This window comes from Typopeltis vanoorti, chromosome 10 (assembly GCF_054136105.1).
Source record: "Typopeltis vanoorti isolate ZY-2024b chromosome 10, IOZ_Tvanoo_1.0, whole genome shotgun sequence".
NCBI lineage: Eukaryota > Metazoa > Arthropoda > Arachnida > Uropygi > Thelyphonidae > Typopeltis > Typopeltis vanoorti.
Window position 1 is genome coordinate 30,132,565 of NC_143558.1, and position 72,089 is coordinate 30,204,653.

A 72,089-nucleotide genomic window follows, 5' to 3' on the forward strand; every position below is an offset into this window, starting at 1 on the left:
TGCACTTTGGCGACAATACAATCGGCTCCATACCCAAAATAATCAACACAGAAATAGACGGAGTACCCTACACCTTTTATATTACTGTTGCTGCTCAGTGCTTTTACTGCCACGAAGAAGGCCACGTAAGGAAGTTATGCCCGTATATACCCAGAAATGAGAAACCGGTTAACAATACTATCAACCCTAGCGGATTAGAGAATCAGAAGCAGCAAGCAGCCAACCCCAAAAAACAGAGCATCCTTAACAAACTACAAAGATCTCAAGGAAACAGCTCTCAGTCGAGTACCGAGGAGACAAAATCAAGTGGTAGCACTAACGAAACCCAACCTTCGGAAGAACCTCCACCAACATCGAGTAAAAGCAATCCTAGAGAAAAGAAAACAGAACACAGACAACTAACTAACTCTGATAAAGATAAAAATAACGAAGAGGAGCAAGAAACAAAAACGGAAAAACAGCCAAAGACAAACCAGCGCAGCTGTAGCAGGGAACCTTTGCCTCCAAGCATTCTGGAACCCTCCCAACAGCCTGTAGAGGGGGATGAAGAGATCAAGCTTCTTGAGTCCTCAGATGATGAAGAGGAAACTGGAAATGCAGGTCTTCCTCACACTGAAGGCCCACTTACAAATGAGCAGCTTCAGAGCTTTCTTAAAAAAGTTCGAGGCTCTTCACAAAAACTGCTGACAGCCTATGACTACACCGCTGACATCAGTGGCCTTATCACACAGCTGGAAGAATTAAGAACTATTCTGGCAGGAAAAAGAGGGAGAAAAACCACCAATCTCAGGAAAAGGATATACTACCTGATAAACGGGCTTGAATCCCAGCGGCAGCGTAACTATCCGTAAAGGAAGTGAAGATTACCGCACCAAATAAAACTAAACCATAAAATAATGAGCACCTCAGTAAACCTTCTCTCTTTAAACGCTAGAGGATGTGCCACACCACTGCGAAACAGGCTGGTCCTGCAGCATATCCTTGCCCACCGGCCAGAAATAGTTATGCTGCAGGAAACTAACTTCCATTGCAACAGCAAAGCTTCATATCAACACTGGAAGAACTGGCCTTATACCATGCATCACTGTCCTGCCATACAACTGCATGGATCTGGAGTCAGCATTGGAATTCACCAAAACAGCGCTCTAAAAGTAGAAATAATCGATACCTTTCCTGGGTGTGCAATATATGCACTCATTAGAACTCTGACAGGAAAGAAAATATATATCATTAACATATACATCCCACAAAATGAACAGCTTGCAGTGCAGGTACTGGAGTTTGTGCGAAACCACCTCAGCAAGGTGAATGACCATATCATACTGGCAGGGGATTTCATCTGCACTCTGGATCCTGTAATGGACAGACAGCAATGCCAAGAACATCGACACTCACTAGCTCAGCTTCTCCAGGATGTAATAAATGACTTCGAGTTGATTGACACCTTCAGACACTTGCACCCACATGAGAAAGTGTTCTCCTGGAGAGCCAAAGGTGGTCCTATACCAGGCACGGCTCGACAGATACTACACTTCGATGGACACAATACCCTGCATCAGGAGAGTCACATACCATCCATCTCATGCATCAGACCATGATTCCATCCTTCTTACAATTTGCATTCCTGGACACACCAGACACATACATAATAATAATATACAACTTCTACCTCAGACATATAAGACCAGACAGCACAGCAACTTCACAGAGAGAGAGAGGCAACTGACCAACTCATTGTAGCCTTCCAACAAAAGGTGAGAAGCCGGTTCCTACACGAGCATCACCACTATAGGCAAAACAACACCATAGATCTTTTCCACCAAGACTGGAATCCACGGAATCAACTCCTGGCTGAGCACGGCGACTGCATCATAATCCACTTGCCAGCATAGAAGTGACATCATCCCCCCCAAGAAAGGGGGAAGAAGGATTGTTGTGCTTAACAGTGCGAAAATTAATCAGCTAGAACTCTCATGCAAATAAATAATATTGTGCTATAGTAACTCCTATGTTTTTCCACATTTATGTTCTTATACAGTATCATGTTAAAATAACTCTTAATGGCTTTAATCTAATAAAAAAAAATGTAATTAGCCTTATAAGTGACTTCGATGTAGCATACCTCAACAAGAGTATGAGCATGTGACCTCTCTGCCTGACTGCAGAGAACCAAAAACCGGTTAATCCTGTATATAAGATTGTTATGTTCACAATAAAAAAAAAGAAATGAAAAATATACTGCATAATATATAGTCCACTTTCTATACTGCATAATATTTAATCGTTGCGAGGTATCCTTGGATAGATAGATACATATACTTGGATAGATAGTATTATTATATATAATACTCTTGTATTATATATAGTCCACTTTCTATACTGTATAATATTTAATCATTGTGAAGTATCTTTGGATAGATAGATACATAGTCCACTTTCTATACTGTATGATACTATTGTATTATATATAATACTATTGTATTATATATAATACTATTATTATATATATAATACTATTGTATTATATATATAATAATACTAATACTGTATAATACTATTGTATTATATATATAATAATACTAATACTGTATAATACTATTGTATTCTATATAATGCTATTGTATTATATATAAAATACTATTGTATTACATATAATACTATTGTATTGTATATAATACTATTGTATTATATATAGTTCACTTTCTATACCGTATAATATTTAATCATTGTGAGGTATTCTCGGATAAGTAGATAGGGGTGCTGTGTAGGCAGACAGATGCACGTACGCTGTATCGCTGCTCCTGGTTTTATAGGTTTAAAGTGTTAATTAACTCACGTTTCTAACTTGAAAGTGCTACTGTTTAATTCTACTAGTCACGCTGAAGACAGGGACGTTCAAATTACCAAAATCGGATTAGTAAGGTTCAAATTTTCAGTGTTGGAAGTTCATGGAGTGTACTGCAGTCAGCAGCCAACAAAAAACAAAGGACGTCGCCATTTCAAAAGTCGCAGTATAGTTCGCTAACGGGAAGAAAGGCTAAAGGTCACCGAGACAGCGAAGTTCAAGCAAAATGAGCTTCAACAAATGCAATAAGCCATTAAGCGATGAAGGGGACGGGCCACAGTGTTCCACATGTAACAAAAAACAAGGAACTGTGAAACGGACCGAATGGCGATGTCAACAGTGCCGTGAGAAAACGAAGAACAAAGACCAGACACCAAAGAATAATAACGAGGCACATCAAGGTAAGCCGCTTTCGGATCCTAAAATTATAGATAACTTTGATTCATTTAAACTCATGGTGAAAGACCTATTAAATGCACACATGGAACAAATTAACAAAAAATTCGAGGAGTATGAACATTACATACAGTTCAATAACGAGACCTCTGAAGAAATGTTAGGAACCGTGCGAGAAATAAAGACGAAATTAACGGTAGTGATAGAAACGCAAGAAACACTCCAACGCGAAAATCAAGAATTGCGGAAAGAAGTAAACACACTCAAATGTCAAATGGAACACATGCTACAAAACAAAAAAGAAAAAAAGAACTTCAAATTGAGGGAATAACGAAAGAAAATACAGAAGACTTAAGCAACATAATGCAACTGATCGGCAGCAAAATTGGAATTCAAATCGCAACCACAGATATCACCTATATCAACCGAGGCCCACAAAAAAATAAAGAGAGACCGCCCCCAATCATCGTTCGTTTTACCAACAGAAATCTGAGAGACTCCATTCATACAGCAAGCAAGAAAACAAGGCCGACAACAACGATCCTATCTGATAAGAAACTCCCAACACTAATCTATATAACGGAACACTGGACTCCGTACTTCAAAAATCTTCTATACCAGGCAAGGAAGACAAAAACAGAGAAAAACTACAAGTTTCTGTGGACAAAGAATTCCCAGATATTTTTGAGAAAGAATGAAAACACTCGAGTATACATAATTACACGTGAATCCGACTTACACAGCCTACCAATATAAAACACTAACTCTCTACATCCTTAAGAATAAGATTAGAACTCATTTAAAAACTGTATAATGGAGATCTCAAACATAGGCGAACATATCCAGTCAGACAACATAAACTTCAAGGTCTTTGAAACTGGTGTTGGTGGAAATGTTGTCTGACCATTTCTTCAGAGAGTCAAAGACCTTGAAGTTTATGTTGTCTGACTGGATATGTTCGCCTATGTTTGAGATCTCCATTATACAGTTTTTAAATGAGTTCTAATCTTATTCTTAAGGATGTAGAGAGTTAGTGTTTTATATTGGTACATAATATTCGACACAGGCATTATTCCACAACAACTAAAAACTGCAGTAATTACGCCAATATACAAACACGGCAAAAGAAACGATACTCAGAACTACAGACCAATAGCTACACTACTAGTCATCTCAAAAATCATAGAAAAAATAACACACCAGACTACAGAACTATTTACAGAAGCACAACATCATCTTACAAAACCAATACGGCTTTCAGAAAACAAAAAGCACCATTACTTTATTAGAAGACATCGCCGACACAATGAACAAAGCACTCGACAAAACACAAGTACGCCGTCCTTATACTGCTGGACCTAACCAAAGCATTTGACACACTTGAACACGACATGCTACTCACCAAACTATACTCAATAGGTATAAGAGGAACACTGCATACATGGTTCAAGAACTACCTCTCAAACAGAACACAAGTAACAAAAATAGGTACATGTCACAGTCGTAGTATACAAGTAAAACACGGTGTACCTCAAGGTGCCATATTATCACCCACTCTATTCAACATATACATTAACGATGTTCATAACATAGCCATAAGAAGTTAAATATTTCAATACGCAGACGACACTGCACTGCTAGCAATCCACACAGACATTAACAGAGCTTTCTTCCAAGCACAACAAGACCTAAACGAAATCACAACATACTTCCACCAAAACGCAATTCTAATCAACGGCACCAAAACACAGATGCTGATAATACACAACCCAAGAATCATACGCTCCGCATCACTATCGATACATTGTCACACATACTGCTGCATTAATAACAAAAATACCTGCCAGTGTTCCGAAATCAAACCTCTAACACACCCAAACTACCTCGGTCTCTGTATAGATTCCCACCTTAAATGGACAAAACATATAGAATACCTACACACCAAACTCCGGATCATCGCAGCAAAACTCTTCCAAGTTAAAGACATTATTCCACCCAACATAAAAAAACTTCACGGTATCTGCGAATCCCTACTCAGATACGGCATAATAGTCTATGCAAATACATCAAACAGCCACCTAACAAAATTAGAAACACTAAACAGGAAAATCGTGTCAACAGTGATCTGGACACCTTACATGCAACAACCAATATCCGACAAGCACATGGCGATACACAGAATTCTGAGCATTAAAAAACTGAAACACTACAAGAAATTAACAAGGAATTACCTCAACATCATCTATCGAAACAACATAGACACATATCGTATAACACGACCTACAACAACTCTCTACATCCCCACACCCTTCAATAACTCATACGGTTCTTTTGTGAGATCACATCAGATACCCACGCAACTCAACAACCTACCAAGAAAGTTAAAACACGTAGATAACTACAGAACATTAAAAAATGAACTCTGGAAAATATACCAACAAAGTTAAGAAACCATTAACACTAATATACACATCACAAATCACTAGCATCCAATGCCTACATCCCATACACAAACAGCAGCAACAACACAAATAGTGAAGGCTAAATCCCACTTTCTTCATAAAAGCTAACCCAAGCTTCGAAGTAGGTGGTATTAACTTGCCTCAATCATCTACAAGTAATCCTTATACGCAAATGCAGAAATTTGTATGTATAATCATTGTTTCTCAAACTTAAAAAAAAAAAATAAATAAATAAAATAATAAAATGTTAATTAATAATTAAAAAAACATCTGTAATAATCATCATTATGGATATTATAATAATATACGTTGTAAACAGTTATTGTTATTATTATTATTTAAAAAAACTTTATGTACGAGAAAGTATTTGTTATGCATAATTGTGTTTATATAATGTATGTAATTTATCTGAGAAATAATAAAATGATAAAAAAAAACATAGTCCACTTTCTATACTGTTCTTATAGTTCTTATAAGAACTGGGCGATGGACTGAGTCCTTGACTCTTTATCCCGTCATCTGAATGAAGTAAATCTGTGTGGATGGAGTGTTATTGAGCTAAAAAGCTCTAGTCATGGCTGGGTAACGGCAATAGCCGAGCCTCAGTTAAAACTTCATTGGCTACAACATTGCCATTTGTTACCCTGGAAGTCCTAAAAAGGACTTTTTTTCTCTTTCCTTTCTATACTGTATAATACTATTGTATTATATATATTACTCTTGTATTATATATATAATACTATTGTATTATATATAATACCATTGTATTATATATATAATACTATTGAATTATATATAATACTATTGTATTATATATAATATATAATACTATTGTATTATATATAATATATATATAATATTATTGTATTATATATAATACTATTGAATTGTATATAGTCCACTTTCTATACTGTATAATATTTAATCATTGTGAGGTATCCTTGGATAGATAGATACATAGTCCACTTTCTATATTGTATAACACTATTGTATTCTATATAATACTATTGTATTATATATAGCCCACTTTCTATATATGTATAATATTTAATTACTGCGAGGTATCCTTGGATAGATAGATACATAGTCCACTTTCTATATTGTATAACAATATAGAAAGTTTTATATATAGAATACAAAAAATTATACAGAATACTATTGTATTCTATATAATACTATTGTATTATATATAGCCCACTTTCTATATATGTATAATATTTAATCATTGTGAGGTATCCTTGGATAGATAGATACATAGTCCACTTTCTATATTGTATAACACTATTGTATTCTATATAATACTATTGTATTATATGTAGCCCACTTTCTATACTCTACAATATTTAATCATTGCGTGGTATCCTTCGATAGATAGATACATAGTCCACTTTCTATACTGTATAATACTATTGTATTATATCCAATACTATTGTATTATATATATAATACTATTGTATTATATATAGTACTATTATATTATATATAGTCCACTTTTTATACTATATAATACTATTGTATTATATTATATATAGTCCACTTTTTGTATTGTATAATACTATTGTATTATATATAGTCTATTTTCTATACTGTACTATTGTATAATTATGTATAATACTATTGTATTATATATAATTCTATTGTATTATATATATATAGAATTATATATAATTCTATTGTATTATATATTGTATTGTATTGTATATATATTCCACTTTCTATACTGTGTAATATTTAATCATTGCGAGTTATACTTGGATAGATAGATATACACTATAATATAGTCCACTTTCTATACTGTATAATATTTAATCATCTCGAGGTATCCTTGGATAGATAGATACTACTCCACTTTGTATACTGAATAATACTATTGTATTATGTATAGTAGTATCGTATTATATATAGTACTATTGTATTATATATAATACTATTGTATTATATATATATATAACACCATTGTATTATATATGTATAACACTATTGTATTATATTATATATATATAATACTATTGTATTATATATATATAACACTATTGTATTATATATAATACAATTGTATTATATATAGTCCTCTTTCTATACTGTATAATATAGTCCGCTTTCTATTCTGTAATATTTAATCATTGTGAGGTATCCTTGGATAGATAGATACATAGTCCACTTTCTATATTGTATAACACTATTGTATTCTATATAATACTATTGTATTATATGTAGCCCACTTTCTATACTCTACAATATTTAATCATTGCGTGGTATCCTTCGATAGATAGATACATAGTCCACTTTCTATACTGTATAATGCTATTGTATTATATATTATATATAATACTATTCTATTATATATATATATATATATAATAGAAAGTCCACTTTCTATACTGTATAATATTTAATCATAGTTCACTTTCTATACTGTATAATACTATTGTAATATATATAATACTATTGTATTATATATATAATACTATTGTATTATATGCGATACTATTGTATTATATATAATACTATTGCATTATATATAGTGCACTTTCTATGCTGTAGAATATAGTCCACTTACTATACTGTATAACACTATTGTATTATATTTTTGTAGTAAATAATTTGTCAAACAACACAACATGAGCAAAATTTATATAAAAATGCTATATTATTATATTGTATATGTTAGTGTTCTATGCAAATCATGATTTATCAGATTATGATTTTGATCCTTGGAGGAATTTAACACACTCCCAAATTTATAATATATTTCTTATTTAAATATTACGAGGTACCCCTAGCACCTGAGAAGAGAATACCCTTGAAGGGTAATGGATGGCAATGCTCTAGCCAATGAAGTTCTAACTGAGGCTCGGCTATTGCTGTTATCCTCTGATCTTGCCATGATCAGAGCATTAACAGCTCAATCAATAACACCTACACTGTCCTCTACAGATAACGGGGAAGATGAAAAGCATTCTTGCTTCGCCCCTTTAAGCCAGTCCTTATAAGGATAAGCACCTGAGAATCCTTGGAGGGTAATGGATGGCAATGCTGTAGCTAATGAAGTTCTAACTGAGGCTCGGCTATTGCTGTTTCCCTCCTGCCATGATCAGAGCTTTAATAGCTCAATAACACCTTATCCCTACAGTGTCCTCTACAGATAACGGGGAAGATGAAAAGCATTCTTGCTTCGCCCCTTTAAGCCAGTCCTTATAAGGATAAGCACCTGAGGCTGATACGGAACCTCTATTCATAATGGAAGAATCATCTCCTAATCAGCATATGATATATTATGTTAGCAGAACATACAAAATTGTTAGGCTTTTAAGTCAAATTGGATATGATCAGTTGGCATTAATCATTGATTATCTTATTACATGAAAAGGGCAGCAGTAATCAAATTAATAACTATAAGCTACTCAGTTTGTTAATCACAACTGCACAAAATGTTCATATACATTATATTAAATAGAATCATAAGAGTTTTGGATGATGCACAACCATATAAACAATCAGGATTCACAGCAAAATAATCCCTACATTAAATCATATCTGCATTGTTAACTAAGTAATAGCACAAGCAAATGAATATAATCTTTCTGTAAAGTTAGTGTTTCTTGATTTCAAAATAGCCTTTAATTCTATGTTACTCAGAATAATGAACAGCTTAAAACAGCAAGCCATCCCAGATCATATCAGTAAGAATTGTATATCAGAACTAAAACATTAGGGAAAGGAATTTGGTATTGGTAGAAGAATAAGACAGACACTATATCACCCAAACCCTTAGCACCTAGATGAGGAGGTGAGAATCTGATTCATTCAATCCAATACCCTTGGAGGGTAATGGATGGCAATGCTGTAGTCACTGAAGTTCTAACTGAGGCTCGGCTATTGCTGTTACCCTCCTGCCATGATCAGAGCTTTAATAGCTCAATAACACCTTATCCCTACACTGTCCTCTACAGATAACGGGGAAGATAAAAAGCATTTTGATTCGCCCCTTTAAGCCAGTCCTGATAAGGACTATAAGCACCTAGATGAACGTAGAGTCCTTTTTAGGACTTCCAGGGTAACAAATGGCAATGCTGTAGCCAATGAAGTTTTAACTGAGGCCCGGCTATTGCCGTTATCCAGCCATGACTAGAGCTTTTTAGCTCAATAACACTCCATCCACGCAGAATTTCTTCATTCAGATGACGGGATAAAGAGTCAAGGACTCAGTCCATCGTCCAGTTCTTTTAAGAACTTTAAGAACTTAAGCACCTAGACGAGGAGATGCCATGATTGATTCATTCAATCCAATACCCTTGGAGGGTAATTGATGGCAATGCTATAGTCAATGAAGTTCTAACTGCGGCTTGGCTATTGCTGTTACCCTCCTGCCATGATCAGAGCCTTAATAGCTCAACAGCACCTTATCCCTACACTGTCCTCTATAAATAACGGGGGAGATGAAAAGCATTGTTGCTTCGCCCCTTTAAGCCAGTCCTTATAAGGATAAGACACCTAGACGCCATATAATACCGTGTGGTTACCCGGGATAAGAATAGCACCAATGTAGCTAATGCATGTCGCAAAATTTATATAAAAATGCTATATTATTATGTTATATAGGTTAAGTGTTCTATATAAATCATGATTTTTCAGATTATGATTTTCATCCTTGGAGGAAATTAACACACCATCAAATTTATAATATATTTCTTATTTAAAAATTTCGAGGTACCCTTGGCACCTTGACGCCATATATCACCGTGTGGTTCCCAGGATAAGAATAGCACCAAAGTAGCTAATGCACGTTGTACGAGGCGACTAAAATTGGTACCCTTGGAGGGTAATGGATGACAATGCTGTTGCCAACGAATTTCTAACTGAGGCTCTGCTATTGCTGTTACCCCTCTTGCCATGATCAGAGCTTTATAGCTCAATAACACCTTCTCCTTACACTGTCCTCTATAGACAAAGGAGAATATGAAAAGCAATATTGCTTCGCCCCTTTAAGCCAGTCCTTATAAGGATAAAGGCACCTAGACGAGGGATTGGATCGACCGTGAGATGCGGTGAACAAAACAATATCCTTGGAGGGTAATGGATGGCAATGCTGTAGCCAATGAAGTTTTAACTGAGGCTCGGCTATTGCTGTTACCCTCCTGCCATGATCAGAGCCTTATTTATATATTTATATTCATATATTTATTTATATTTATATAGCTCAATAACACCTTATCCTTATATCCTTTCACTGTCCTCTACAGATAACGGGGAAGATGAAAAGCATTCTTGCTTCGCCCCTTAAGGCACCTAGACAAACACTGATGTGTTATTTAATTAATTTCAAGTAACTAGAAATGCTTCCAGATTTTGGTTTCTGATGTTTTATATCTAGATATTAAATTAAAGTTTTTTTTTTTTTTTGTAGTTAAGGCTAACGGAGTTTTAAAATATCGGTAATGTTAAAATGACTGCTTGTCTTTGTATATCATATTATTCAATAAAATATTCTCGGTGGCTTTATTATGTGCTATTTTGGTGGAAAGTATTCAAATCTAGGCTGAGAACAGTTGCTATCTAGAACATCAAATACTTATTTCGTGACTATTTATATGTTTATTTAATGTATATTTTCATGTTTTTTTATTTTTATTTTAAATTTTAGTAATATCTAAAGTTTTGAGTTATGTTTGAGTTGTGTACCATAGTTTGTTTGGATCTTTTAAATTTTACTGTATTTTTTTAAACATACATCACTAAACTCAATCTCTATAAAACCTATCCTTACGATTTGCAAAAATGGAAATATTGAAATTTGATAAACTTAAAGACAGTAGCAAGTCAAGAACTAAGACAATTATTGAGTATCTTTTATTATGAATTTCTTATATTTTTTCTTTTCCAAATTGTAAATCATTTACAGAAGTGATTCTAAAAAGCAGTTAGTTGTGAGCCTAAGACGTACACACAACGCATGGAATGAGCGTATCATCTTTATAAATATCGCAAGGAAGAGCTCCACATTGTGTCGTAACTTCTGCCAGATTTGGAGTAGGATAATCTATGGTGGACGGGAATACACCGTCGTCTATCACACGCAAATTATCATCTACGCAGATGTATTGTGTTTGTTGATGCAATTCACCTGCCATCAGCCACCCTTCGTATTCTGTGTTCCAATTGTCTGGACATTTGGTAGTTGCTGGCATCATCACCACCGCTGTCCGATGGGCGACTCTACACATGGTACATGATAATTGCCTTCCTCTTTTATTGTCGTATTTCTTTATGTATCCCACGTAACTGACAGAGGCGATCCTAGATGCTCTTGCGTAACTTTTTTGTTCTATTTCTTCTGGATCGGTAGTAAGACACAGGTATTGATTTTGGCCTCCTTCCGGTTGCGTTGATGTTGCAATTACGCCACTGTATACATCTTCCACTCCAGGACTGCACTTGGACTCTCCCCATCGAGTGTAAAAAGCGCCACCTGGCTTAAATTCTGCAAAAAAAAAAAAAATCTTTCCAGTAATATTATCTAATTTACTTTTATATTGTCTAGAAGTTACATATTCCATAACCATTTAACTGACTAAGTATTGAGAGTGTCTACTTGGAATTATTTATCATTAAAGACGTTTATTATTGAGAAGATGGTTTAAGGTTTTGGATACATAATTACATACCTTATATCTACAAGTACTTTAAGATAATTTGCATTTTCATGATTATTGCTTATTTTTCTTTCTGTCACTGTTCTGTGTCTCCAGACCAACGAAAAAAGAATATTAAAAGCGAAAAGCTAGCATATAAAATCTAAATCGTTTGTAACTAAAGATATGAAAGATTCTCTATCACCCGATCAACATTACAGTTACTAATAAATCATTAAACAGTAATTATCAAACAGTTTCGTTTTAATGTCTTAAGCTAAACTTATTATTAATCTGACAAGCATTAAAATGGAAATGTTTGGATCCAGAAAAAAAGACTTAAATTTATTACTGCTTTTTTCACGATTTCTAAAAAGAAGTCCCTCAATGCTTTTTTATTCTTAAAGAAACTAGGTGGGACCACTTTAGCTACTTTTTGGAAAATTTGCAGGCAAGAAGTCTTCACGGTTATCCTTTAAGGACAGCTGAGCTTACGGCCATCGATGATTTCAGAGATTAGAGACGAGAAAGCAGACAACTGCTGCCACCTAGTTCTCTTAAATCTTAACAGATATATGTTACTGTCTGAAATAGTGTGAGTCCTAATGTCTAATTTGTTTTTTATGATGCAGTGGTTTTCGACATAAATATTTGGCAAACTTTAGCTACGATAACCAAAACAATTCCATACAGATATTAACAGAACGTTTTCCCTTATGAATGATGTGCACATACCTAGCCTCTTGAAATTCAAGCTGCATACTGTTCTATCTGAAAGCTTTCTTCATTTTTAAGTTCTCTGAAGGATTGGCTTTCCCATGGGCATTCCGAGATGTTTATATCAGTTAGCCTACACCCATGTTTTTTTTTTTTACTTTGATTAATCTTTAAGATCTGTAGATGGTCGTAGCGAAAAGCATAAAAGCTACATCAAGTATCAAGAATCGAAACAATCAGGACTTGCAGAGCATGCTATCATCTCTGTGTACTGGCTTCCTTGTGGAAAAACAAACTACATAATCTCTGAAGTGTTACAACACGTTGGAATGGAAAGAACTAGATTGGAATTTTCTCTCTGACATGAAGAATCTTATGATAGCTTTAGAAGACTAGCTGTTCCTACTGTATCGTCTACGTAGAACAAACAGGTTACTCTCGGAAAATCCGCATAGCAGGAATGTCAAAGATGTTGGGAAGAAGTAAAAAAAAAAGCGAGATCTAGCCTAAAAAGTGGGTCTTCCATGAATCTATAGTACATTCGTATCTTGGGTAGGCCATGGAATTTTTTTCCATTCAAAAAAATCTTTATGAATGAATTTTTCATTTTATTTTATTTTTGTAAACTTTATATTTTTCTCATTTATTTTTTACGTAGATTTACATTGATAAATCTACGCATGGGCAACAATAAATATATCCTGTTGACGAGAGTAAATACTGTAAAAACAGCAGCGAACTGATTTCAATGGCATGGAAATTCAGTTTCTCTTTATTTCTACATTTTTTAAATAAGTAATAATCCTATGTATCATAAAATGGTCTCCAAAAGGTAACATTTATTTAAATATTATTCTTTGGTATATCAATTCAATCATATTCAACAGTCCCAACTCGTAAAAAGATATCTGTAAATCATACATCACAATAAAGCAAAGATGTGCTAAGTAAAACAAACATTTCACGTTTACATATACTTGATAAGTAGAATATAAAGAATGAATTCCATTAAGACTATTTTTTACAATTAAATATTACTGAATTTAAATAAAATTATATATACTATTTAATTACCTAATAAAATCAAGAAAATTGCTTTGAAAGTTTAATATTTTTATTTAATATTTTTATATTAATATTTACACCTTTTTATGTTAAACAATAAATAATATTAAAATGAAAAGTCTCATGGAGGAAGCACTTGTTAATACCCTTGGAGGGTAATGGATGGCAATGCTGTAGCCAATGAAATTCTAACTGAGGTTCGGCTATTGCTGTTACCCTTCTGCCATGATCAGAGCTTTAATTGCTCAATAACACCTTATCCCTACACTGTCCTCTACAGATAACGGGGAAGATGAAAAGCATTCTTGCTTCGCCCCTTTAAGCCAGTCCTTATAAGGATAAGGAAGCACTTTTCCGATGTCCGAGGAAAGAAATGACTTTCTAAAAAATTACACAGTAGATAAAGCTAATAAGTTATAATAAATAAACATTTATCTTTCAAAACAAACTAAAGAAAGAGGAATGAATTGATAATATTCTAATAACAATAATAAAAAAAAGAAGAATGAATTAACAGTATTCTTCTTATGGCAAATAATATTAATATTTTCATTACCTTTTAGGCATAAACAGAATAAAAGGTCTTACCTGTGGTTCCTTCGAGCTATATAAGAGAGAAAGATAAAATCCATTATTTAGGAGTAGGATTCTATTAGTAAATAAATTTCAAATATGCATATTAATATATGTGAACTTTATTGTATTTGATTTTGTGTGTGAAACAAAAAATTAACGAATTTCGCTCACCACAAATCTCTTTAACTTCAAGAATTGTCTGTAATACTTTGTAGGCAGACTGGTGCCTCCTGCTCTGTATGCTTCGAAAGCTCGGTCGAATTGGTTTTCAGGAGCACCAACAGAGAGATCCATCTTAGCGATTGCTTCGTAAAATATTCTAATAATACTGGTAACTTGATTCTTGAATTCTTCAATCTGTACCGATAGAATGCAGCATTTCGTTTAGGATTTGGATTTTAAATATTCAAGCATTTAATAAAAGTAGATCCTTCAAATACAAACAATGTTCAAACGTAATGCAACGTATCAACAATAGATAAATGGTGATATTCTAAACATCATTTAAAATATTAAAAGATGGAAGAGATTAAAAACAAAAAGTCACTCAGCAGCCAACATTACACAAAAGTGCATGAAACTAAGTAACAAACGAAATATGTAACGCAGATATACGGTACTACTTTCAGAAATTTGTGTAATACTGTGACAATAGGAAACAAATCTGCCACTTATGTGTTGCTAACTGGAAAAGAAAAACTTCTCTGGAAGAATTTATGGACAGAAAATGAACTAAAAGGAACTAATCGAACTTTTCAACTATACATTCACAAATTTACGAACCTTACAGCTCAAAACATTGCACAAAGATGATTTTATAAATGTGATGATTTTACAGATTTTACAAATACAAAGATGATATATTCGAATTCGAATATACGTCTGTTCTCCGTATTTTTCGTACACGATTATGCTATATCCAATTCTTCTTCTTCTCCAAGTGTCATCCCCTAGAAGGAGGTTGGCAACCACGTCACGAAACCTTTTTCTTTCTTTTGCTGCTCTGGAACATTTACGGTAATTCAAGCGAGTCCAGTCCTCAATGTCTTCAAACCACATTCTCCTGGATCTACCTCTCCCTCTTTTTCCATCCAATTTCCCTTCTAATATTAATTTCTGAATGTATTCTTGTCTAGTTAGATGTCCAAAATATTTAACTTTTCGCTCTTTAATTATTTTCATGAATGTTCTTTTCATTTTTGCTTTCTTTAAAACATCTTCGTTTTTCATTTTCTCTGTCCAATGGATTTTCAACATTCTTCTGATGGTCCAAATTTCGAAAGCTTCTAATTTTTTCTCTGCTTCTTTATTTAGAATCATCCAAGTTTCACTGTTGTAGAGAAGGCTTGACTAGATATAGCATTTTATTAATCTTTTTCTCGTGTCTATATTAATGTCTCTGGATGTTAGAACAGTTTTCACATCAGTAAAGGTTTTTCTTTTCTTTTTCTTTTTATTTCTTTAAGGAAATTTCCTCTGTCTGTAAACATTTGTCCCAAATATATAAAAGACTGAACCTGTTCAATTTTCTTTCTGTTAACAGTTATATTTAGTTTCTTATTTATTGGTTCTTTTGATACAATCATGCACTTTGTTTTCTTTAGGTTAATAATTAGTCCCATGTCTAAGTTTCTGTTGTAAATTTTTGTGACTAAGTTTTGAAGATCGTCTTCAGATTCAGCTATAAGAACTGTGTCATCTGCAAACCTGAAGTTGTTGAAGTTCCTACCTCCAACTTTTACACCTTTCAGTTCTGAAATACATCCAGTTATTGAATCTTAAATAAAATTCCATGATCTATGGCGTGGAACCTGTTGGGCTGTTGTTGGGTTTAGGTTATCCTTATCCTTATAAGGACTGGCTTAAAGGGGCGAAGCAAGAATGCTTTTCATCTTCCCCGTTATCTGTAGAGGACAGTGTAGGGATATAAAGTGTTATTGAGCTATTAAATTAAAGCTCTGATCATGGCAGGAGGGTAACAGCAATAGCTGAGCCTCAGTTAGAACTTCATTGGCTACAGCATTGCCATTCATTACCCTCCAAGGGTATTGGATTATTCAGGCCCATACCCTTGGGTTTAGGAAAGAGGCAACTAAGGTTATAAAGCATGTATATATTTATTTAATTTCGGTGTTCTGTCCTGTTGTTCTGTTATTTCATGAAAAAAAAAAGTTTAAACCAGGGGTCGCCAAAGTTATTTGCCCGTCGACCCCTTCAAGAGTTTCTTGACTTTTTATCGACCCCTATATTTTACTATTACGTAATTATAATAGGACAAGCAAAAAAGACCCTTATGTCAGTTTTTAGATTGCTTATTTTATAGTTACAGTGTTTATTGTATTTATAATATAGTATATATTATTATATTACTATTACTACTACTATTACTATCACTAGTAATATCACTGGTATTACTAGTGATATTAATAAACTACTGGTATTAATATCACTGGTATTACTACCAGCGCTGCCCAACTCTTCAACATACAGAAGTTTAGTTCGTGAATGAATAACGATTGAATTATAATGTGTATGTTGATGAATTTTAGAACATTAACGCTAACTTGTATGTCGATGCGCAAAAATGAGACTGGGTTCGAATACGTGTAAGTATCAGATAAGAACCACGCACGTGTTGCAATCTCGCTCCCACTGCGCCGGCCGGCAAGGGAACCACTAACATCCGTTTATTGGTAAATACGTCATTTTGGCCTACTTGATTGGCCGCAGTAACTATTTTCATGACCTTACTCCATCTTACAGGTCCATGAATAGGACCTGTAAGATGGAGGTACTGATCCCACGATTCACTCTTAATTGCGTTGTCATTACCCCCATGTCTTTTGTCCTGGAGGTAATCCAAGTTAACCGAATTAAATATTACCCATACAATGATGTCTTATATTTTTCTGTCGACCCCTGAGCCCGAATCGACCCCTAATAATGTCATATCGACCCCTTTGGCGACCACTGGTTTACACGGTGATGCGAAGACCTAAATGTAACTAGACAAGAACCGAAATACATTTGGCTGTTCACAAAATCAATAGAATAACAACAGTCTGAGACATTAGGTACTATTTACTAAGAAATTATTTTAGAAATGCTTATAGTACCAACAGAGACTCATCTCACATGGACACAATCAACCACTCTTTACACAACTAGGCTCCTTAACAACTCATATCATGCAGCTGTGAGACCGCATCTCATATTCAACAACCTGCTGTAAAATGTGAAACATATAAACACCCACACAACATTTAAATGCGAACTGTAAAAGTTGTAACACACTTAATATAGCAATAGCAGACATCCATACCGTATAAAGATAGAAAACACTGGTTGTGTATAGGGTTGATCATGCTCTACCCTTATCCGTTATCGAAACTGAGGTCACAGTCCTCAATAACTTTAGACGCATCGGGAAGAAATAATACAGACCACTGCTGCCATCTCGTGATGCTAAACCTCAATAATGGTACTGCAATAATGTCAGTTTAGATTGTCGATTTTTTGTGAGCGGCTAAAAACCAGTTTCAGGGGATAAGTATTTCATTAACAAAAAAGCAGAATTATTTTTTGTTACAAATAGCTTATTGCCAGCTCTAACGTAGAGGGCATTTAAAAGGGATCAAAAATGGAACTAATACACTAATATTAATGTTACGAAATCTCATTGTCATTTAAACTGTAGATTAAGTGAATTCATTGTTAATTTCACAGATGGATGATGCAGAAAGTAACTTGCCTTGCTTGTCATCTCTTCGGATAGGACTGGAAGGATGGGAGTCATGAATTCATCAAGGGTTCGCTGAGTGCGACGCAAGTCGTCAAACTCTTCTTCTAATTTATCCAGATCCGACACCAGGGCTCTAAAAAATAAAACATTTTACTAGAAAAAAATATATATAATAGTAATCGAAAATACCTTGATCGATTTCTCTTCACAGTATATTCACTTCTTTCTTTCTCTCACTGAATTAACGATTTTTCTTTCTATTTTTATTAGATGATAATCTGCTAACCTCCTAGATGGAAATCGTTTACCATAAAGATTACCACCTTCGCTACTGAAGCAAGTCTCTGACATATTTAGTCACTGAAGCAAGGTTTCAGGATTATTCAACTCTCATTTTATGGGGTATAATTAAAAAAATGTCTTGTGAGCCCAAATGGCTTTTGGCCACATTAGTTTGACTGATTTTGGTGAAATTCGGCATTGATGACTTGCGTCAAATGAAACTCTACTTTGCTTCTGAAAATAGTTCGAGTGATTCATCAAAGAATAAGTGAAAGAATTACTTACTGGTCTTCTGTATAAGGCGATAACGATTCCTTCAAAACTGCATCCAAGGGATAGAGTTCCATCTCGATTGGATTTCCAATTCCACCGTTTATATCTTTAGTGTACTTGGGAAAGTTATTGATGAGTTCCATCAATCCTTCTATGGTTCTTGGCACTCCTTTGAGGGGAACTGTGGCATAGTAGTCAATCTGCATCGAGACTGAGTCGGTGAGATTGTGATTAATCATCTCCAAGAAAGCTATAACAAAAGACATGATTTTTTCAAATTCTAATTTTGATCGCGTTGCGTGAAGATTGCAAAAACGACCAAAATGGCACAAAATAAAATAAACTAATAAAGATAATCAAAATGACCTTCGACGTCCATTCCGAAAGCACCTCCTTGAGTGTGAATTCCTCCATGTATGGACCCTCTAATTTTTTGATTGTCTTCACTGTTCTTCGCCTCGAACCTCAACGATGCTATCAGTTCTCCGCCATACGTTATACTCCGAGCATAGTGTGTCCCAAGTATGTCTTTAGGAAATCTGCTCCAGTCTTTTCCCGGGGTTAATGTTGTGGGGAGAGTTTTTGTAACCTGCAATGACGTATGAGTATTTATGTAAACAAACAAAGAACCAAAATTCCTTATTTTTATTTGTTGAACATGTTGTATGAGTACTATCGATTAACCCAAGTTTCCATGTGTAGAATATACTCACGCACGTATTTATGCTCGCGCTTGTGTTGTTCTACAATGAATGATTTTTGTGAGTAGTTAAATTAAAAACTCTCATACGACTGTGCTACCTGCATCTTTTATTTGCAGTCTTTGTTTTTGTCTTATTACAGAACTTGCCACAATTTCTTTAATACTAGAGAGCCAAAAATTACCTTACCCATGACATTCAAAAAATATCATTAAATCAGACCACCAACGACCACTAATTTTTTTTTTTTTTTTTTTTGCTAGATGGGTCAAGCAAGAATGCTTTACAATATCCCCATTATCTGTAGAAGAAAATGGGTGGATGGATGGGGTTTTATTGAGCTATGGTCATGGTGGGGTAACGGCAGTAGCCGAACCTTAGTTAAAACTTCGTTGGCTACAACATTGCTATCGGTAAAACATCTGTAAGTTGAATCTAAGTTCAAAAGAACAAAAAACAGATGTAATAGGAACTTATTAGATTCAACTAATAAGTTGAATCTAATAAGTTGTTAGAAAACTGTTATAAAATCTAATAAGATTTTATAACAGTGAATTAAATAACACTTCACAATCACTAAAATGAAAAAAAAAAATTTTTTTTCTTCTTATATAAAATCCTAAGTTATAAAAATAATAGGTGTATTATTATATTTGAATTATTCATTTTATTATTTTATATATTTCCTTTTATTTATAAATAATATTAAAAATATTTATAGATAATATTAAAAATATAATTAAATTAAATTATATATGTTTATATTATAATGATAGAATTATTAAAGTAAGATATTTTCACTGAATTCTGTTTTATATACTTCTTTTTCTGTTGTACTTCAGGCTGCTCGTATAGTATAAGAAAATTGATCTAATTAATAACAATATTAGATTAGAGCGATTCAACTTACAGATGTTTTATCTTCAACATAATGTTATGCCAAAATCATCACTGCAGTAGTTATGTTAAAATTTACAGTTATCAAAGAAAGATATTCTAACAGTGAATTAAATAGCACTTCACAATCACTGAAATGAAAAAAAAAATTTTTTTTTCTTATATATAATCCTTAGTCATAAAAATAATAGGTGTATTATTATATTTGAATTATTCATTTTATTATTTTATATATTTCTTTGTATTTATAAGTTATATTAAAAATATAATTAAATTAAATTATATATGTTTATATTATAATGATAGAATTATTAAAGTAAGATATTTTCACTGAATTCTGTTTTATATACCTATTTTTCTGTTGTACTTAGGCTACTCGTACAGCATAAGAAAAGTGATCTAATTAACAATATTAGAGCGATTCAACTTACAGATGTTTTATCTTCAACATAATGTTATGCCAAAATCATCACTGCAGTAGTTATGTTAAAATTTACAGCTATGAAAGAAACATTATGTAATAGTGAATTAAACAACAGTGAAATTGCAGGTGAGACTGATCTGAATTACCCGAAGCTGCAAATAGATTAAGCTAAGGGAAGGATAAGTATATCTTCATGGGTAAAATATAATTAAACACTACATTTTCTAAAAAATCTAGTTTAATATATAATATGACGTATTTTAAGCATGTGAGCGGTGTGCTATGGCTGAAACCCTGGGAGGGTAATGGATGGCAATGCTGTAGCCAATGAAGTTCTAACTGAGGCTCGACTATTGCTGTTACCCTCTTGCCATGTTCAGAGCTTTAATAGCTCAATAACACCTTATCCCTACACTGTCCTCTACAGATAACGGGGAATATGAAAAGCATTCTTGCTCCGCCCCTTTAAGCCAGTCCTTTTAAGGAGTATAACACTGTAACCCAATGAATAGATTTAGGAATTTCTTACATAAGATAATAAAAGGTGTAGTTACTATATTTCCATTTTCTTTAAAGAAAAACTGTCCTCGTGTGGTTGCTGGGATAAGAATAGCATCAATGTAGCTCAGGCATGTCGTACGAAGTGACTAAAACGGATACCCAGGGAGGGTAATAGATGGCAATGCTGTAGCCATTGAGGTTCGGCTATTGCTGTTAACCTCCTGCCATGATCAGAGCACTATATAGCTCAATAACAGCCTATTCTTACACTGTCCTCTTCAGATAACGGGGAATATGAAAAGCATTCCTGCTCCGCCCATCTAGCCAGTCCTTTTAAGGACTTAAGTATGATACTGTGGTAAACATTGTGCTGTTAGGGCTCTTCGCCCTCCTAAGTGCTACAAGATGGATTTTTATTATTTGTACAAAATAAAAGAATTGTATAGGATTGTTGATGACAAAAGTCAAATTAGAAAAAAAAATGTCTTAACTGTTGTGTCTAAATTCAATAAACACCTAATTATTTATTACATACAGATATATTTAATTCGCCCTCATTGAATAAATTATTATTCGAATGAATCAATCGACCGTGAGATGCGGTGATTAATACCCTTGGAGGATAATTAATGGCAATGCTGTAGCCAATGAAGTTCTTACTGACGCTCGGCTATTGTTGTTATCCTCCTGCCATGATTAGAGCTTTAATAGCTCAATAGCACCTTATCCCTACACTGTCCTGTACAGATAACGGGGAAGATGAAAAGCATTTTCATCTTAATCTTTCCCGATAATAAAATGTAGATATTTTATTACTCAGCAAGTTTCCACAATACTTGAAAATAAATTATATTTTAATATTATAATGTAATGCAGTTTTGTTTCCCTCAAAAGATATTGCGTTCTGAGGATGATTTGCAATATCATATAATATGCAATAATGTTAATTATTCCCTCCCCCATCCTCAAAAATACATGAAATAATAATAAATTCATGTTAGGAAATACATAATTTCCAGCTCACATCATAATAAATATCAATGCAATAACTGCATGTTATATTATTATTATTATTATTATTATTATTATTATTATTATTATTATTATTATTATTATTATTATTATTATTATTATTATAACTAAAGCATTCGATACACTTACACATCAAACCTTGTTAGAAAAGCTGAGGCATGTTGGAATAGACGGGCCTCTTCACAGGTGGTTTACAAACTACCTCCAAAATAGAAAGCATATCACACGTATTGGGTCAAACCGAAGCAGAGAGCTACCAGTAACCTGTGGAGTGCCACAGGGAGCTATACTCTCCCCAACTCTATTCAACATTTACACACACGATATTAATCAGTTACCACTCAAAGGTGAGATATTCCAATACGCAGACGATACAGCAATAATATCCATCCATAACAACGGAAGCATAGCCCAAACAAATATGCAACATGACATAAATCTGATCATAGAATGGCTCACGAAAAACTCCATACACCTAAACTCAGAAAAGACAAAATTGATGATATTCAGTAAACCACTGACTCGACCAGTTGATAACAAATATATAACCATCAAACATCCACTTTCCAACATAAAAAATACACAGAACAGCAAAACCACTACAATCACCCAGGTTGAAACAATACGATACCTTGGAATTTACTTCGATGCAGATATGAACTGGAATAGCCACATAAACCATCTACACAACAAACTCCCAACAATAAGTGGCAAACTCTACAGGTTAAAAGACATAGTTCCCATAAGCCTAAAAACACTAATATGCAAAGCACTATGCCAAAATTTACTAAGATACGCTATAACAACGTATGCTTTCTGTGCTCCCTACAAATTAAATAGATTAATGTCGCTACAGTACAAAATGACAAAACTGATCTTTTGGGAACAAAGAGAAAATCATGACCTTATAAACATTGCAATGTCAGAACACACAAAATACTGACAGCAAAACAGTTATGCAACTAATGAAGCCTTGATAAAACATTATTTCGATGCCAACTACAGGACAGTCAGTCAGAAATACATACCGTATAACAAGACCTCAGACTACTAATTATATCACATATAAATACAATAATCACTACGGAAAGGCCACGCGAAACTTCTACATCCCAGACATGATAAAGAAATTACCTTTTGAATACAGAAACCTTACAAACTACAATAGCCTGAAAAGAGCTCTAAGGACATACTACGAACAAGAAATACGCACCCAAAATACCATACAAACTTAATGAAACACAATATATTCGTTCAGGCTTCCAGTTCAGTGACGCATCAATACATTCCAAGTTATTGTGTGTGTGTGTGTATGTGTGTGTGTGTGTGTGTGTGTGTGTGTGTGTGTGTGTGTGTGTGTGTGTGTGTGTGTGTGTGTGTGTGTGTGTGTGTGTGTGTGTGTGTGTGTGTGTGTGTGTGTGTGTGTGTGTGTGTGTGTGTGTGCGTGCGCGCGCGCGCGAATTTCTCAATCATAGATTTCGTAGCTTCGCAACACAGCAAAAAAAAAAAACCCAATACATAATAACCAAATGGTGTCATCCTCAGATAAGCTTACATATAAGCTTCGAGGATGAAAGCAAAGAAATTAGTTCTCATCCAAGATGTATCATATGTAACCAAATGCATGTAATGTACGTATCACATGAAAACCAATGTATGTAATGTATGTATTATATGTAAACCAATGTACGTAATGTAAATATCACATGTAAGCAAATGTAAGTAATGTATCATATGTAAACAAATGTATGTAATGTATATAATAACTGTAACAAATGTATGTAATGTATATAATAACTGTAACAAATGTATGCAATGTAAAAAAAAAAATCTTTTAAATGTAAGTCATGAGTTTACACCGTATGTTTGTGAGAATAAGGAAATATAATATTTAGATTGCATATGTGTAAATACAGTTGTATAATCACACCTTTTCAAACTTGAAAAAAAAAAGAGCAAACTACAACATGTAATATTATACAACTTATGTAACTCTGAACAATATAAATGTAAATTATTATTATGATTGTTATATATATATAAAAAAAAACTGTTATCATCATTACTATTTAAATCTCATTATATATAGCACAAAGTGCTGAACCTTGTAAAATAATATACTGAATAGATAATCATTGTACATATGTAAAAAAAACAAATATATTATTATTATTATTATTATTATTATTATTATTATTATTATTATTATTATTATTATTATTATTATTATTATTAACTATTTCGTTTCTCAAAATAAAGAAAAGAAAATAATAAATATGTGCTCTAATAAAAGGTTTATGAACAGATTTAAGTTATTTAAATTAAATGCTTAAAAGAAAATGAAATCAATTTTAAATTAAATATTATAATTTAGGTTAGATTTTTTAAAGAAAAAATTTACTGACATAAATAAATACATGCACATACTGTTTCATAACGTGCTTTTACTAGTAATTCTACAGTGTTATCACTGCCGGTACTGTCTTTCAAATATCCTCCAGATCCTTCAGCATCCACCAGTCCAGCTTTAATCTTCAGAGATATTTTGCCGTCAACCTCAAGGAAGTCTCTCGCCTCCTTTTGACTTTCTATTAGTTTGTAACTGATATCGGTAAAATGGTGTTGAATCGTCTGCAGAAATAAGTTACGAAACTTCACTAATTGTTTTGCATTTCCTACAGAAAACTCGATAAATTAATATTTCAAACAATTAATGGGAAACTTCAGAAAAGCTTTAATTTTTAAATTTTAATGAGAATGAGAAAGAGCAGGCAGAAATAACAACGAGCGGTTCATCTCTAAACAAAAGGCAACCGGAAGTGGATCTGAGTAACCATTCCGGTTCCGTTTTTAGTTTTGAGATGTTTTAAACACTTACAAAGTAATTTAAGCTGAAAATGTCAAGTACTAATTACTAAAGTATAGAGTTCATATTCTTCAATTTGACATAAGTTTGGTATTATAATAAATGATATTATGGATCCGTTTATATTTTATAGTCAAATGAAATAAAATAAAATAATTAATTCAAAAATTATTAATTTTACAGTATTTATAATTTGGGTCTTCTGATTCCAGAGAGTTTGTCGTATTTCGTAACCTAATAAAAATAATTATGTTATTATTCTGAAATATCTTTTAAGTAGTGCAAAACAAAGCAATCTCACAGTAATAATATAATTATTTTTATTACTTTACGGAATAAGACAAACTCTCTGGAATTAAAAGACACAAATTATAAATTAAATTAATAAGTAAACAATAGATATTAAAACAGGAACGTACCAAGGGCATATAATATCCCATATTGTTTTCAGTATACATAGTGAAGCGATAAAGAATATGAAGAAATTTAAGGAATAAAAAAAAGAAAAATAAATAGTAATAGAATTAATAACACGAGATTTGCTGATGATTTGTTATGCATAGCTAAATCAAAAAGCGAATTCCAATTACTGTAACTTTACCATTATAATGGTAAAGTTCCCCAAAAATATAAAGTTACTTGGTTCGATATCTCAAGATTAAGATAACGTGAAAAATCTTAATAAAAATCCAAAGTATTAATTTTTTTTTCTCTTAAATTCTGTATGAATCGTATAGTTGTCATGTAAACACTGACAGACAAAACAAATCTAATGGGTACCGTACATTTTGCTAAACCCTTAAAAAAAAAAGGAATAGTTGTTATACTGCGACTTTTATAACCAACTTAACAATTAACATTTTTATCACTAACCCAATAAGCAATTCAGTATTTGTTATTTTATTTTTTTTTATAAAAATCAGTTAAAACAGAAATACATTTTCTTGTTTTTTTAAAAACACTAAAAAATATTTGAAAATAGTTGACGTTTTTTGAAATTTTTCAAAAATATTGAGAATATCATAACACACCTTTTTATTTTATTTATTTCATTTTATTTTTAGATGAAGAAATTTTCCCTGTATATAACTTAAAAGTGTTTTTATAATAAAATAACTTTTTTAATTGAAATTGAATTTCAATTAAAAATACTTTTAAGTTATTTTATTCCTCTAAAATGTTTAGTGGGCATATATTTTAACTGATGACAAAACCTTTGAATCTGCTACGATATTTTGCTTACCACAGCCTTACTAATTTCACTGCTAGGATATATTTCAATTCCAACTATCTCTTTTCCTAGATCATACGTTCTTCCCAGAAACATTGGCAACACATATAACATTATAGTGGCCTCCATACTTGCGCTGACATAACGCAATGCCGGAAGGATTGCAATCGCACTCTTCTCAAATAAACTGATAATACAGTTGTGCGAAAAGTCAGCTGGAGTATATTTATCAGTGTTTGAAGTACGAATTAGCAGAGTACAGAAGGGAAACTAATATCAAGTTATTAATTAAATGACAGTCCTTCGAAATAGATGGATTGTTATAATTTTAGTAAGGATTTTAATGAGTTATTTATAATTCATGACTAGGCAACTAAGGCTGTGAGGAAGAGTTTTTTTCGGTATTATACAATCATATATAAAAACAATCATATTTATATCATATATAAATGGTCAAATAACAATTCAAATGTTCACAAACACTGGATACCATAAATCTGTCCCTCCCAACGAAACTAGATTCGTTTCATGCCATTAATGTTCATTTTAATTAAGTTAGAAGGAATGAACGAAGAAGACAACTTTATTATGTTGTCTGAATTAATGTTAGATAGCTGATATACTTGTTTTTAAGATATTTACAGCCGTGTGATGTAAATATTTATATCAATTGAAATAAATACGGTTACATTAAACTTCTCACTATGAGAATTCTAAATACACCACGGCACAAAACTAAGTGAAACATGTAGAATCTGCAACTGGTTTCAGAAATTAGCCTAATTGAAATAAATACGGTTACATTAAACTTCTCAAAATGTGGGAAACACTGATACTTCGACATCCAAGTTTACATGCAAGGACGCCAACAGATGCCCATAGAGGGCGTCCAATTTGTAGAGTTAGAGCTCTACTCTTTCGTCCACGTGTTTCACTGTTTTGTGTTGCATTTGTGTGTGTGTGTGTGTGTGTGTGTGTGTGTGTGTGTGTGTGTGTGTGTGTGTGTGTGTGTGTGTGTGTGTGTGTGTGTGTGTGTGTGTGTGTGTGTGTGTGTGTGTGTGTGTTACTCTACTCTTCCTCAGAGTTGTGACCAGAGTTAAGCCCTTTTAAATGTGCTTCGAATTCCTAGACGAAATTCTTAGGTCAATCAAGACGCATCGTCGCTACCGGTTAAACTAAAGAAGCTCAAGTAAAAGAATAGACGAAATAGCGGAAGCTCATCATTGGTTTCAAAGCTTCAAGATAAAGAACCGATTCGCATTAACACTTAATGTATGTCTAGAGAAAAATCGTAAGTCAATTGCAAAAGACAGAATGATGAGGACATGAGTTTTAAGTGGACTAGGTATTGAATATTCCAGTATCAAGAAGTGTCTTAGTGAGAGTTCGTTGCTCTCTCGTATTAGTAATGACATTTCCCTTAAGTGCACCTGGCAGAATATTCCCAGTAAAATTATTTTCTATCCGATCTGGAAGCCTCCTAAACTTAATGTTTATGATTAGGTTCATCTGATATGCTATCTGGAGATTGATCTGCAGAATAAACATTTTAAAGCTGAAATACCAGAAAAAAATGAAGCGTATCCTTGACATCAGATGCACCTTTGAAAACATTACATTCTGGAAATTATGGGAAAAGCAATATCATATCATAAATTGATGAAGCAGCATTTAATACATTGACGTTAAACGATGGTGACTTATAAGAGGGTCGAACTAACTTTGCAACACGAGCTATTACACATTTAAACAAATATGAAAAACAATTTTCATATTTGTTTAAATAATTATAAAATTATTTAAACAAATAAAAAAAATTAAAACAAATAATTATCTGTGAATGGATTTGTGCATCTAATAAGCTTTTGCTTCTATATTATGGTAAACATATTATTATTATTACAAGGAGTTCAAGGATTCTTCGCAAGAGGGCACTCTATATTACTTCACTCCATTATACACACCTCGCCGTCTATCAGCCATCACCAACAATAGCATTTTAGTCTATAAATTGCGTATGTTCTCATAGTCGATTTGCCTGTATGCGGGAGTAGTATATTAATATATTTATTTTTTTTAAATACTAATGAAACCTTATTAGCGTGATAATCACATGAATTATAATATACACAAACTCGAAGATTGCCATAAATATAACCAATAATAATAACATATTATTATTATTATAAGGAGTTCAAGGATTAAACCCAAGAGGGCGCTCTATATTACTTCACTCCATTATACACATCTTACCGTCTCCTTTACTGCTCAATTCCCCAAGTATTTAATTCTCCCACTACTTAATTCTCAACTACCATCCATACATAGCGCCATCTACCAGCCATCACCAACAACGGTGATGGCTGGTAGATGGATTACGGATTATACGTTCTGAAAGACATGGTTTAAAAATTAGAGTAAAAAATATCTTCTGTGATTTCCATGGATACATTATATAAAAGTTAATGTAATGTGTTAGAAGCCAGCGGTAAGTGAAAACTCCGTGGTCTTATACGGCGAGTATGGTACAAAATAAATACTTTGAAAATACATTTTGGGGGGTCTTCCTATCGTCGGTCGTCTGCTACGCTATACGGTAAACAAAATCATGAGAATTTTTTTCAGTACTTCTAAGGAAGGTTACAAGTAAGTACCCTTTCTCTTTTCTTAATTGTTTGTTGATGTTTTTTGTTAATATTATGTAAAAAAATTGTAGGAACAAAGACTGTAAATGAAAACCCAAACATGTATAAATATTTCCATATGTAAACATTATGAGTGAATACTATCGATTTCATGTATTTGACATAAATTATTGAAAAGAATAAGGTAATTAAAATTTTCATTATACACGTATTGCAGTACACGAAGGTGGTCTGAAAATTTCTCGGCCTAACAATGAAAAAACGAATTCATAATTTCAAAATTATTTTTGTTTTTCAACGTAATCTCCCTTAAGACTAATACATTTATTTCAGGGATGCTCCAACGCCATTTTCCCGTTACTGTAGTAGTTTTCGGTAAGATCTGCAAAATACCCCTCTACAGCTGCAATCACCTCTTGATTCGATGAAAAACGCTGACTAGCGAGGAAGATTTTTAGTTTTGGGAAGAGATAGAAGTCAGAGGGAGCCAAATCTAGGAAGTAGAGTTGATGTTCCAACAATTCATAGTGCAGATCCCTTAATTTCCCCATTCCCAAAACACCTTTGTGGGCAGGTGTATTGTCCTGATGAAAGATCTTTTTTTCTTCTTCTGCAAACTGAGTCTTTTCTCACGAATGTTTTCGTCTGGTCTGGTTAAAAGATCGGAATAATATTTCCAGGTTATTGTTTTACCCTTTTCAAGATAATTAATAAACATAATGTCTTTAGCATCCCGAAACACTGATGCCATGACCGTTCCTGCTGATGGAACCAACTTGGTCTTCTTTGGCGCTGAACAACCGGCTTCTGTCCACTGTTTTGACTGCTGTTTGGATTCTGGTGTGTACTGGTGAATCCAAGTCTCGCCCATAGTAATAAATCGACGCACAAAATCAATTTAATTCTTGTTAAAACGCTCCAAGCATTGTTCAAAGATTTTCATGCGAGTGTGTTTTTGATCTGCTGTGAGCAAGCGCGACATCCATCTTGCGCAAAGCTTTTTCATTTGCAATTCTTTTTTCATTTTTTTTTGCAATACACGTTCTTTTGAAATGCCTATAGTCTTAGCAATTTTACGTTCTTTGACTCGTCGGTCATCCAATATCATATCGTGCACTTGATCAATGATTTCTGGTGTTGTTACACTTTTAGGACGTCCTTCACGTGGATCTTCTTCAAGGCTGGTACGGCCAGGTTTAAACTCGGCAGCACATTTCTTAATTGTTGAAAACGAAGGACGAGTGTGCCAATGAACCTTTATGAAATTCGAATGAATTTCTTTTGACGTTAAACCTTCTTTTACGGAGAATTTTATAATGCAAGGGCAGTTCCGTTTTTTTCATTGGTAGCCAATCAGAGATCAGCTGGCCCAAGACCATCACTACATCAAGACCGGCTGACAAGTGTCGCCATCTCGTGAACTCTAACATTACATGTTATTGTATAAATAATGTGGGTTCTACTGTCGATTTTCTTGAGTTTACTGGGCGAAAAACATTAGTTTTGGACAAAAAATCTCTTGCTTGTGTCAGAGATAGAGTAACTTGCAGACCGGTAGAAGAAAGGCTTGGGAAAAGTTCCTCTTATCAACGAACTAAACTTGAAATTTAGGCCTGTCTTCAGTGGTCTAGCGGTTTGGATACATATGTCACTTCCACTGATTATTGTAAAAAAAAAATATTATTTTTTTACATAATCCAGAAATCTTTCTCTAGAGACAAATACGGAATTTTCTGAAAACACTTTAAGCTCTCAATGGTCTCACACCATTGAGAGCTTAAAAAAAAACTAAGTCGATCTTACTTACGAGTATGTTAGTTACAGACGGCTAGCACCCAAAATAAATAAAAAAATAAATCTACTTGTTTATTACAAACAATCGGACAACAGTTTCTTTACCAGATGTAATAAACACCCTAAAATTTGGCTGTGACAGCCCATTACATCCACTGGATACAGAGCCACAACCACATCTAGTTAAAGCAATTCTATTTATTTATTTTTATCTCTCTATAATAGATCATAACACGACTTAACTACTGATCAAGAGTGTCTGCAAAATTTAGGCTGTTATTCCAAATTTGTTAATATTTCATTTCTTATGCATTAAACTAGATGGTGCCACCAGTCGCAACACTTTGACCAATCATATACTACATGGATATTTTATATCACTTATTACATTCTACGAAAATTATGTTTCAAAGTAAATCGGAATTTAAATTTGAAGTAATACGTACAAACTTTACAATGTACTAACCAGCTCAACCTGAAAAAGTAGAACCACATTGACTAGATACATTTGCGAGATACTAGAAAAATGAAATAGCAAAAAAAAAAGTATTTATTATCTTAGAATTGTCAATAAATTGAAAAAAAAATTCATTGTTTTGCAAAATTTAGCTGACTTTTGTTAATCTTGTAAAATATAAAAAATACATCATGATTTAAAAGTATTTTTCCAAAAGTATTTTTAGTCAAATATAGATGGCGCTACTTCACACTTACATCATAAATTTGCCATAAGTTGTGAATGACAACGATATTTGCTCACCATCTTTGCCTGAAGTTTTAAAGTTGCGATTCAGCAAATATTTTCCCAAATGATCCGTCTCCAATGAGAGGAGTAAGAAAAAAAATGCCAATAACTACTAACTGGGCGGGAGACAAACCTGTGAATTAAAATAAATATATATAATTATATTTTTTAAAAAAAATTCAGAAATAGGTAGAATGTTTCAAAATGTATTTTTCATATGTCATATACTGTATAGTGATCAGAGCTTTACCCACTTTACAATGAGTTGCCCTGGTGTTGCACCACCTTTAGACTTGAACTACGTTCAAGCACAAACTTAACTGTTTGCTTACTTGGGATTATGAGTAAAATAAACAAGTTTATAAAATTACTTGGTAACCCTAACCCTAATATATATTATTCCCAAGGTAAAAAACTGATTATATATATATATATATATATATATATATATATATATATATATATATATATATATATATATATATATATATATATATATATATATATAATCAGTTTTTTAAATAGTCTTTTCAAATATACATTTTTTTAACAGTTGCCAAAATTTTATATAATATAATCACAATGCAGCACTGTGGCTATTCCTTCTGTTGGTATTGACACCTTTTTCATTATTGGATAAGCCAGTCTGATTCTTCTTATAGTTCTTATAAGGACTGGCTTAAAGGGGGCGAAGCAAGAATGCTTTTCATCTTCCCCGTAATTTATAGACTACTGTGTAGGGATAAGGTGTTATTGAGCTATTAAAGCTCTGATCATGGCAGGAGGGTAACAGCAATAGCAAAGCCTCAGTTAGAACCTCATTGGCTACAGTATTGCCATCCATTACTCTCCAAGGGTATTAATCACAGCATCTCACGGTCAATCAATCCTATTTCTTAAGTTCTTAAAAGAACTGGGCGATGAACTGAGTCCTTGACTCTTTATCCCGTCATCTGAATGAAGATAATCTGTGTGGATGGAGTGTTATTGAGCTAAAAAGCTCTAGTCATGGATGGGTAACGGCAATAGCCGAGCCTCAGTTAAAACTTCATTGGCTACAGCATTGCCATTTGTTACCCTGGAAGTCCTAAAAAGGACTTTTTTAGGCTCAATAATGAATATCTTGCGTTCCTAATGTGATCAATCCTATTTCAGGGTTATTATTATTTTGGATTAAATGTATACATTTTGCGATATGGTGTGCATGCATGAGAGAGAGGAAACAGATTTATTTATTTGATTTAAATTGCAGTGGTTTCTATTCTGTATATATAGCCGATGGGCGAAGGACATAAAATCTTAATTTATTCCCAAATTTCTTCTTCTTCAATATTTAAGGATAACGTACTTTATACTGTATATATATATATATATACACATTATGGGAGGGGTCACTACGTAGACCGGTTTCAACCTTTCTTGAGGTCTCCTCAGTGAGTAGCTAGACCTTAAATACCATATTTTAACCATTAACATTAACCATTAACATTACTGACAGGATGGGTGAAGCACTAGTGCTTTTCATATTCCCCTTTATCTGTAATGAGAGTTGTTTGGGAATGGGAGGTTTGTGAGCAATTAAGCTCGCCCTCTGAGGGCAGTTGTGTTAGCTATGATCGGTTGAGAGAAGAATAGTCTTCGGTCTTTTATGTTTGTAGTAATCAGTCTCGTTGTAATTGACAGCTTGTACGATTAGTGGGTTTGAATGTGAACTTGACTTCATGAAGAATTTTTCTGCTAGATTACGAAGAAAGGAGGAAATGTAAGGAATGCCGGTTTCTCGGTGAATCTGTTAATTTCTGATGAACCATGGTGCATCCAGGATCATCCTAAGGCATTTGTTTTGGATTCTCTGCAATTTCGAAATGTTTGATCTTGAAGTGTGACTCCATGCTGGTGAGGCGTAGGTTATGACTGGACGTATTACCATCCGGTAAAGAAGCAATTTATTGTGTAGGTTCAATTTGCTCTTGCAGTTGATCAATGGGTAGAGCTGTGCTATTACTTTGGAAGATTTGGAGCCAATGAGATTGATGTGCTTGTTAAAAAGGAGTTTTTTTTATCAATACCACAAGATATTTAGTCTCTGATTGCCAAGGGATCTTAAGACCAGAGAGCACGATGTCTTCTTTAATGCAGACCTTTCTTCTTGAAAACAACATGGCTGAGCTTTTGAGGGGGTTCACTTGAATCCTCCAGTTGGTGAACTAGTTTGCTAGCTCATTGATACTTCCTTGGAGTCTAGTGATTGCTAGGCGAGGGCTGAGTGATCTAGCTAGAATAGCGGTGTCATCGGCATAAAGGGCCGTAGTAGTTGTTCTTGAAATGAGAGGAATATCTGCCATGTAAGTTGTGAAAAGTATTGGGGCCAGAAGAGAAACCTGAGGTACTCCCGCCAGAATTTTGCATCTTGATGACACAATTCCATTGAGTTTAACTTGCATGTATCTTTCATTAAGATATGAATATATGAGTTTCACTAATTTAATTGGGATATTGTTTTCAATTAGTTTAAAGATAAGGCCTTGATGAACCTTGAAGACCTTATCAAAGGCCTTGGCAACATCCAAACAGCAGCAGTGTGAAGGTGCCAGTAAAACCATGAGTGATATGTTCTGTTACTCGGTGAATTTGCTGCACTGTGCTGTGAGCTTTGCGAAACCTAAATTGTTCATTTGGGATTATTTTCTGTTTGTCCACTGATAATTGTAATCTTGATAGGATGACCTTTTCTATTACTTTGCCAAGACAGGAAAGAAGACTGATGGGCCTGTAGCTTTGGGGAAGTTGTGGGTCATTACCAGGCTTTTTCAGAGGTATAATGTCCGCGATTTCCGTGGGAGTAGCTTTATTATTCTATTGGTAATGCCGTCAGGGCCAGGAGCCTTTTTATTCTTCAGCTGGGAAATAATATTTATTATTTCTGTTGAACATGTGTGGTTAATGGTTTCCGAATCATCCTTAAGCTGTCTTAGTGCATTTCTAACTTTACGATGAACTTTGTAAATAAGATTGATATCTAAGTTTGCGTAAGATGGGCTGCATTGATTTTCCAGATTGTCAATTAGGGCTTCTACTTTTTCTTCATCTGAGTGTGCAATTCCAAGATTGGTCTTCAAAGGGGGGAAGTGGTTGTCTTTTGGTACGAAGAGATTTTACAAACTTCCACATGGAGTTATCGTCTTGGTTGATTTCCATGAGTTTGGATTCCCATTTGGAATTCCTGTGCGTCTGGAGGGCTTCTCGAACCTGTCTGTTCAAGGTGTTTAAGTTGATTTGTCCTGCGGGGCTCTAGTGTTATAATATCGCTTTCTGGCTTTATTTTTGGCCCTAATTAGGTCCATTATCTCTTCTGGGATCCAGGTCGGAGCGTGGAAGACAGTGGTTTGAGTGACTGATGATATTGCTGTGTTGATTTGCCTAGTTAAATTGCTTACAGCTTGATCTATTTCTTCTTTTTTACGAATGACAGGGGGTGGACCGATGTGGACTGGGAGAACCTTAGAGAGTTTGTCCCATGGTAAGAAAGAATGATGGGAAGAAAGCTGATCTTGAAGTCCTAACCTGAGCAGGATGGGATTATGATCTGAGTTAAGCTCTTCTACTGTCTCCAGCTGGTATTGGTATTTGATGTTTCTGAGAATAACTATGTCTAATACATCAGAACTTCCTGATGGGCTGTAGTGGGTGGGCTCAGTGGGTCCAGCTACTATTGATGAGTTGAGTAACGTGTAGCTGAATAAGGTACGGCCTTTGGAGTTGATTGACGAACTGAACCAGGCCCTATGCTTGGAGTTTAGGTCTCCTGCAATAATTATGGAATCCGTGGAGCCGAGGATGGAGTCTAAGTCTGCTGTCAATAGTGGAATGCTGGGAGGATTGTACGCTGCGTAGATTTTGAGTTTGCTTGCATTATTAATGTGCACCTCTACGCCTGTCACCTCAAGGTTTAGAGTTTCGGGGTTGGTCAGCGAGTTGTGGCTTAAATAATTTTTGATAAAAATAGCTGTGCCGCCTCCACTAGAGTTAAGTCTGTCTGTCCTATATAAAACATAACATCTTAGTTTTGGGTTGTTTGATGGTCTGAGGTGAGATTCACTGATCAAGATTATGTCTGGATTGTGTCTTTTTGCGAATTCTTGCAGCTCGAGAATTTTGTTTGTTAAGCCATTGGCATTCCATGCTGTTATCATGAGGGAATTCGGTTTATATTTTTTAAACATTATAGAGAGCTGTTAATATGGATTGGGTTTCTAGATAGAATCTCTTTCTGGAAGATGGTGAGGTGCTTGCTTTGCTGAATTCATCCAGCATTGTTGCAAGTAACGAGGTTAAAGATGATGTGAGATTTGAACTTGTTCGCTCTTGCGATGAAGGAGTCTCGGTTCTTACCGCTTCCGCATATGACTTGGACATGGATGAAGGTCGAGTGCCTTCCTGTGAAGCCGAATATGAGGTATTTTATCTGGAGGAGACCTGTTTTCGTTGTTTGTGTCATTGCTTGGTGTAGTGTGGCTCGTTCTTCTTGATCCACGGTTTTCTGGGTAGAAAAGGCATCCCTTGTAATTAGAGGGATGTGGCCCTTTACAGTTGGCACAACAAGCAGGTGTGGATCTGGGCTTGGTGCAGGAGTTAGTTTGGTGCCCTCACCGCATTTTAGGCATCTGTAGGCAGCTCTGCACAGATTGTAGGGCATGTCCGAAGCTCTGGCATCTGTGGCACTGCCCTGCCGATGCCTTCTTTCTTAGAGGTTCAGTTGTGATTTTAAGCTTACAAATGTCAGTAACTTCATAGATTCTTTTTTGTCTATTGGAGATTTCGACCAACACCAGTGGCATTGGAGTTTTATCTGACCTTAACATTCTACTGACTTTGCTTGGGGTCAATCCTTGATTGATGAGGTCAGCTGTGATCTCATCAGTTGTTATGCCCTCAGCCACTACTCTTAGAACCACCTTTAAGTTCTTCTCGCTTGCTAGTGCAAAGGTGTGGAAGGGCAATTTAGAGTTGTCCAGCATTTTCGTCATCATGCGGTAATCTGTGACAGTGGTAGGATGAATCTTTACACACTCTTCAGTATTATTTGCCCAGGAGAAATTGATATTTTGTTTCCCTAGGCATCTTGAGACTGAGGTACATTTATCTTTATCTCGAAGGATAACTGGAGGGACCTTTTCTTTTTTATCTTGGGTGACCTGATTTTGGAGAGTTGTTACATCGTCTTCCAATGTTCTGCGTCATTTATTAGATTGTTCTTCCTGTGAACAATCGAACTGTCGGGAAGTCTTTGTAGGTGGAACAGGTGTAATATCTTCTTCTATGTCCAAATTATCATCTTCAGTGTCATTTACGTGAGTGAAGAGATTCAAGCAACCAGGATAATCCGTTTCAAATTTCTTAAGGATGAAATTTGAGCTTGTTCGCTCTTGCGATGAAGGAGTCTGGGTTCTTACCGCTTCCGCATATGATTTGGACATGGATGAAGGTCGAGTGCCTTCCTGTGAAGCCGAATGTGAGATATTATGATCTGGAGGGCGACCTGTTTCGTTGTTTGTGTCATTGCTTGGATTAGCGTGGCTCGTTGGTTTTAGTAATACAGAGCCTTATCAAATTTACTTCTATAAGTTGTTACAAGGTGTTTTTTATTTTGAAAGAATATCTGGAGGAGACATTGCATCACCTTTAGACTTGAACTACGTTCAGGCGCAAACTTAACTGTTTGCTTACTTGGGATTAGGAGTAAAATAACCAAGTTTATAAAATTACTTGGTAACCCTAATATACATTATTCCCAAGGTAAGAAACTGATATATATATATATATATGTAAGAAGTATTTTACACCCACACACCACTACCGAGCAGAACCGCTCATATTCCGAAGAAAAGTATTCACCGACAAAGCCCCTCACCAGGCCGTGCCGGTGAACACTTTCCCCTGAGACTCAAATTGCTCCCTTAAGGCAAAAACCTTAAGAGAGGGAACTCATAATATCCCCCCCACTGGTTTCGACCCTTATGAAAGAGTAAAGCCGTCTCTAAAAATTCGGACGATCCATAGGCCACTCAAATGTGGGCGAAAGACCGTCCATCTCAGCGTTGGCTCTACTCAGTGATGGTCTTCCACCCACACACCACCACCGAGCAGAACCGCTCATATTCCGAAGAAAAGCATTCACCGACAAAGCCCATCACCGGAGAACACTTTCCCCGGAGACTCAAATTGCTCCCTTAAGGCAAAAACCTTAAGAGAGGAAACACATAATAGCCCCCACCGGTTTCAACCCCTATTGAGGTGTATTTAAGTAAAGACCTCTCTAGAAATGAGGACGATCCATAGACCACTCCATAGTGGCCGAAAGACCGTCCAACTCAGCGTTGTTCCACTCAGTGACAGGCTCACCCCATCACCGAGAAGAACTCAGCGTTGGCTCTACCCAGTGGCATGCTCTCCCCCACCAGCCAGAGCCATAATCTCAGCGGTGGCCCCTACTCAGAGATAGGCAAAAACCTATCCCCAAGCAGAGCCTCTCAAAGCCAGCCCCAACTAGTTCCGACTCCTATTGAGGTCTCATCAGTGGGACCCAGGCTAGAAATACCAAGATTTTTAACATTTAACATTAACATTTCTAGACGGGTGTAGCAAAATTGCTTTTCATATTCCCCTTTGTCTTGTAATGGAAGAACTGTGAATGGAGTGTTTGTGAGCTATATGCTCGCCCATTGAGGGTATTGGAGTTAGTTGTGTTCATCTGAACTTAAAATAGATTTTGGTCAATTAACAAGGTCTATTTTGGTCTATTTTTTTATATAATCTTTTGACAAAGATTATATAAAAAAGTGTAATAGTCTTATGAATAACTGTCAAGAAAAAATTCAACATAGATTTTGGTCTTTTATATTTGTTGATTTCTTCTTCATTATATTCCGAGGCTTCCTTGGTTAACGGGTTTGGATGGTTACTTGTCTTGGTAAAGAACTTCTCAACTAGTTGTCAGTTGATCATAAGGTAGAACTGTGCTAAGACATTGGATGTCTTTGAGGTAATGTAACTAATATATTTGCTGAATAGGAGTTTACTATCAAGAATCACTCCAAGATATTTAACTTCAGTCTGCCATGGAATCTTTACTCCCAATAAATACATATCCTCCATGGTATGGATTTTCTTTCTAGTAAACAATATAGCTGAGCTTTTCTGGGGATTAACTTGGATCCTCCAGTATGCCATCCACTTTTCTAAAGTGCGTATGCTAGTTTATAGACTTTTAGTTGCCAGTTTTGGGCTCAGTGATCTTGCCATCAGTGCAGTATCATCTGCTTATAATGTAGTGAATGTTGTTCTTGGGTTCAGAGGGATATCTGCTACATAGATTGAAAACAGGAGAGGTGCCAGAAGAGATCCTTGAGGTACGCCTGCCGAGATCCTGCGTCTGGTCGAAACCGTTTCGCCTACTCTGAACTGCATATATCTGTCTTTCAGTTAAAAATGTATTACCTTTATTAACCTGACTGGAAAATTAAATTTTATCAGTTTGTAGAGAAGACCTTGATGCCATACTTTATCAAACGCCTTCTCTGCGTCAATGAAGATGGCAGCTGTATTGAGTTTCCAGTTGAAACCTTTAGTAATGATTTCTACCAGCCTGTGCACTTGTTGAGCTGTACTATGGGTCCTAAGGAAAACCGAACTGTTCCTTAAGTAAAATTCCTAACTTATCTGTTTCTGCTTGGAATCTGGAGAGGATCACTTTCTCTGTCACCTTTCCGAGGCTGGATAATAGGCTTATGGGTCTGTAGCTTTTGGGAAGGTGAGCATTTTTTCCTGGCTTCTTCAGTGGTATGATTGTGTCTGTTTTCCATGTAGTAGGGAAATGCTGGAATCTAAAGATAGCATTTGTAATGTTGACGAGATGGACTATGGCCTTTCTTGGAAGTAGTTTTACTATTCTGTTAGTTATGCCATCTGGTCCTGCAGCTTTTTTATTGTTTAGATGGGAGATGATATTTATCATTTCTGTTGGATTTGTAGGAGTGATATGTTCGGAGTTAACTGTGTTCTGTCTTAAGGTTGTCCTAACATGACGATGTATCTTGTACATAAGGTTGATATTTAAATTTGTATACGATGGGTTGCACTGAGATTCTAGGTTATCTACTAGTGCTTCGGCTTTCTCTTCATCTTTGTGAACTATCGCTTTCTTGGTTTGTATAGGGGGTATGAGTTGCTTTTTTGGTGCGGATTGCTCTTAAGAATTTCCATATAGAATGCTCTTCAGTATTGATGTTAGCCAATTTGGTTTCCTATTGATGGTTTCTGTGCTTTTGAAGAGCTTCTCGGACCTGCCTGTTTAGATTGTTCAATACTTTTTTATCTTGTGGAGCTCTTGTATTGTGGTATCTCTTCCTGGCTCTATTTTTTGCTCTGATTTGATCCATGATTTCTTCAGGGATACGGTTGGTTGGGTTGAAGACAGTGGATTGTCTGACTGATTCAATTGCTTTCTGAATTTATATGGTTAAGTTATTTATTGCTGTATCAATCTCTTCCTTTTTACTGATATTGGGCACCGGACCAATATCATCGGGAAGAACCTTGGCTAACTTGTCCCATGGTATGAATGTGTGCAGAGGAGAGAACTGATCTGATGAACCTAGATTAAGCACTATGGGACTGTGGTCAGGAGATAATTCGTTGATTGATTCCAATTTGAATTGGTGTCTTAAATTTTTAAAGATGACAATGTAAAGCACATCTGAGCCACCCGAAGGGCTGCGTGGGCTCGGTAGGGCCGGCCACTACAACAGAGTTGAGTATTGCATAGTTGAAAAGTGTGTGGCCTTTGGTATTAGTTGATGAGCTGTACCAAGATGTGTGTTTTGAGTTGAAATCTCCTGCTATTATTATGGAGTCATTTGGACCAAGTATGGAGTCCAGATCTGTTGTCAGCAGAGGAATGCTTGGAGGGTTATAAGCAGCATAGATCTTGAGACTCCCAGCATTGAAGGTATGCACCTCTACACCGGTCACCTCCAGGTTTACTGTTTTGGGCTTGTCTATTGTATTATGATTCAAATAACTCTTTATATATATGGCTGTGCCTCCACGTCTTGTGCCAATTCTGTCGTTTCAGTACATAGCGTATCCACGGATTTTTGGGTTATTAGCTGGTCTTAGGTGTGTTTCACCAATCAAGATGATATCAGCACTGAGACGAGTTGAAAATTCTTGAAGTTCCAAAATCTTGTTCATCAATCCATTTGCATTCCATGCTATTATCTTAAGAGCTTTTGGTTTGAATTTATTATTCATGAGAGATGGCTGTTATAATGTTTTGAGTGCCTTGCAGGAATCTTTTTCTGGAAGATGTTGAGGGACATGTCTTGCTGAATTCTTGCAGCATAGTGTCAAGTGAGGCTGTTAAAACGGATGTTATGTTGGAGCTTTCTAGCTCGAGAGATGTAGGAGGCTTAGTTCTTGCAGCCTCAGCATATGTTTTGGTCATGGTTGTTACTTCTTGTGAGGTAGAAGGCATGGTGTTTCGGACTGGAAGACGATTTGTTTGGTTGCTTAAAACGTTGTTATGTGGCGGAGCAAGATTGACTTTTGTTGGTCCTCGATTTTTTGGATTGTAAAGGCATCCCTTGTAGTTGGCTGGGTCAGGTCTTCTGCAGTTTGCACAGCATGCTGGAGTTGTGCGAGGTTTGGTGCAAGAGATGGTCTGATGTCCCTCGCTGCACTTCAAGCACCTGAAGGCTGCCTTACATAATTTTTGGGCATGTCCAAACCTTTAGCATCTATGACACTGACCTGCAGATGCTCTTTTCCTAAGAGGCTCAGTTGAAATTTTGAGACTGCATACTACAGCCAGTTCATAGATCTGCTTTTGTGTGTTGTTTATTTCCACCAGCATCAAAGGCATTAATCAAAGGCTTTTATCTGATCTGAGCATTCTGCTCACTTTAACCGGGGACAGGCCCTGTCTGGAGAGATCAGTGGACACATCTTCAGGAGTGATGCCTTCAGCTATCCCACGTAAAACAACCTTCAGGTTCTTTTCGCTGGGTAAAGTGAAGGTGTGATATGGGACGTTAGCATTGTCCATAATCTGGTCATCTCTCTGTAATCCGAGACAGTAGTGGGTTTGTATTTTAACTCCCTCATCTGAGGTTTTAGCCCATGAGAATGAGATGTTTTGTTCTCTTAGGGCTGATGAGACAGGGATCAATTTTTCCTTATCCCTTAATATTACTGGTAGTATCTTTTCTTTATGACTATTCCCTGTTGTTTTGGGTTCTTCTTTTTTATGACTGTTCCCTGTTGTTTTGGGTTCTTCCACATTGGTGGAGATTTTCCTCTTCTTTTTCACCAATTGGAATTCTGTATCTGTTTCCAAGATATGATAACTGCTGTCTTGTGATGTAGCATCTTCCATACTTGGGTAGTGTGCTAAATCTGACTGTGTCAGAGTTATGGGCTCTTCACTCTTGTCAACCATATTATCCTCTGTGACTGCTGTGTGTGTGTGTGGGGGGGGGGAATGTGTCAAAGAGCTTGACTTTTCCTGGCCAATTATCACTCAGCAGCTTTCTTAGTCTGAGAAATTCCATGTATACTTCCTCAAATTTGGCCTTATTCAGAAGTTTTGCCATGACAATAATTTAGAAATGTGTTAAGACACAGATGGAGAAAGAGTAGAGATTGCTCAGGTGTCCACAGAAGGCTAAAGATAATCCTGTGGACTTTTGAGGGTCCACTATCAAATCCCGTAGACACACTAAGATGTCTACCAGCAATAAGGTGTCACGATATAAAATACAACAATGGCGATACTAGCGGCAGTAGGCCTAGTGTATCGCCCTTGTAAATTCAATTGACTTACCTGGATGAACCAGTATGGAAAATAAATTGCCTGTTTATGGCAGCAAGCAATTAACTGCTATTACTAATGAATAAGCATAAATCTCTAAAAACATATCAGTCAAATTCACAATTCACCATCAATAATATACGACACGAAACACTAACACGCGAGCTGCCATCTTCAATCGCCACCCCAATCCACTAAGATTTTAGTAAAACAGAGCTTATAAGTATTTTACCAGAACAAGTTACCATAAGGTGTTTTAACCTTATTAAATAAAAATCTCAGGAGGAGATATAAATGTAGAAAGTATTTTACCTTGGGTATAATAAATGTTAAAGATACCAAGCTATTTTAGATCTGGTTTTACTCCATTTCCCAAGTAAGCAAACAGACAAACAAGTCAAGTTAGTGCCTGCACGTATGGCAAGTCTAGCTGACCCTCAAAGTAGTGCAAGTCAAGGCAAATCATGATAAAGGTAGAATAAGCTCTGATCACTATTCTTAATATTTACCCTTAATGCACAGCCCATCTCCTTGAGGAGATGTATCTTTAACATTTATTATACCCAAGGTAAAATACTTTCTACATTTATATCTCTGGCACGGGCAAGAAGTAGTCTGTGTAGCTCAGTGAATAGGAGTTGGAGTAAGCTGGAAAGAAACAATTAAGCTTTTGTACAGAAACGCGGAAAGTAGGCTGATCATTAATAAAAATCTCTCAGCCTCTTTCCCAATAAAATGTTCTATCTGGCAAGGAGACCCACTGTCCATGGTTTTATTTGTTCTAGCCCTAGAACCACTCATTATAGCCATTAACACAAACAACAATATCAAAGGAACACATATACACGAAGAAAGTGACGCCAAAATTTTGGCATATGCTGATGACGTCACTTTAACACTAGGACCACAAAATTCTTTGGACACAACACTCAAAATAATAAAAGACTTCAGCAAAGCCTCAGCACTGAATGTGAATCTGGCAAAATCCCACTGCAAAATAATTGGAAAGTGGGAAACCAACCAAGGATTCCTTCAGGAATACAGGTGAATAATTACATACCGGTTCTGGGCATCAACATCGGAAGCTCAGAATCACACGTAGAACAGTGGAAAGAACTCCATGACGGCATAAAGAAGAAAATTAATGCAATGCGCCCTAGACAGCTGTCCGTCAGAGGAAGGGCCCAGGTTTGCAACATCTACCTAACATCTCGCCTGTGGTACAATATACACAACACCCCGTATCATGGAAGGTGGGCCAAAAAAATACACAGGCTCTGCGCTACATACATCTGGGGCTCTCAGTATGAACCCATGCGCAGATCAACACTCTTCCATGAAGTTGAAGCTGGAGGTTTAGCATTGCTAAACATCCATCTGAAAACTCTCATCGGCAGGGCAATAACAGCAGCCCGAGCACACACAAAAACCTATTATGACTATGCGGCAACATTCTTACAAAAGTGTTTGCCGCATAGGTTTATAAGCTCACTTCCAGATATAAAAAAACCAAGCCCGAGAATGTTCAAAGAAATAGCCGAAGGGTATACATATATAATGAAACACTCAGATACCGAAAACTTACTGACAATCAAACCAAGAAAACTGTATAAAACATTAAGTCAAGTGACATTCCCGCCTCTCCAACACAGGGAAATAAGAAAAGGCGAAATTAGGCTAAGTCCGGTGCTTAACAAAGTTTTCCGACTTCCAATATCACCAAAATACAAAACATTCTTCTATAAAGTACATCATGCCTGTCTCCCCACAAAAATGTAATGTGCAGCAAAAAAAAATCCCATTACAAGGCCCAGCGAAGTGTCATTTCTGTCCCAACCCAGAAACAATATATCATATTATGATGTTCTGTAGCAAAACGTCCACAGTATGGAACACCGTACAGAAACTCCTACATAAGACACAACCATTCTCTGAAAACACATTATTTTGGTTGGAAGACAAAAAAATGAAAAAAACAGAAATAATAATCATAATAATAACAATGTATGCAATATGGTCCCACAGATGTGACAAAATACACGGAAGAGACACAAGACCAGACATACTAGAAAAAATTAACAATTATTTAAAGGAAATTATCATAAACACTATACAAACCAAAAGCATAACAACACAGCAATTTTTGGGCATGTCCAAAAATTGCTGTGTTGAAGAAACTCGGCCTAATTGAAGAAGGAGAAGAAGAAGGAAAAATAAAACTTATACCGATAATGGAACCCCCGTAGTTAGTGGTAAACAATAATGAAAACCCACTATCTGAACAAAAAGCATAATCCCAGACAAAGGTGCTGTTAACGTAGTCCCATTCGCCACAATGAGAGGAATAATACAACAAGATATCAAATCTAATAAAAAATAAAATAAAAATAAATTAATTAAAAATAATATATATATATATATATATATATTATAATAATAATAATTAAAATAAATAAATAAATAAAAGTCTAAAAAAATAATAAAAATATTAATAATAATATATAGATACGCCTTATATATAAGGGATAAGAATGTTATATATATGTATATCTAATTGTGTAAGGGGAAAAAATGTAAATGTAAATAGCAAATTATTCCTTAAGATAAGTCAATACTATTCTAGTAATAAATATGTAGATTAAGATATATTACCACAAATATGTATATGTTCTTGTATATACAGACACAAGGATGGTAGAAATGTCAGTTGTAAGAAATGCAGATAACATAAGTTCATAACATGATAATAACCCAAAATGTTAATAGGATATATTATCCATTTATAGCCCTGTAACTAATTCTGCAATTCAGAAAACTTTGTATATAAGAAATTACAGATTTACCTCTTAAGTTAAGCAAACAATATAATGTTAAAGCAATATGGAATTCATTTTGTAAAAATAAGAGTGCCTACAAAAAAAAATCTGCATGAGGTATAGAGATACTACCAAAATATATGCATATATAAATGTAAATAAAAACATAAGCAATGTATGTATTTTAAGAATAAGATGTGCATTTAAATTAAGTTAATAAAATAATCATCCAAAATATGTGAACAAAGATATAGAATGAAGATATATGTATAACGAATTGTACATATGGAAAATGTCAATGCTAACATATATATGTATGTATATGTAGGTATATATATATATATGTATATATGTATGTGGATGTATATGTATATATATGTATATATAAACGTGAATAGACTGATCTGATAATGGAACTTATAAATAGACTGAAATCACTATATAACATATACCAACAAAATAAGCTCAAACATTCAATAGGACAATAAGGAAAATAGAAATTGAGCATGTGACATGTTGTATCGTATTTAAACAGTGATTGTAAAACAGGTGTCATAAGTATATTGTAATGAGTAAATGAAAATGCCTAATAGAATTAGCAGCTTATGTACAAATTGTAAATAGCTGTATATATATTTATTTTTAAATGTACACAGCTGCTGTTGTTGATACAAATAAACTCAGTGGATGTGGCGTTTGCATACCACGGCGCTTGGCCGCACGAAGGAAGACTTGCTTTCGAGTTTAGTCGGCGACTAGAGGAAATTTTTCTAAGCCTTTTTTCGACCGGTTCCCGAGTTAGTCGATCTCTGGCACGGGCAAGCGGGTTTTTCCTCCCGGAAACAGGGTTTTTCGTCCTGTAAACTCAAGAAAATCGACCGTAGAACCCACATTATTTCAGACATTAAATATATTGTGTTAGGGTTAGGGACCACCAGATGGCGGCACATTTGAGCCGTCTCTCTTCACTGTGTACCGCTTAATTAGTGATAGCCTTGGGCCATCTATCTCTGATTGGGTACCAGTGGAGATTGAACTGCCCACTCAGTCTCCAAAGTTAAATAGGGCTATGGCCTCGCCTACTCCCCGTATACGGAAATAAAAAGGCGTTAGCTGATTTTTTTTTTTTATACCCAAGGTAAAATACTTTCTACATTTATATCTCTTCCTGAGATTTTTATTTAATAAGGTTAAAACACCTTATGGAAACTTGTTCTTGTAAAAATACTTATAAGCTCTGTATTACTAAAAAAATTTTTTTTTTCATTTAAATAAATGAATCTCAAAATCTAGCCAATCTCAAAATGCGTCTAGTAGCCAATCAACGATAAGTTTCCCCCCCCCCTCCCGTTTCCTATAGAAATCATCCCGAGTTTTTTTTTTTTTTTTTTTCAATGTTATGCAATGTTTCACATAGCACTTCATTCTTTGCAATATAAAATATACAAATAATCGTTTTCTCATTGGTGAAGATACACTTTCAAGTAACATAAATTGAATTTTAGATTTATTTTTTATTTCTCCGTCGAGAAAGGTAGAGATTCTTGCAGTGAAATTTAAAACTGAAAAAATCGAGATAATTGCATATAATTAAGTTTATACAACACATTTTAAAATTTGTTCATAATTTTTTTTTTAATTTATAAAATATACAAAATTTGTTAATTTTATGTACATTTATGTATATTATGTAATATTCATAAACCTTGCTTCAAATTACAGATTGAAAAATTAGTTTTTGTTTAACATTTACCATTTTCCCATCATAAAGATTATTTTTATTTTCGAACTTCATCGTTTGTTTAAAAGTAATTTATTTTGAAGTTAATATCTGAAGAATATCAAACAATGTTGTTTGACTGACAGCTTTTTGTCATAAATGTATCCCACATTAGATGATTATCGTGTGCAAAATGTTTTATGATTCTTCTCTGAATTTGTTTATGAAGAATTGATAATAATTCTCCGTAATAATTTTTACAGGAGCAAAAATTATTACGGAGAATTAATTTCAATCCTAGAGAATTATATTTCTTGCTGCACAGTTCTTGTTTATAATTAGTACCGTTGCTTTTCATACTATTATAGATGATTCTAGCAGTTATGGGTGTGCAGAACAATTATTGTTTTTCTAACTTTTAAATATTTTTAAATGATTCATAATAACTAAATTTTAAACATTTTTATAACTGCTGCTTTATAAAATAAAAGTATGAAAAATCTTATTATTTATTGTTGCAGTCCCTTTTCCTGTAGAAACTATAGTGATTACTACAGCCCCGCCATCTATTGACTAAATATTTAACCAATCCTTACATTTAGATAATGATCCGTAAAAACAATGTTTGCCATTTTGTTGAGCTCAGTCGATCACTAATTGAATCTTTAGTGAATTCATTCCAATCCACTTATTTAAAGCAGTCTGTAAAGGGATGATATTGCATTTATTTTTATTTATTTTATTTTATATTTTATATATTTATTGTCTTTGAAAATGTTTATTTGAGATTACCTTATTTATGATAATCCATTCGATTTGTTTGTGTGAATTAGTTTTTGTTAGAGTTGTAATTTCCTTTACATAATGGCACACGATTCAATTAAACGTAAGCCTAATGGATTCATTTACAAAACTACTTATTTATCGCTATCTACACTGTACTGAAGTTCAGGTCGTTGCGTTGGAAGCGAATGTGCAATCGAGTTATTTTATTAAAAGGTGTACCAGAAATGGAGAGATTAGTTGTCGAAACATGGAAGTTAAAATGAATAACTAGCTCGGCTGTAAGATAATATTCTGTTTCCAGTAGGATAGTATGATTAAAGATCGCTGTCTATCCACTTAATCAACGTTCATTGAATGCATCCAGAACTCTTTCTTTCCGTTTATTAATTAAAAGTTGGCTTCGGGAAGAAAAGCATGTGATTATAGTGAGCACAGACTTTTTTTTTTTGTTGCTAGATGGGTGAAGCAAAAATGCTTTTTATATTCCCCATTATCTGTAGAAGAAAATATATGGATGAGGTAATATAGCGCTAAAAGCTCTGATCATGGCAGGAGGGTAACAGCAATAGCTGAGCCTCAGTTAAAACTTCATTGGCTACAACACTGCCATCCATTGCCCTGGGTTCCAATTTCAGTCGCCTCGTGCGACATGCATGGGCTGCAGTGGGATTAATAAGTAAAGCCACCTCTAAAAATTAAGACGATTCCCCGGAACACTCCCTACGAGTAGCCGAAAGACCGTCCAACTCAGCGTTGGTTCCACTGAGTGACGGACTTCCCCACCACTGAGCAGAACCGCTCATATTCCAGGGAAAAACATCCACCGACAAGGCCCCTCATGGGCCACGCCGATAAACGCCCTCCCCAGAGACTCAAAATGCTCTCTCAGACAAACCCTCGAAATCTAAGTCCCTACCCCCTCACAGAGAGCAAAATTTCGGAAGAAACCTAAGAGAGCGAAACTCTCGATACTCGTCCCATTTTAGTCGCTTCTTACGACATGCATTGCTGCAGTGGAGATTATTAAGTAACGCTACCCCGAAAAAATTAGGACGATACCTAGACCACTCCACAGTGGCCGAAAGACCGTCCAGCTCAGCGTTGGTTCTACTCAGTGACGGGCTCACCCTACCACCGAGAAGAACCGATCATATTCCAGGGAAAAGCATCCACCGGCAAAGCCCCTCACGGGCCACGCCGGAGAACACTCTCCCCAGAGACTCAAAATACTCTCTCAGGGAAAACCTCCCCTCATCGGGAGCAAAATTCTACAACTCTCTGAGAGAGTGAAACTCTCGAAACTCTTCGTCCATTTAGTCGCCTCTTACGACACGCATGGATTGCAGTGGAGCTATTCTTATCCTGATCACCACACAAGGTATAGACTTACATAGTCCTTATAAGGACTGGCTTAAAGGGGCGAAGCAAGAATGCTTTTCATCTTCCCCGTTATCTGTAGAGGACAGCGTAGGGATAAGGTGTTATTGAGCTATTAAAGCTCTGATCATGGCAGGAGGGGTAACAGCAATAGCCGAACCTCAGTTAGAACTTCATTGGCTACAGCATTGCCATCCATTACCCTCCAAGGGTATTAATCACCGCATCTCACGGTCGATCCGATCTTTTTCCAGCATAGTGTTATACGGATGGACTGACTTACATTAAAGTTCTTAAAAGAACTGGGCGATGGACTGAGTCCTTGACTCTTTATCCCGTCATCTGAATGAAGAAAATCTGTGTGGATGGAGTGTTATTGAGCTAAAAAAAAAGCTGTTGTCATGGCTGGGTAACGGCAATAGCCGAACCTCAGTTAAAACTTCATTGGCTACAACATTGCCATTTGTTACCCTGGACTTACATTTTTTCGTTTTCGTTAATTTTAGAGTAATTTATATTGAATTACTTTTGTGTGGTTAACTTGGCGTAATTTTATACTTAATGACGTCATACTTATATACTTTAATATTTATGTTTTTTTAGGATTATTTTAATTTATTTATAGGATATAATTTAATTATAATTTAGTTTTAGTTTAGTTATAATTTAATTATAAGTTAGTTTAATTTATAAATAAATAAATATCATAAATAATGAAATAAATATTTATTGATTAATATCTTTATTTATACGTAAAATTTATGATATATATATAATTTATAACATATTTGAATTCCCCTTAAATTAGTTGAAAGATATTTCAAAGTAATTTAGCATTATTCTCAATCATAACACGACTATTAGATTCTTATTTTTAATTTTTATTTCTTATAAATGTCACGAAACTAATTTTACTTAACGCATTCGGTGCAGTTTTTTAAAGTTATTCCTGCTTTTTTTTATTAATTTTATTCTTAAAAATCCTTTAAATGTCCTTTTAAATGGTTGTTCTTATAACATAATTTAGGATTTCATTCAAACAACTAACTTTAGGAAGTAAATGGTGTCTATCTGCTAGGTGTGTTCTCAGGCTGGTTTGTTTGTTTTGCGGTAATAAGAACTCTAATTTCCGAATAGAAAATTGACCTTTACTAAAACAGTAAATTTATTTCCGACTGAAAAGCTTTTGCAATAGCATATCAAGCAAATTTGCATTTCAAATTTCTAATAATATTTGTGATTAGAAGTTTGATAATATTTAAAATATTCCTAACCATTTTTAATTAAATAAAAAATAATTTTAAAATACAGTTAAGAAACCGGACTTCTTAAGAGGTTTTTTTATATTTTTAATTTTTAGAAAAGAAAGATGGCACAGATGGTTAATAGTTCGATGAGACTTGAACTATCAATTTCCTTTTTATACGTCATTATTAGATGTCTAATTCACTCCATCATCATTGGGACTGGAAACCAAAAAGAAATTTCCTGAACATGATCTTTAAACGCAGCCTAAACCTGTAAAACTTCTTTATCGAAAGTAAAATCATTTAAATGCTCAGTTTTCACGAAATATTTGACATCTTCATGATAAACGAAATGTACAACAATATTCAACTAACGACGCTTTGCAGGCACCTGCTATAGAAAAAAAAATCCCCACTCTGTTCGCAATGCATTTCTTCCATTACAAGGATTTTTTTTATTATTTTACTTTTTTCTTCATTCTTTCCTCAATATAAGATTAACATTTATCCTTTTTCTTAAACGATCACCATCCCTTCAGGAATTAGATATGAATAAAAAATAAAAAGAGAAGCATTAACTAAAACGAGAAATATTCACCAGGAAAAAAAAAAACGTAATCTCAAGCAACGGGACAACAAAAATTAATCTGAAAAAGATGCAAGAGGTTCTTCAATACTGACCAAGAAATATCATACTATTGGTATGAAAATGAATATTAATTCTATAAACATTAATTTTAATTAGTCTTTTAAATAATTTATTATAAACTTTATGATTACATTATATTTTGGGAAAAAATTATAATATGCTTTAGCTAAAAAGGAATAATTTAATTAAACTTAAATACACCTTTTTATTTATAAAAGAAAATTAATAAATTATTGGAATGTAAAAAGGACAGAATAATAAATGATTTCTTACTAGTGTGGAAATTGTAGCCTGTAATAGCCATTTTCATTACGATTATGACTTGGGTTTTCCATTATATCGAATAAAAGATTTACCCCCACCCCCCTACACACACACACACGTATCTCTTTATTGACAAGAGAAAAATATCAAAATGCAATAGGAGCAATTGAAAGTAAAAATATCCGAGGTGAATGTTGTTTAAATTTGCAACCGTTCTTGGACCATACGAAGCTAATAAACATAATATGCCGGTCTCATGGTCGTAGTTGCTTCGGCAATTACAACCGACCCGTCTCGTATGAATTCAATTATTTTAGAGAGAGAGAGAGATCAAAGAAATATATTATTATAAGCTAACAGCTAAGCTATTAGTTAGTGTGCGCATTTCACAATTACATAATCTGAGATCGACTGCGGGTGTTATAATTAAAAGAGATGAAAACCTAATGGTGAAGAACCAATACAAGAAACAACCCAGCAGAACTCACAAACAGAGATAAAACTGTACTAATATATTCATCACTGTAGTAATGCGTTAGTCACAAAAAATACATATTTTGTGACTAATCAGCTGACTTTATGATCTCTAAAATCAAAATAATATAATTGAATTAATTTTCCATTTTTATTTTGTGTCAAGGGTGAAAGTAATGCTTTTTTATATTCCCCGTTATTGGATAGGGATGAAGTGAAGGAAGAAATTTATGAGCTGTTTGGTCGCCCTGAGAGGGCATGGAGATTATGCATCATTACTGGAAATTAATATGGCTATTAGTCTTTTGTGAATGAATAGTTCCGTTGGTCGTAGTTTACAACTTGCTGAACCAGTCTATTGGGATGTGCAGACGCTTCTGAGAAGAACTTTGTAGCTTTCGCGTTCCACGCTATAATTTGCAGAGAGTTTGGAGTGAATGTAATTCTGTTCATCAATGGGTGAAGTGAGGATGGATTGAGTTTCCTGTAGGAATCATTTTGTTGAAGTCAATGATGGTTGGATTTGTGCAAATCGTGGTGGCCCTCCCCCAGTTAACTATAAAGGATGTGTTCAACAGATGGTGCGAAACAAACAGACAATCATCTGCCTCTATCAGCTCAAGAACACCTACACCTCTGACACCACAGTTTCACAGTGTGCAACAATATGTGACAGAAGTCCCACCGTTGCAGTTTGAGGCTCCTAAGAGAACAAACTACCAACGGGAGGCAAGAAACTATGCGGACGTGGCCCGTTCCAAAACGACAACGAAGGAACAGAATCAGAATCAACCAGCAGCGTAGTCAAACCTGACAACTGTCATTATTGCCTCGCTGGCAAATATGCACCAGGATTTCAGCAGGTCCAATCCTTCACCAGTTGCTAAAAAGATTTCTATATGAAACTCGATCAATCCTCTCAGCACTTATTGATGAACAAGAATAAACTAACTCCACACTCTTTACAGATTGTGATGTGGAATGCCAATGGCCTCAAACACAAGATGATGGAGCTCCAATAGTTCACTCAGAGACTTCAGCCAGACGGTGTTTTGATAAGTTAAACACATCTGACAGCCCCAAAATTAGGGGATATCACCTCTACAGAACTGACAGGTCAAATTACAGAGGTGGTGGCACTGCAATCTTCATTAAAAATTATATCCATCACCATACAGTGAACAACTCCCCAACCACTAACCTCGAGGTTACTCGTGTGGAGGTTCTTACTAGCTCGGCTGGGAGACCGAAAATTTATGCAGCATACAACCCGCAAAAAACACTACTGCACACGGATCTGGATGCCATCTTAGATGCTAGAGAGCCCATCATTATTGCTGGGACTTAATCTCCAAACACCCGGCATGGAATTGTAGAACCACAAACAACAACGGACTCATTCTCGCCAACTACACAGGATTCAATTGCGCTGTCGTCGCAGGCCCCAATGAACCTACTCATCACAGTCCGAATGGCACTGCTGACATCTTGGATATAGCCATCCTGCAAAATGTTAAATTTCAATATAATTTAAGAACCTTAAACGAGCTGTCATCAGATCATGATTCAGTGCTATTACAGCTGGGAACACAACCTGTTCCCCCCCCCCCCCCCACACACACATTCGTTCACATCCTGGGAAAAATTAGCAAAAGCACTCCCAGAGTTCATTGGCCCTGTTCCTCGTATGAGGTCAAAGCAAGAAATTGAAACAGCAGTCAAAAATTTTACTCAGCAAATTAATGCAGCCATAACGGCAGTCACCTCTTACACAACTCGCTCCACAACAAATCGGTTACCGGAGGATATTATGAACCTGATCAGAGATAAAAATAAAGCCAGAAATAGATTTCACAATACTCGCGCGCCTCAAGATAAAAGAATTCTTAACAGATTAAATGCAGCTGTGAGAGACGCCCTCAAAGCCCAGGGATCGACTATGGGAGAATAAGTTGGCTTCCTTCTCACCTGCGGATCACTCTATTTGGGGACTCTTCAGGAATCTCAGAAACAAAAAAAAATATCTCTCCCTTCTACAATCGGACCTGAGCCTTGTGCACGCGGATGCAGAGAAGGCAAAAACCATTTCAAAAAATTTAGAAGGGCAGTGTCTACCTGCTTATGAAAACTTAAATTTCAACACTTGTATAAAATTCATCGTCATGTGCGACATATACTAAAACTCCCTGATGGTAGTACTAATCAAATCGTCCCTACTTCACCAGCAGAAATCTACGAGCTCATTAAGAACATTAACAACAAAAAAGCTCCTGGTCCAGATGGCATCACCAATAAAGTCACTAAACTACTACCCCGCAGAGCCATTGTGCACCTTACCAACATAATCAAGGCGATTATTAGATTCCGATATTTCACTTCCCCGTGGAAAACTGCTTATATAACCCCCTATTCATAAACCAGGCAAAGACCCACATCTACCGCAAAATTATCGTCCCATTAGTCTGATTTCAATCCTGGGAAAGATTGCCGAAAGGGTCATCCTCACCAGATTCCAATCCACAGTAAATAAGCTGAATATCCTCCCAAATTAACAATTTGGATTCCGTCAACATGACAGAACCACTCAACAGATCCATAGACTAATTTAATATATTACCACAGGCTATAATTGGCAATAACTTACGGGAGTTGTCTTTCTGGATAAGGCGTGGCATTATGGACTGCTTCACAAGCTTATCGCCTTTAACATCCCGCTACAGATGGTACAGTTGAACCAATGATACCTCAGCAACAGATTTATGTAGGTCAAGATAAACGGAACTATATCTACCAAGCATCCCATTCTGGCTGGTGTCCCGCAAGGATCTTTACTGGCCCCAATTCTATTCTCGATATTTATGGCAGATATTCCACACAATCCAATGTCATCTATCTTGGCCCTCTACGCTGATGACACTGAGATACTAATCAGGTCTCTTCGCCCACACCTAGTTACCAAAACACTCCAAGAAAACTTACAAATATTAGAAAAATGGTTCTCCAATTAGAGATTACAAGTAAACCCTATGAAGAGCATAGCCGTGCTCTTCTCCAGAAGAACAGTATCTCCTATAGAGGACATCTTCCTGTTTAACACCAAAATTCTTTGGAAAACAGAAGCCTTGTTTTCTGGATTGGTGTACTGCTGGACAAAAGACTAACCTTCAACCACCACCACATCAAGGACTCGTGTGCAAAGGCATCAAAATCCATCGCCCAGCTCTATCTCCTAATAAACAGTAAGTTACACACCGGAATCAAACTGCTCCTCTACAAACTGATGATTCGTCCTATAATCACATATTCTTCGCCAGCACGGAGCCACACCGCTGATACTAATATCCTCAAACTACAGCGAGTGCAAAACAAGTGCCTTCGCATGATTCTGAACTCTCCATGGTTTGTCAGTGTTGTTCGACTTCATCGGGACACCGACATCCCTTATATCTACTCTTTCCTTCAGTCTCTTGAAGCAAAGTATTTCCTAAAAACGTCTACACATCCCAATCCACTGATGCAACAAGCTGCTGACTTTGATGAAACGGATCTGTATAAACCCAAAAGACCCAAAGCCGTCCTAATTTCAAGAAATGATCTATAATCTCCTTGCCCTCTTAGATCGAGCATATTACTCATAAACGTTTTCTTCACCGTATCCATTCAGACAGCGGGGAATAGGAAAAGCATCTTGCTTCACCCTTGAACTCAGTAAAGTTGAAGGTGAAGTTGGAGTTGCTGCTTGTGTTTACATGCATGGACACATTCAGAGAAATTATTTCATCAGTGAAACATCTCATTTGTCGTATGTATAAACACCGGGGTAAAGAGACTCCAAGTTATCAATCTGTATTAGTAAGTTAGTCTTAATAAGACCAGCGCTAAAAATATTTCCTTGGAAACCAAAGCCAATCAATAGTTGCACACTTTTGTTTAGTTTGGAAAAGGAAACAGTCAGTTCAGTAACGCATACCAGCGCTAGCAGATGTCATCAAGTGTCGTTTCTCACCCCAGCTGATTCATTCGTTCTCTTCCTACTGACAGAACATAATCGGTTTCTAATAATTGTTCCACTTTACGATGAAAACGATTCTCAGTTTCTCTGGCTTTATAATTAGAGGATTTCAAACGGACTTTGCTATCGAACTGTGAATACAGCCAGCAGAGAATTAGATGTGTTTTCCTAAAACCTGCTTTGAGGTGGTAATCCGTCATAGTCTTCTGTAATGCCGTTTACAGTATAACGATCTTTATTATCAGAATGGCGTACTTGGCGAAATCCGCAGGACAACATCCACTTTGGTATTATCTGTACAGGAGTTTCAATTTGCTACTTTTGCAGTGTTTAATCGATTGCAAACAAGAAGTCCTTTGATTTTATTAGTCCGATTTGGTAACAGAAAGTACGCAGAATATAAGCAAGAATGATAATTACTTTGATCCATTTAACTCCTATTAAGCTACTGTTTTAAAAATCAACGTTGAGAGCAAATTTAAATACTATTGGAGTGACCTACTAATTAAAAAGAATAGTAATTTGCCACTAATTACTACAGAAATTAGTTCTGTAGTAAATACCCACTATCCACAATTTTTTAATTATTATCAAATGAACTGAATTTTTTTTGACAATTTTTTTGTATATTAATAATTACAAATTCAATTGATCTTTTTAAAACAATATTGTTTATAATTATTGCAAGTGCAAAAGGCTGATAGAAGTTTCATATTTGGACAAAACCAGAGTAGGTCTATCGGATTATCTAATTACCCCCCCACCCCACCCCCAGGAGTAATATAGGATATTTCACAAACTTTTCATTTAAAATGTCTCCTTCTTCCACACGAAAGGTTTCAACACTAACTCGACTGACCTTTGCGGATGGTTGGGTTCGTCTTTACAGATGATTTTTTGATGTACGGTAACGAGAGCAAACCTGAAACTTGATTAGCAGCCATTCTGCGTTCCTAATCCTTACCGTTGGGCGATAGTGGGTAGCTCTTCTCCACTCTTTCCCCATCACTGATTTCCTCGTTTACTGGAGTGAAGTGGCTTGAAAAAGTGAAGTGGCCTGAAGTGGCTTGAAAAGCTCCATTTTTGGTCTCTAGTGGGGTTTTCATATCTAATAAAATGAATGAGAATACAGAAAATTATAAAAATAAATAAAATCTCCCAAAAAATTAAATAGCCCACCCACGATTTAAATGTACTATAGGTTCCCAACCTCTCTCCCCAACATGGGGACGAGAGTTGGGAACTTCTTTTATTAAATAAAACTTTTATTGAAAACTTTTAATAAATTTAAATTTAATAAAATAAAATAAAATAAAATAAAATAAAATAAAACTTTTATTAAATAAAATTTTCTGATTCAGTGGCCGATATCTCTATAACTCCCACTGAATTAGAAACTTTTATTTAATACCGTGTTGGACCTCATTTAGCTCGAATTACAGCACATGTACGGTTTCGCATGGAGTCCTCAAGGTGTTCGATTGCACTACGTATAAATTCTACCAGGCGTTCATCAGACAGTGCCCTTTAACTGACTCAGGAGAGGACTTTGTTCGCGGATCTGTTTTTCTAATATGTGCCACTCATTTTCAGTGGTGTTCGGATTCGGGTTTTGTGGTAGCCAGGGAAGATGGTGGTAGTCGCTATCATGGTCGCTGACCCACTGCTGTACAATTCTTGAGCGATGGACAGTAGCATTGTCGTCCATAAAACAACCGTCAATTGCTAGATAAAAAGTCAACCTTGCAGGATGGACTTGATGGGCAACAATGTTCAAATATTCCTTGGAGGACACCCAATCTTCAGCAATAGCAGGGAACAGGTTCTTTACCAACGGAGCATGGCTCACGCTATGGCATCACCTCCAGAAACTAAAGTTGTGTTCACAAGATATACTGGGTTGATTGTGTCATGGGAGATCTCGCCAAACTTTCGGGAGTTCTTGCCTACTGTCGGTACAGAACAAGGCATGCCATGACTGGTGGGATCACGTGACTTTTTCCAGTCCTCCAGTGTCAGTCACGATGTTCCTGACACCGTTGTAGACAAATTTTGCGGTTCTTCGCAGAAATCAGTGGTTTCCAAATGGGCATGCGACTGCCAGTTACAATCCTCTTCAGTTCTCTGAGCATAGTTGGGTAAGATATTGGCAAGGAACAGCCTTCATTAAATCCTTCGGTCAACTGTTGCACTAAGAAAGTTCTGTTTATCTGTGCAAGTCTTGTCAGATGACGACGATCTCGTTCCTGTCTTCAGACCACAGTAATACCTCCTAGACATCAATGTGAGTTATTTTCCCACTGATTAAACACCTGGGACATCTCACTTTTTGAGAAACCACTCAGTCCTGCTGTTTTTAAAACTGTGACTCCACCCAGACGGGCACCCACAATAAGCTCTTTATCGACCACTGTAAGATCGATTTTTTTTTTATTGTGATCAACACTGACCAGCATCATTCTTAAACAGTTACTGTGAATCCTGGCTCATCCACCCGGATATGCCAGGATTCACAGCTACATTTCAACATTTGCTAAACAATTTTCGCAGGAAAGTTTTATTTTTATGTGGGCTGAAAGTTTCTGAATGGGAAAATTTGTCCTCAAGATTATGATATTGATTGACCGAATCAACTGAGAATTAAATGATAATTAATGTTTAATATTGTATGCAGCATTACATGAAAAAATAACATGAAACTATTTGTCCCATGGAAAAATATAGTCTGTATTATGATATCAATTGCTATTGAATTTTCTTCGTGGATAATTGAAAGAAAAATGCTTTCTGAATAAAACGAGAAATTGATTTACAAACGGGTTTTCAGTTATTTTTATTTATTTGTTTAAGTTTGGATATCTCCCCGTTTCCAAATTCTAACTTCGTATTTTGCGTTAAGTGCCGAACCACGGATGATCTTTGAAGCTTAATTTTCGGCTGACATAATAGACCAGCAATTTTTTATTTTCCAGAAATTGTTTCTAAGAATCCTGCGTGATCTTTCTCTTTTGATTAATGCAAATGCCTTCACTTTTGCAAGTGCCACAAAGAGAAAAAAAAAATGAATAAAGTAAAGCTCTTTTATACGATTTCATTAATTATTAATGTTGTTAGTGTTCGCATCCTAACAGCATATTGATTTATTTAAAAATCAATTAATATTTGATAACTACTAATAACAATTTAAAAGATTCCCCCATCTATTACATTAAATACTTCCTAACTCGGCATCGCGACAAGTTCGTATGTCAGCATGTCAAGAAAATATTTGTCGAAAATATTTGGAACCACGTTTCCAAATACTTTCGTTAATTCTAATGCCTTAAGGGGATGAACTGACTGAGAGAGCTCTCTTGCATTATTAGCAGAATTCAGAAAACCTCGAGAGAAAGAATGGACAACAGTGGTGCAAACTTTCTATAATATTATATTTTGGGCAACTTTTAATATATAAACAACTTGTAAACTGAAATGATTCTATCCAAGTCGGTAATTTAATAATACCGTATTTAATTCAAGGATACCGCATTTATATATATATAGATATATATTTAAAAAATGATCTTTTAAGTCATCATGAATTTCTTGATATACACCCTCAAAGGATATTCAGGTTACAATGGCAGCACTATATGATTAAGTTTGCATTATTCTTAATCTCCTCTCAACAATTTTACTGCAAATCAATCTATTACTTGTGAGCACTCCAATATTGTAAATTCTAACATTTCGTGCTTCTAAAGCACTTATAACAATCAATCCACCTACACCTTGGTCTTCTTCTGGGCCTCTTTCCTGTTTTGCTAACCATTCTTAGCTCATGCTATTTAAGTGGCCATCCCACCTTACATTAGCTCTACCGACACATTCTTCAATGCTAATGATGTCAAATTCCTTTCTAATGGCTCCATTTTTTAATATTGTGCTATTAATGCCATCAGTCCTATCCACTAATTTTTCTCAGAACTGTCATATCTGTGGTCTCCATTCTTGGATCAAGGTTTATTTCTAGACCAATTATTTCAGAGTCGATAGTAAACCAGCAAATTAAATTTCACAAATCGTTTATTGATTTGATCCTGTCTGTTCTTCGATCTTTGAAGCATTCGAAAAGACCTAAATAAAAATCGTTTATAAACGATTTCTTTAATCAAGGTTCTTAAACTGCTAAAAAACTTGACGCTACACCTCCATAAGAATCGGAAGACTCGACTCAGGTGAGCGCTTCACAACATAACCCACTTCTACACTGCTTCACCCACGATGTCTATATATGAACGTCGTCCTTCGTGAATTGAGCTGTTTTATCAATGTTATCTATCATTTAACTAACTAAATCAAATAAATTATTTCAGTTTTCAATATATAGCAAATCTTGTCCAAAACATAATAGGGCGACAATTGAATTGTTTAAATAAAAACGTTAATTATTTCAGTAATTGTTAATTTATTCATATTATATTCATAATATTTCTTGCAAAGAAGTTTTATTTATAAAAATAATTTATAAATAAATGCAATGCACCGACATCCCAAACGTAAAGATTATCTAAGCCAGTGACTTAAATATTAATCTATACCATCCTTCAATGGAGTGACTTTCAATGCCACCAAAGCACACTCTTGTCTGTTCTCTCATAAAAGAGATCTCAGATGACCCACCCTCACCCTCAGTAACACACAAGTCACCAGACAAGATTAGGTCTCTCTGCTTGGACTAACATTCACCTCCAGACTCTCCTACACAACAAACGCATCACTTGAGTAGCTTCGTCAGCAATTCCATAAAACTCGGAATCCTCTTTCGTTCAAGGTATTATTTTACTCGAAACCAACTCTTAACTTTATAGAAAACCCAAATGTATAAGAATACTGCTCACATGATTGGGAAGGTGCACCTAACATTTTCTTGAACATTCTTCACGCGCTGTTCAGAGAAGCATTGCGGCTTATAATTGACGAGAAATTCGGCTCATGCAGTAAAATGAGCAACTGCTCAACACATCTTTAACTTCATGGAATTCTGATTTTTTAAGTGCTGATTTTCAACTACAACATAGACTACGTATTGCTCAATGTGATGTCTTATTTATATCATGTAATGTAGGATTTCGAACAGCTTTTCTTTTGGTATCTTGCCGTACGATTTTTCCAGATCTATAACACTTAACTACACATCTTTTTATATTCTCAAGAGACATTCCACAGGGAGAGGGAGGGCAAATCTTGGAGAAAAATATTTACGTCAGTAACTTTTTACTGAATTGTTTAATTTTTTTTTAATAAAAAGTTAAACAATTTTTAATGTTAAGTGTTAAGTCTACTGTCTATTTTTCACAAGTAGATTATAGAATACAGTATTGCATCAATAAAACACACATATTGTATATAAATTTACAATATAAAGGAAACAAGAATTAATGCATATATATATATATATATATATAATTTCAATAATTTCGTATCGTATAAGAATTGAATTCTCCGTCTATCTTGCAAACCCATTGATGACATTTTCAGTAATTTTTTTCTTTACCGCTTTTACCACCTCTGTGGAGATCTCAGTTCAAGCCCAGTTCAAGAGATCTCAGTTTTTGAGAAATCTTGAGAAATAAGGAATTTTCACCTATTCGTCGTAAAATAAAAATCTGATCATGATACCCTCTCTTTGGCGTGACTTCTATTTTTTTTTTCGCCTTTTTCCTAAGTACACTTGCATAATTCTTACCAGGAAAACTCAGTACGAATATTCTTTTGTAATTCCAATATTCAGTTTTATTTTATTTTTACAACTGGGTACTACGGCTGCTCTGCTCGAATTATGTGGATTATCCAAGATAATCCAGAAGTCCAGGTCTTTTGAATTATGCGGTGTAGCCACTGAACTTCTTTAATACCTTAATATTTAATTGAGTATTTCTGATCGAGCATTACGAGTTGCCTTTCCACATTTCGGTCATTTTCCATCTCAGGTACTGAAATGCACTGATTGCGTTTTTTTTTTTTTTCTTGGATGTTTTCTTCCACGGATCTCCCACTGCTTGTTTCATTTAGCAGTCTTTCAAAGCAAATACTTCAATCATTTGAAATATCTTTATCTTCAGTTATCCTGCCATCTTTATCATCTCCGATTCCTTTTACAAGAATGATTTCACGATTTCTAAGTTTTTTTTTCTACATTCTTCAGAATATTTTGTTACCTTCTTGATGTTCAGTTTTACATTCTTAAAAAGACGTCAAATGCGTTTGTGTATAATAATCACGTGCTTTCTCTGAACTAAACTCGTTTTGGCGTTAGAGAGATGCAAAACTTCTATCAAGTCCTACTCATTCATTATTCTGAGATTTAAAAATCGTAGAAACTTTGAAGTGTATCGTCTTGTAAAGGAAGGTTATTAGCTGTTAATTGGAGCAAGGTAGATAGTTAACTATTATAATTAAAACAAGAAAACAGCAGCCATAAAAGCACCGCTGAATAATGTTGACTTCTCTGTTTTAATGAGAATTGAGAGAAAAGAAAAGAGATGAAAGGTGTACTCCTTTCCACACCACCTCAGAGGTAGAGTACCAAGCGTGCTTTTTTTAACGTGGTATCCCCAGTAGGCCTAATCCACGAATTGATGATTTTAAAAATTTGCCAATTTTATTTGCGACAAAAGAGCTGAATATTATTTTTCATATGAAGAAAAAAATTATATTATTAATATAAACACTGATTACCAATGGACCACAAAATCTCTGTCAACCTTCTTCTGTATGTGTAGTCTCTTACCAACTTTTTCAAAATCTTCATCACTGCTCCAGAGATCCTGACATGTCGATTATTAGACACATCAATGTTTGTACAACCATTGTGCAACTGGATTATTATCATTATTATTATTATTAATAATGATAAACACAAAGACACTCCTACTATCTTCAACTGTATTTTGCCTTACAAACTGCGTGTCCTTATGGTCGTTTTGTCTGTACACGCAATGAAAAAGCCGTCTTTCTAAGAAAATAAAACCATGCTACCTCCTTATCCGATTATCCAACTCATCTAACTTTCAATTGTAAAAGTCCATATAAAGAATCCTACATTCTTATACATTCTTTCAATCTACTCTCCTGATACAAGAGGATAATCATATATTCCCTTGTGCTGAGATTCAAAGTATTCAGCCAGGTGAGCATTCTTGCTCATGTATTCCATCAGTCCCTTTTGCCGAATTCGTATTCCATTTATGCAAAATCTCTAGTACGTCCTCCTCATATACCTGAATTAGTGACACTATTCGTAATCCTGAATCCGGATTACGAATAGTGTCACTAATATTGAAATCATAACAATCAGTCGTCACTGGACTCAAATTATCTGATATCCTTAACACTTACAAATATCCACTATTTCCTCTCCTATCTTTCTTATCCTTGTTAATAATATTAAATCCTTTACACTCAATATCTTTTAGTATATCTGCATCTGTGAGCCAGATCTGAATAACGCTAATAATCTTAAGCCCCACCGTATTAAGGCAAGAACGTGTAACCCCTTTGTTCCTTATACTCCCTGCATTTGTCAGCACGCATATCGCTGTGTTTTTCTTCGTTTTCTGTGTACTTTCCTCTATAGTCTGTATGACCAAGTACGGCAGCTTTCAGATTCCTGTTCATATGTAATACTTCCTTTTACAGGCATCCTTGAATATGTTTATGAAGTCCGAAACCTGACCAATACCCTTTCATGGTTTCATCAAAATAACTTTAGCTGTCGATCATATTTATATCAGGAATACAGATGCATATCTTAGTCGTTCTTACACACCAATTCTTTCCATCACTCATAAAATAATCCACCAGTTTCATCTCTCTCTCTCTCTCTCTCTCTCTCTCTCTCTGATCTTATTGCAATAAATATTAAATGCACCTGTACAGACCATCCCTCTTATATAAAATCCCTTCTTTCTTTAAACTCACTCCACACCTGCAAATACTCGAAACCCTTTTTTCAACATAGATTAAGATCGAACCGTTTGTTATCATAATCCTTCATATTAATTCCGTGTAATCATATCTGATATTATATTAACTATTTTCACTTTCTCGCTTTCCACTCTCGTTTTTTCGAGTAGTCAAGAGGTCCTTTCATATCCTCTCTCATACTCTATTTATCATCAGACAAACCGTTTACTCATTGTAAGACCATTATCTCTTTTATTTTTATTTTTTTGCTTTGTAAGGACAGTAGTTTTTTTTTTTATTTGGCAGCCGATAATCTCGAAGGCAGCAGTCCACTGTCACGTGTACAACGTGGTCAGATAGTTGGCAACAACAAATCCTCGATGAGAAATATCAAAATGAAGATGAAACACGGACAATCAGTTATAATCAAGGAATACTCGTACTAGTGAGTAAACCAAATACTGCAAATAAACAGTGTCGAATTCTGAACAAAATAAAAGCATTGGGAACGAGAGGAACTCATACCGTCAACATCAAACCTCAGAGACCTTTCCAGATCTCTTTTTCAAATATAAGCAGTTTCATTTCTAACCTTAAAGACGTTCACTTCCGCGTCCGGCCTATCTTGTATTTCTTGACAGAAACTTATATCTCGATCCTCTGAAAATACTACTCATCTGTGCTTTATAACTACACACATCCACACAACTTTGACCCCTTTCGTCTCCGACGGAGAGGGTTGTGGATATATTTTCTCCGGTATACCATGACAAATAGTATCCAAATGGAGTCTCCCAATTTTTAGCTCCTTTCGCTAAAATCATTCAAAGTTCATTGTGGATGTAGTTGCTCCTCTAGGCAGCTCAGACCACAATCTAATCAGATTTGTTTTATTATTATTATTATTATTATTATTATTATTATTATTATTATTATTATCACGTCCAGGGAGCCCAAACACTCATCGAGGGAGGAAAAACTACTCAACAACTTTCCCTCTCCACCAACCGCAACTACCTTCATCATCTACACCATCTACGCCATCTGCTGCCGACCACCACCACGACCACCAATTCGAAACACAATCACATCTGTAGTCCAATTTACTGAATTTGTGATTTAGACTTAACACATCAATGTACCTTTTAAATAATTCAGTCTTTCTCTCTCTCTCTCTCTCTCTCCAAATTTCTGTTTTAGCATATGCCTATATTATATGAAAAATATTGTAGACAAGTGTTTTCATTCTGATTGAAGGAATTATTTAAAAAATCTTGAATGTTGAATGTTGAATGCGGGTTGTCCATTGCTCGAAAGTGTTCTATTGCAAAAGGTTTTCACATTTTTTAAATCAACAAAAACAACGTATGCATAACAACAACAACAACAACAATAATAATAATAAATAGTGCATAGTTGACATAACTTGTGTAAAAAAATCCACACGAAAAATCAATATAATTATAAATGAATATGACATTTTCCAATGTTTTTTAAAATATTTATAAAACTCTTATTAAATTATTTAGGAGATTAAAATTTATTGAAATTTATAATTTTATTTAAACGATTTTTAATTGTATAAAAATTATAATCATAACTTACCAGTTGTTATTTTACATAACTTCCTTTAAATTACAGAGTAGACCTATCAAGCAGCATTTGTGGAGGATTGAATGAGAATCAATCGACCGTGAGATGCGGTGATTGATTCATTCAATCCAATACCCTTGGAGGGTAATGGATGACAATGCTGTAACCAATGAGGTTCTAACTGAGGCACGGCTATTGCTGTTACCTTCCTGCCATGATCAGAGCTTCAATTGCTCAATAACACCTTACTATACACTGTCCTCTACAGATAGCGGGGAAGATGAAAAGCATTCTTGCTTCGCCCCTTTAAGCCAGTCCTTATAAGGACTATAAGGACTAAGCAGCATTTGTCATCGCATCTTTGAAAATATATCATGATGTCCAAGCAATTTTTACTTAGATTATATTTCAACAAGATAAATTTTAAACTGTAATATTATTCAGAATTTTTTTTCATTATCATGGAGAAGTTGTTTAAATTTTTGGGAGTCGACCTCACTCATGAAACCCAAGTGGGGTTTTTGGATATCTCCGAATGTAGGTATCACACACACACACACACACACACACACACACACACACACACACACACACACACACACACACACACACACACACACACACACACACACACACCAAATAGCATATAACGGGGGTTAAGTTTACCACATCAAACTTGTGGTAAAAATGGCCGATTTGATATTCAATACAAATATCGACACAGATATAAGAATTCAAATATAAGAATGAATAAAATGTAATATTTCCAAATGTTTCTTAAAATTTATTTAAACTCATTAAACTATTTAGGAATAGAAATTTATTAAGTATTTATAATTTGCTTTAAGTAATTAAAAAAAAAAACTATACAAAATAAATTTTATTAAAATTATTACCATATCTTGTCTTACGCCTTTTCACGAACCATTGAGATTCATTAGCTGTGGACTTCACAACCGCGACCATCTCGAGGATAAGGTGGTTGACCCTATGACTCACTGTGTGTCTTATCTGTAGATGCGTGTCTACAGAATTCGACACTTATGCCTGTAGATGTCTTGGGGCCGAAACACCCGAGTTTCCTGGTGAATAAAACCCATACCTCAGTATGAAACGGACTCACTGATCTTTCGTTGAAAGAGACAAGATAAAGGTTCCACACGTCTGGAAATGGTATTCTCTACCAAAGGGCATCGTCTATACCGACTGAGTTACGGAGGCTTCATAATGAATGTTACCATGTTATTATTTTGCACAAACGTCCTTTAAATATTAGAGTAGAACCATCTTAACAATCACCACAATTTTTTTTCTGTCTTTGACAGAATATATCTGGAGGTCTGAGCGATTTTTGCCATCAAATCGTGTTTTACGAATGTTACGATTAAAGACTGTAGTGATGATGTAAGAAATCAAAGCATGAAGGTGAAAGAAATGCTTATTTTGGTTGGAAATGACTAAGAAGGTGGACAAGTGTAGCGTGCGAAAAGACATTAAAGAGTTGTTGGTGCATATGAAAAGGAAGAGCGAGGAAGGAAAAGTTGGTAGTGTGTTGCTACATGTCATAAAGGCTAACCGAGAAGGAAAGCGATGATCGCGAATGAATCACTGGAAGGTTGCGCATCAGGAATGGTGTGGAGTGACTTTGATGGAAGGAAGGATTTCTACAAGGCGGATGGCTTGCATTTGAATGGATTTGAGATCAAAAGTCTTGAGAAAGTGTTGTTCACTGAGAGTTTCGAAGTGCAGAGTCGGGGAAAGTGGAATGTTTAGAGGGGGGAGGATACATTTTAACATCTGTCCATGCAACCCAGAGGTTAGTAAGTAGGTGGGGGTGGTCACATGACACCAAATGTACTACCCCAGGTTCTTAACTTTATTGGGCTAAGCAACACAAGGTGCAACAAAAGTTGCAGGATTAAGGGGTGTTGCAGTTAATGTATTCGAATGCCATAAGTAATCGAAATAAGGGTGATGAGTTTTTGACATTGGTTAGCCAAACTTTGCCGAAAGTAACAGGCTTCAGTGAGACTTAGTTGACTGAAGATGATATAGTCATAGGAATAGAATGCAAAGGATATATTATCTTCGGAGAGGACAGAAAGAATAACATGGGGAAGGGGGTTAACTAATAGGAGTAGACGAATTGAAATCAGAAAAATGTAGAATTACGGCAGGGGGGACAGGAATGCAGAGGGAAGTTCGTTCGAGGTCATTGTACAAATGGTCTCAAAAGAACCATTTTGAACAAATACAAAAAAACGAAATTTGTATTTGTACAAAATTTGTACAAATTCGTACAAATCCTCTACATACTCTTTCCATCTTTTTTTTTTTTTTCATCGCTTCTTCTTCCATCACACATTTACCTGCATTACTTTTTAAAGCTTCTAATTTAGAGATAAACTTCCCTGTAATATCATTTATTTTTCTAAACAGATCTCTTGTTTTACTCATAATATTTCTTTCTTTAATATCCTAGTACCTTTTCTTTAGATATTTTTCCTTATCTTTCCCATCATGCCTTTGGAAATCAGCATTGTCTAACCCTTTCTTTGTTTCTCTGAAATTTCATTTTATTATTTCCTCTGCTATTTGAATAGCTTCTTCTGACAACCAGTTACAATCTTTCTTTCTTTCTTGTTTTATTAAGAGTATGATTTGCTGCTTCCGTGAGTGTACGTTTTGTTTCTTCCCAAAGTTCTTCTAATTCTCTTCCTGTTTTCTCCAAACCTTTTAATTTCTTTCCGACGTCTATTTTATTAGCGGACTCATATTTATGCCTAATAACATTCCACACCAGCGATATTCTGTCAAGAAGGATTTCCACATACACATGTAAACGAAAATATATACTGAGATATTTAAAATAAAAACGAGTGAATCTTAAATGCAGTATATCTTAAGGTACATAAACAGGTATCCATTAACAAATATAACACACACACACACACACACACACACACACACACACACACACACACACACACACACACACACACACACACACACACACAATATTTCATTTATAACTGCAGTAAAACTAAATGTAAAATGACATTTGAAAGTATTTTGCAAAATCTTTCTCAGTGCACTTAGCTGTTCCATTTGCTTCTTATAAAGGTGATGACATTAAGGATGCTAATTCTACAGTGACTTTCTTTCCATTCTCATTTTCTTTGAGACAGTCCTAAGGAATTTTGTATCGAGATTATTATTAATTATGACCTCTTAAAGCAATTGTAAGCAGAAGAATGTTTAATATTATTTTTTGCAAGAGATTAGAGAATAAGTCGGACTTTTCTGTGTTTCTACATATGCTGTCGAAACCACGATCTGGTTCTGACTGATTTTAAGAATCTTATTAAGGAAAAATTATATAAAACAATAAAATAAAATAAATAAAGTATGTCGGAAAAGTAGCACATCGTCATAATCGTATGTATTGATTCAAAAAGAATTTAAATTTCAGCCTTGCAATGCTTTGGACATAAAATTCATTCTGACTTCCTTAACATTACGAATAAATTTCTTAGAATTCTGCGATTTAAAATTTGTGATCTTCGGAGATATTCTAGATGTTCGTTTTGCATTGATAGGAGAGTTCAGTTATTAGCGAAAACGTTTACAAAATGCGAATTATCTTCCATCTATCCATTAGATTCCATCGACACATCGACATTCTATGTTTACTTCGAAATTTTGTAAATTCTGCCATGTTTGGATGCTACACATTTAAGGAAGATGAATCGAAGCAAAATACTCACTCTGTTGCCAATGGAGATCACTCGAAGTTCTAAACGTGAAGCATTAAGAAACTGTACTTAAGAAGTCAGAAATATTCCAGTTTTTATCAGATAAATGCATTCGTTTAAGTGAAACATCTCGGCGTCTAAACAAGTCTGAACTGTGTAAGAAGAGAGTGAATCTTCTTTCTGGTATTGTTAGCCAGTTAGCAACAATCACCAATGAGTGTGCCGGTTCACTTATCATCATCATTATTAATGATCTATTGTTACAGGTACAACGAAATGATGACGCATTTATTCTTTATTTTATTTTTACTATTTTTTTTTAAATTATTTTTATTTGACTTTCTCCCAGGAACTGTGGTAACGTATAGTGCGCTTGTCGATTAAATACATATGAGAATTTTTTAATATATATATATTTGTTTTAATTTCGGAGACTGTTCTCTAGAACCATGCCAAACATGGAACCTTCTCAGGTCACTACGACAGTAAACGGAACTGTGCGAAGAAATTCATCTACAGAATGGCATTCACAAACACCAAAGCCCACCCAAGTTGGATTGAACACGCACTGTGTTGATTACAGATTGGATACGACAATCACTCGGTCAAAGACTGGCAATTTGAATTCAATTAAGACGATTCCATTCAAATGTCTTAATTTGAATTTTATCTTGAATATTTGAATTAAATGTTTAGATGACTATGTTTACTGAAGGGTAAATTCCTCGTGTGTCTAATTCTATTGCTTTTTAACGTCAATATATCATCTGTTTCATTTAAATAGAATATTCCACAAATTATCAACGATTTTCCAATATTTGTATGAAATGCTTTTAACTAATAATAAAACAAACACCACAGTAAGATGCAATTCACTGGAATATGTGTTAAAGGAATGTCAAGAAAAGAAGTTTCAGACATTGTCGTAAGTCAGTTGTGGATTAGGCTACGTGGTTTTCAACAAAATGTGTTACTATCGGCCATTTCCATCATCAAACAGTTCATGACATCCATATATCATTAACGTTTATTTTTGATGTGACATTCGCAGCATGTACATCACAGAATTGAGTAAGAAGTAACATCATCTTCATCCACAAGCGCATAATTTCTCGGACTGGTTCTCATTCGACTTGGAGGGACTTCATAGCCGGCGTTATTTCAGTTTGTAAACATTGAGTTCTTACAGGGTATGGTAAGTCACTTTCATCATTCTCGGTAAGAAGAAGGTGTCATTTCGAAACTGCAAATTAAAATAAATAAATAAAATATCAATTTTGACTGTGATGGTCAAAACTGGCGCTCAGAGACAGAAAGTTTCAACGTTATTGTTGCTGAACCTCAACAAGAATGTCGAGAAAATGCAAAAAGGATAGATGGAAAGTTTTGCTTCCGCTAAATTATTTACGCATTTGCAAGTAAGGACCACCCATCCACCACGCGCCTTTGAAACGTAATCCATTCTCAGTGCTATCGAATGCCAACCTATTTAGTGGGAAGGCGCTCTACTTCAGAGCAGATGTTCATCTCCTTCCCCCAGTACCCCCCTTCCGCAGGTGTGAGTCCCACTCTGTTGCACGGCCATAAATATTACGAGCTCAACGAACTGATACGTCAGAATAACATTGCTTTCCAAACCATGTTAACTAAAATTGGTAATTGATAGAAGATCAATGATTTGGAAAGAGAACTGATTGATTCGTGTTTCCTGCCTAAAGAAGAAACTCATCGACTTTGTCTCAACGGCCTAAGACTCTTCCTTCGCAATTGTTCTTTAAATTCTTTTATAACTCAGTTCTTAACTAGAGGTTATTCATCAAAAGTGATGAATAACTGAAGTATAAGTGCAGTTAGAAAAGGCGTGAGGACTAAATTTGTTTTCTTTCTTTTTTGCTAAGAGAGCGGAGAATGAGGGCAATGGATTGCTGTAGTAGGTTTCGTTTGAAAATAAGGTCAAAGTTCAGGACTGGTATTATGCGAATAACGCAATGTCTTGGTTAAATGTTAGCGGGACTCTTCCTATCTGTTTACGGATACAATGGTGGTGCTCAAATAATAATAATAAACAAGAACACAACAGCATAAACTAATCACTATGCACTATATATGAAAGATATGCATACTAACTGCAAATACGTTGATAGACCATAATCTTGTAAGGTTAGCCTTGAAAGGCTAACTTTACAGGATAACAAGGCTAACCTTAATAATTGCACATAACAAATAATGGTGTTTTAGCTTGAGAACATCCTTATGATCACCAATTAACAAGAACACTATTTACAGGCTAAATATATTTGAATCCACACAGGCAGACACAAAATTGTCAACGCCGACATAATTCCGATTTCTCTTAGAGATCTGCTATTTAACTTAGAGAATCGGAGCCATCGTTACGCACTGCAGTGCTGTATCACACCCCCGTGTTATTTTCCACTTCTTCGAATGCTTTCACTTCGATATGAGACGAGAAGTCTCAGTCCTGTTTGTAAAGAGTTCATCAATGCTCTTCGAGTCCTAACCTAGGTTGTTCCAACTGAAGAAGGGATTATTATCATTTCTTCCGAATAAAGGCTGGTAATTCACAGGCTCGCAAGCGAGATGATGATGATGATGCAGTTTTAACCACCTGCCACATAGACTACTTCCATTTCCACAATGATTACCACGTGGACTATTTCACTGTTTTAACCCCGCATGATATTTTTATCTGCGCAGTGTTCCTTTACAGTATAAAACTTTAGTATTTCCAA

The 72,089-nt window shown here is 35.1% G+C and overlaps 1 protein-coding gene across 1 annotated transcript; it reads right to left on the minus strand.

Annotated features, from left to right (window-relative positions):
- Positions 1 to 11,534: 11,534 nt before the first annotated feature.
- LOC150102294 (uncharacterized) lies at positions 11,535 to 26,778 on the minus strand. Its single transcript, XM_090399479.1, has 8 exons — positions 26,655 to 26,778; positions 24,973 to 25,176; positions 19,357 to 19,579; positions 19,003 to 19,240; positions 18,445 to 18,568; positions 14,865 to 15,050; positions 14,706 to 14,721; positions 11,535 to 12,184 (listed from the first exon to the last, which is right to left on the minus strand). Exons 1-8 carry the CDS (start codon positions 26,769 to 26,771, stop codon positions 11,637 to 11,639), a joined length of 1,656 nt encoding a protein of 551 aa, XP_090255605.1. The 5' UTR covers positions 26,772 to 26,778; the 3' UTR covers positions 11,535 to 11,636.
- Between the last annotated feature and the right edge of the window lie 45,311 nt (positions 26,779 to 72,089).

Coding starts and splice junctions, on each gene's coding strand:
- LOC150102294 (XM_090399479.1), bottom strand. CDS start 26,771: ATGGAGGCCACTATAATGTTATATGTGTTGCCAATGTTTCTGGGAAGA. Junction 19,241..19,356: donor TTTCGGAATGGACGTCGAAG/GTCATTTTGATT, acceptor CTTTTGTTATAG/CTTTCTTGGAGATGATTAAT. Junction 18,569..19,002: donor TCGCCTTATACAGAAGACCA/GTAAGTAATTCT, acceptor TTTATTTTTTAG/AGCCCTGGTGTCGGATCTGG.